The 72,089-nt window shown below is 45.1% G+C and overlaps 1 protein-coding gene across 1 annotated transcript; it reads left to right on the plus strand.

Moving 5' to 3' along the window:
* Positions 1 to 8,731: 8,731 nt before the first annotated feature.
* Positions 8,732 to 45,445, plus strand: PARD6B (par-6 family cell polarity regulator beta). Its single transcript, XM_073580604.1, has 3 exons — positions 8,732 to 8,977; positions 16,777 to 16,999; positions 39,758 to 45,445. Exons 1-3 carry the CDS (start codon positions 8,909 to 8,911, stop codon positions 40,591 to 40,593), a joined length of 1,128 nt encoding a protein of 375 aa, XP_073436705.1. The 5' UTR covers positions 8,732 to 8,908; the 3' UTR covers positions 40,594 to 45,445.
* Positions 45,446 to 72,089: the final 26,644 nt, after the last annotated feature.

Raw genomic sequence — 72,089 nt, forward strand, 5'->3', positions numbered from 1 at the left:
AGCGAGCCCTAACAGATAGTATCGTAATGTGTCTACTGCCCACTTTATGGCCAAACATTCCTTTTCTATGATGGAATAATTCTTCTCACATGCCGACAGCTTCCTACTCAGGTAGAGAATGGGGTGCTCCTACCCGTGTATCTCCTGAGAAAGGACTGCTCCTAAACTCACTTCTGAGGTGTTTGTCAGGAGTACAAATTCCTTTTTAAAGTCGGGGGCCACCAGAACCGGCTGCTTATACTGAGCTACTTTCATTTCTTGAAAGGCTATCTCCGCCTCCGCTGTCCATTTGGCCATAGCTGATTTTTCCCGTTAAGGAGGTCAGTCAGGGCTGCGGCCATTATGGCAAAGTTTAAATAGGAGGAACCTCTTGTAGTACCCCACGATTCCCAGAAAGGCTCTAACTTGCTTCTTTGAGAGTGGTCTCGGACAGTTTTCGATTGCGTCCACTTTACTGATCTGGGGTTTGATCTTGCCTTTACCTACTACATTTCCTAGATATTTGTCCTCTTCTTTCCCCATGGCACTTTTTTTTTAATTTATAGAAATCCCCGCCTTCCTGAGAGCATCAAACACTGTCTGGACCTTTCGCAGATGACTCCCCAATCTGGGCTGAACACTACAATATCGTTTTGGTATGCCGCAGCGTAAATCTTATGAGGTGTGAGGATCCGGTCCATGGCCCTCTGGAAGGTGGCCGGAGTTCCTTGCTGTCCAAACAGCATATGGACGTATTGAAAGAATTTGTTTGGCGTAGAGAAAGAGGTCTTCTCCTTGGCTTCTTGTGACATGGGGATTTGCCAGTATCCCTTGGTTAAATCCAGGGTGGTTATGTACCTTGCCGGCCCAAGTCTCTCAATCAGCTCATTGGCACGCTGCATCAGATATGCATCGAATTTGGAGATTTAATTCCGCTTCTTATTATCATTACAGAACCTCCATTCGCCATTGGTTTTTATAACCAGGACAATTGGGTTAGATCACCCACTTCTGGATTCCTCAGTGACTTTGAGATTTAGCAAATGATTTACTTCCTTGGCGATCAGCTGCCGGGCCTTGGAAATTCGATAGGGCTTCAAGTTCACCCACAAATGGGGTTCCCTAAATCTGAGAACTTTTCCGTTATTTTGACTCCGTCAACATCTGCTTCTGGCTTGATCAGCTAACATGGAGTTTCAATGTGCTCCCTGTCTTTCCAAGGTTTGATAAAATTGATGTGGTACACTTGGTAGGGTTTTCGTCTTCCTGGGTGATGAGCTTGTGGTTCACTTCACCAAGCTTCTCCACCACCTTATAGGGGACTTGCCATTTGGCCAAGAACTTACTCTGCACTGTGGGAATTATTGCGAGGACTCATTCCCGGAGGATGAACTCCCTCCCCCTGGCAAACCAAATATAGTCCTTTGCTTAAGCTTCTTGTGCCTGGAGGAGATGTTGATGTGAGGAGATGTGCATCTGGACGATGAAGCTTCAGTGTGGGGTGACTTTGCCGGTGGGACAGGGCCTGCAATACTTTTAAGATTTCCTGGTGACATATAGGCCAAAAGAATCTCCGCATGACCAGTTCTTGAGTTGTGTCCATCCCCAGATGGCCACCCAAGATATATGAATGTGAACGGGCCATGTCCAACACCCTCCATCTATGAAGGTATGGGATGTGTAGTGTACATGGTCCACCTAGCTATGTCCTGTGTACACTCCACCAGGCTAAGCCCAAGTATGAAGGTACAGGTTGTTTAGGTGGTCAGTCAGCCATCTCATACTCAAGTATGGAAGTACCGGACGTGTAGCTGGTGAATGTGCTCAGTCCTGTACACAGTCCACCTGGCCATTTCCTGGTATGAAGGTACAAGACATGTAGGTGTTCAGGGCTATATACAGTCCATAAGGCCATGCCCAGGTTTGAAGATACAGGATGGGTAGGTGGCTCAATCCTGTAAAAAGCCCACCAGAACATGCTCTGGGTAGGTGGCTCAGAGCTGTACACAGTCCACGAGGCCATGCCCAGGTATGATGGTACAGGATACTTAGATGCTCAGTCCACCAGTTCATACTCAGGTATGAAGGTACCGGACATGTAGGTGGCTCAGTCCTGTACACGATCTACCAGGACATACGCACATATGAAGGTAGAAGATGTGTAGGTGCTCAGTCCACAAGGCCATGCCCAGATATGAAGGTAAAGGATGTGTAGTTTCTTAGTTCAGCCGGTCATGCCCAGATATAAAGGTACATGACATGTAAGTGGCTCAGTGCTGTACACAGTCCTCCAGGCCATGCCCAGATATGATGATACAGGATGTTTGGATGCTTCGTCCACCAGACCATGCTGAGGTATGAAGGTACAGGATGTGTAGGTGGCTCAGCCCTGTGCATGGTCAATCAGGCCATGCCCAGTTATGAAGGTACAGGACATGTAGGTGGCTCAGTGCTGTACACAGTCCACCAGGCCATGCCCAGGTATGATGGTACAGGATGTTTTGATGCTTCGTCCACCAGGCCATGCCCAGGTATGAAGGTACAGTACATGTAGGTGGCTCAGCCCTGTACACAGTCAATCAGGCCATGCCCAGGTATGAAGGTACAGGACATGTAGGTGGCTCAGTGCTATACGCGGTCCACCAGGCCATGCCCAGTTATAAGTGAAAAGTATGCACTCAAAATAGTGCAGCTAACATTTATGGAATGTTCTTGTACATCCTAACAGGCCATTCCAGTTTTTATCTGATCACTTCTCTAGAGATACCTGGTTATGTAAGTGACACCTGATGAGTTCTAGATTCCGAGCGTATGTGCGACTCGAAGGCCTATGAAAGGTATGTATGGTATTATGTACATCATTCTGTTCATCCGAACATGTCAGAAATCAAAAGTTTCCTGCACAGGCTCATCCTTTCCTGTGTGGTAGAACGTGGAAACCTGACTACACCCTGCTGAGGAACGACAGAAATTCTGACTATTTCACTGAAGAACTTCACAGCTTATCTTGTATCAATAAAGTCGATAAGATTCGACCTCCGTGGCCAAAAGCCTCTCTATACGGAACAGAGTGTCTATGATCCGTGATGACAACATCACTGCAATTATCACAGCCATAAATTCCATCTTTACATGTCAGAGCCACCCCCACCCCAGCTGGGCACAGCCACAAGTATGGCTGCCCATACTACACCGCCGCTGTCATCTCTGGAGAGTGCCTGAGGACATTGCACTTATCAGCTCGTAAAGAAGACCTGTTGCCACTCCTGGCACAAAAATACTTGTGTTATCCATGTAACAACAATTCTGAAGCATCTTTCCTTGTAATTCTGAGTTGTGCCATCCCTCTGTTATTGCTCCTGAACATTTATGAATACATTGTCAACAGGGTGTTACCTTTTACTTTGTCAAAGGGGTGTGTCCCTACCCAGACTGACATCGGCAGCACTGATTGGACAGTGTCAGAATATGGAAGGACACAACCCCAATTAGGAACACCCAGTTGTCACTTTATTCATAAATGTGTAGTAGGAATAACAGAGGAACGATACAATGCAGAGTTCTAAAAAATACAGATGCCCAAGAGCTTTTATTTTATGAATATTAACAATAAGAAGAGGTGTTGGGTCCTTTTTAAAGAAGATCTGTCAACAAATTTCACAATATAACCAGTTTGCCTTATTAAATAGATATCGTAGACCTGATGAGGCATGCGTACTTACTTTAAAAATCCAAGTAATGTAAGAATGGCTGTTAAAAATCTGTTTTTTTTTTATAAGTCCCCAATCCCCTTCTGCGTAACCCAAAAAATACCTTTTAGAATCCCCCCATATAGAGCTGTCCACTTTGGCCAGCCCAATGAGTTGGTCTTGCACTTGCGCCCCCTCCCTTGTTGCAATCGCCATAGTCCTTCCCTGCGTCATGTAGATGATGCGTCCGACATCATCTCCACAGCGTCCCCCAATCTCGCTCCTGCGCAGGCGCACTTCTCTCTGTCCTACTGAGGGCAGAGTAATGTACTCTGCGAATGCACAAGGAGAGTACAAAGAGCGCCGTTGACCTGGAAGTAAAGTCGGCGCATGCGCAGATGCCGATTGTGATAACAGAGGAGGTGCTGACCAAGACCAGCGATGCCCATAGGACATGACTGCGATGTATGGGGGATAATATAAGGTATTTTGGGGGATATCAATATCAACAAACGTGCCAATATATACTGAGAGGGTGGTAATTCCTAGGGTCACCCTTGCAATTAATAAATATCAAAATTATCGCAACCAGAAATCTGCAGGTTGGATATATATAGTAACTATCAGACATAAGATAGTAAAAATGTATAATTTTAACAGAGTATATTTAAAAGAAAATAAGGTAGTTCAGCAAATATGCATTTGGTAATGGGCGTATAGTCCATATAAAATGTATAATTACCGAAAAGTGAATCCAATGTAGAGTAGTGGCGTCCTGTCCTGTGTCCCTCACCACGATGCGCGTTTCAACCGAGGAACTGCTTTGAAACGCGTGTCAGGGTGCGGAACACAGGACAGGATGGCACTACCCTCCATTGAATCCACTTTAGAGGTATTTATACTTTTTATATGTTCTATATGCCCATTTCCAAATGCATATCTAGGATGGCTATTATACAATGGGGTAATATTAGTTTATTGCTATTGTTATTAATTCTACCTTCTGTGGACATATGGACTTCTTAAGTCCTTGTTCTGTGTCCCTCTATGTTGACGTACCTTATCTTCTTTTCTTTTAAATATACTCTAATAAAATTATACATTTTTATTGTCTTATGTGTGGTAGTCACTCTATATATCCAGTCTGTGGATTTTTGATTGTGATAATTGTTGATCTTTATTTTTGGGGATATGCAGAGAGAGGGGGATTGGGACTGATGTGCAGGTTGCTTGACTGCTGTAATAGAGGCTTTAAGGCTGTGTGCCCACGTTGCATTTTTGAAGCGTTTTTGAAGCGTTTTTCGGGGTCAAATCGCTTCAAAACCACTTAAAATAAGCATCCCGTTAATTTTAATGCATTTTGGCCTTATTGTGCCAATTGATGTGTTTTTTTCCGCATAGGAAACGCTTAGCGGCTAAAAACGCAGCATGCTCATTATTTTCTGCTTCAGTCCGCGTTTTCAGCTGTTTCCTATGAGTCCAGAAGACGCGCGGAAAAAAAGGTGCAAAAAACTTGCGTTTTCTTGGGAAGAAGTCCGGTTTTGTATCAGTTTTAAAACACTAAGGGTATGTGCATACGTAGTTTTTAGGTGCTGCGGATTTCTCCCCGCAGATTTTGTAAAATCCGCAGGTAAATTTCAGGTCAAAAGACCTGCGGTTTACCTGCGGATTAAACTGTGGTTTTATCCTGCGGTTTATCACCTCTACAATGGAGGAGATGGTGAACCGCAGCGGAATCCGCAGAAAAGAAGTGACATGTCATTTCTTTCTGCGGATTTGAAACCGCAGCAAAACCACACGGAAAATTCCGCAGCATGTGCACAGCGGTTTCCATTTTGCATAAAGTAAATTGGTACTGCACAACGCAGCAGATTATGCTGCGGACCCGCAGGGCCAGAAATGCTGCGGATCTGCAGCAAAATCCGCACCGTGTGCACATACTGTAGCCTAAAGGCAGTGGCTGTATTTTATATTGGGAAAACCTGGTGACAGGTTCCCTTCTAAATTGCTAGAGCTGTGGTCATAAAATGCTCATTTTTATTTTAGGATTATGAAGTCACACTGACATGAATTTTCAAAGTAAGTACACCAGTCTCATCAGGTCTAATACAGGACTGCTTCTTATATACAGGTAGGTATCACTATGCAGGAGTACTGCTCCTTATAGACAGGTAGGTATCACTATATAGGAGGACCGCTCCTTATACACAGGTAGGTGTCACTATATAGGAGGACTGCTCCTTATACACAGGTAGGTGTCACTATATAGGAGGACTGCTCCTTATACACAGGTAGGTGTCACTATATAGGAGGACTGCTCCTTATACACAGGTAGGTGTCACTATATAGGAGGACTGCTCCTTATACACAGGTAGGTGTCACTATATAGGAGGACTGCTCCTTATAGACAGGTAGGTGTCACTATATAGGAGGACTGCTCCTTATACACAGGTAGGTGTCACTATATAGGAGGACTGCTCCTTATACACAGGTAGGTATCACTATATAGGAGGACTGCTCCTTATAGACAGGTAGGTGTCACTATATAGGAGGATTGCTCCTTATACACAGATAGGTGTCACTATATAGGGCTGCTCCTTATAGACAGGTAGGTGTCACTATATAGGAGGACCGTTCCATATGTACAGGTAGGTATCACTATATAGGAGGACCACTCCTTTTGTTCGGGTAGGTATCACTATATAGGAGGTCTGCTCCTTATAGACAGGTGAGTGTCACTATATAGGAGGACCACTCCATATGTACAGGTAGGTGTCACTATATAGGACCACTCCTTAAATACAGGTAGGTGTCACTATATAGAAGGACCACTCCTTATACACAGGTAGGAGTCACTATATAGGAGGACTGCTCCCTATGTACAGGTAGGTGTCACTATATAGGAGGACCGCTCTTTATACACAGGTAGGTGTCGCTATATAGGAGGACCGCTCCTTATACACAGGTAGGTGTCGCTATATAGGAGGACCGCTCCTTATACACAGGTAGGTTTCGCTATAGGAGGACCGCTCCTTATATACAGGTAGGTGTTGCTATATAGGAGGACTGCTCCTTATACACAGGTAGGTGTCACTATATAGGAGGACCGCTCCTTATACACAGGTAGGCGTCACTATATAGGAGGACCGCTCCATATGTACAGGTAGGTGTCAGTATATAGGAGGACCGCTCCATATGTACAGGTAGGTGTCAGTATATAGGAGGACCGTTCCATATGTACAGGTAGGTATCACTATATAGGAGGACTGCTCCTTATATACAGGCAGTGTCACTATATAGGAGGACCGCTCCATATGTACAGGTAGGTATCACTATATAGGAGGAACGCTCCTTATACACAGGTAGGTGTCAGTATATAGGAGGACCGCTCCATATGTACAGGTAGGTGTCACTATATAGGAGGACTGCTCCTTATACACAGGTAGGTGTCACTATATAGGAGGACTGCTCCTTATATACAGGCAGTGTCACTATTTAGGAGGACCGCTCCATGTGTACAGGTAGGTGTCACTATTTAGGAGGAACGCTCCTTATGTACAGGTAGGTATCACTATATAGGAGGACTGCTCCTTATATACAGGCAGTGTCACTATATAGGAGGACCGCTCCATATGTACAGGTAGGTATCACTATATAGGAGGACCGCTCCTTATACACAGGTAGGTGTCACTATATAGGAGGACCGTTCCATATGTACAGGTAGGTGTCACTATATAGGAGGACCGTTCCATATGTACAGGTAGGTGTCACTATATAGGAGGACCGCTCCTTATACACAGGTAGGTGTCACTATAAAGGAGGACCGTTCCATATGTACAGGTAGGTGTCACTATATAGGAGGACTGCTCCTTATACACAGGTAGGTGTCAGTATATAGGAGGACCGCTCCATATGTACAGGTAGGTGTCACTATATAGGAGGACCGTTCCATATGTACAGGTAAGTGTCACTATATAGGAGGACCGCTCCTTATACACAGGTAGGTGTCAGTATGTAGGAGGACCGCTCCATATGTACAGGTAGGTGTGACTATATAGGAGGACCGCTCCTTATACGCAGGCAGTGTCACTATATAGGAGGACCGCTCCATATGTACAGATAGGTGTCACTATATAGGAGGACCATTCCATATGTACAGGTAGGTGTGACTATATAGGAGGACTGCTCCTTATATACAGGCAGTGTCACTATTTAGGAGGACTGCTCCTTATGTACAGATAGGTGTCACTATATAGGGGGACCATTCCATATGTACAGGTAGGTGTGACTATATAGGAGGACTGCTCCTTATACACAGGTAGGTGTCACTATATAGGAGGACTGCTCCTTATATACAGGCAGTGTCACTATTTAGGAGGACTGCTCCTTATGTACAGATAGGTGTCACTATATAGGAGGACCATTCCATATGTACAGGTAGGTGTGACTATATAGGAGGACTGCTCCTTATACACAGGTAGGTGTCACTATATAGGAGGACCGCTCCTTATACACAGGCAGTGTCACTATATAGGAGGACCGCTCCATATGTACAGATAGGTGTCACTATATAGGAGGACTGCTCCTTATATACAGGCAGTGTCACTATATAGGAGGACCATTCCATATGTACAGGTAGGTGTGACTATATAGGAGGACTGCTCCTTATATACAGGCAGTGTCACTATTTAGGAGGACCGCTCCATGTGTACAGGTAGGTGTCACTATTTAGGAGGAACGCTCCTTATGTACAGGTAGTGTCACTATATAGGAGGACCGCTCCTTATACACAGGTAGGTGTCACTATATAGGAGGACCGCTCCTTATACACAGGTAGGTGTCACTATATAGGAGGACCGCTCCTTATACACAGGTAGGTGTCACTATTTAGGAGGACCGCTCCATGTGTACAGGTAGGTGTCGCCCGCACAAAGCGGAGTCTTGTCTATCACACATTTTGTCTCCCCTCCTCTTACACTTTGCTGTCACATTTGTTGTTGTTTCCATGGTAGCCGGCCATAGTGACGTCATCACGTAACGCAGCGCTCCTTTCCAGGTGTCCGGCTGGCCTTGTAATGGGCGTGGTCTGCGGATGGGGCAGTGGGCGGGGTATTGACGCAGACGACCGAGAGGTGGGATTGTGACGTAGCGGTTCCAGGCTCCGTGTCACACGGGAATACCTTCCAGTTACAAGCGCAAGGTGGACGAAGAGACGAGAGGAGAGAGCGCTCAACGGCAACATGAACCGGAGCCACCGGTCTACGGGCACCAGCAGCAGGTCCCTGGGTACCGTGGAGGTGAAGAGCAAGGTACGTGCCGGAGAAGCTGGAGGGGGAGAGAGGGGAAGGGTGCGTACTACAGACACCTGCCGCAGGGGAGGAGGCGGCACCGGACTGGGGCTGAGAAGGGGGCACCTCCCGGGGAGGAGAAGCGGACATGGGGGTGCACCTACCGGAGAGAAGAAAGGGACGTGGGGGGCACCTGCCAAGGAGGAGAAGGGGATGTGGGGGGCACCTGCCGGGGAGAAGGGGACACCTGCCGGAGAGAAGAAAGGGACGTGGGGGGCACCTGCCAGGGAGAAGAAGGAACCATGGGGGGGCACCTGCGGGGGAGGAGAAGGGAACATGGGGGGGCACCTGCGGGGGAGGAGAAGGGAACATGGGGGGGCACCTGCGGGGGAGGAGAAGGGAACATGGGGGGGCACCTGCGGGGGAGGAGAAGGGAACATGGGGGGGCACCTGCGGGGGAGGAGAAGGGAACATGGGGGGGGCACCTGCGGGGGAGGAGAAGGGAACATGGGGGGGCACCTGCGGGGGAGGAGAAGGGAACCTTGGGGGAGCCCCTGCGGGGGAGGAGAAGGGAACGTGGGGGGGCACCTGCCGGGGAGGAGAAGGGAACGTGGGGGGCACCTGCCGGGGAGGAGAAGGGGACACCTGCCGGAGAGAAGAAAGGGACGTGGGGGGCACCTGCCGGGGAGGAGAAGCGGACATGGGGGGGCACCTGCCGGAGAGAAGAAAGGGACTGGGGGGGCACCTGCCAGGGAGGAGAAGGGGATGTGGGGGGCACCTGCCGGGGAGAAGAAGGGGACACCTGCCGGAGAGAAGAAAGGGACGTGGGGGGCACCTGCCGGGGAGAAGAAGGGGACACCTGCCGGAGAGAAGAAAGGGACGTGGGGGGCACCTGCCGGGGAGAAGAAGGGGACACCTGCCGGAGAGAAGAAAGGGACGTGGGGGGCACCTGCCAGGGAGAAGAAGGGAACATGGGGGGGCACCTGCGGGGGAGGAGAAGGGAACATGGGGGGGCACCTGCGGGGGAGGAGAAGGGAACATGGGGGGGCACCTGCGGGGGAGGAGAAGGGAACCATGGGGAGGCACCTGCGGGGGAGGAGAAGGGAACCTTGGGGGAGCCCCTGCGGGGGAGGAGAAGGGAACGTGGGGGGGCACCTGCGGGGGAGGAGAAGGGGACGTGGGGGGGCACCTGCCGGGGAGGAGAAGGGGACGTGGGGGGGCACCTGCGGGGGAGGAGAAGGGAACGTGGGGGGGCACCTGCCGGGGAGGAGAAGGGGACACCTGCCGGAGAGAAGAAAGGGACGTGGGGAGGAGAAGGGAACATGGGGGGGGCACCTGCGGGGGAGGAGAAGGGAACATGGGGGGGGGCACCTGCGGGGGAGGAGAAGGGAACATGGGGGGGGCACCTGCGGGGGAGGAGAAGGGGACACCTGCCGGAGAGAAGAAAGGGACGTGGGGAGGAGAAGGGAACATGGGGGGGCACCTGCCGGGGAGGAGAAGGGGACACCTGCCGGGGAGGGGAAAGGGAACGTGGGGGGGCACCTGCCGGGGAGGGGAAAGGGAACGTGGGGGGGCACATGTTGGATAGGAGAAGTTTATAAGGTGGAGGAGGGGACATGGAGTATGTGCTTCCTGTTAGAAAAGAGTGGGTTTGTTGGGGGGCACCAGTTTGGGGAAAGACAAGGATGCATATAGGGTACACGTGATGGGCGTGGAGGAAGATACATGTAGGTGGCACTTGTTGAAAAAGAGAAGGGTGCATATTGGTGATGCCCGCTGGCTTGAGAAGTGGAGAGGCAAAGGTGAAATGGGGGCTATTTGCGGAAGATGAAAGTGCGCCCCCAGGTAGCTAGCTGTTGTAGTATAAAGCGGAGGGTTTCTCAGGTGGGCACTGCCTGGTGATGTGAAGCTTCGTACCAGGGATGGTGCCCACTGGGAGTGCCAGGTAAGGATCTTTCCAGGTAGTTTGTACTTAGAAGACTCTTGGGTGCTGGCACCTGCCTGTTTTCTTGTGGGTGGTCATAAGTGACCCCGAGGTGTTGCAGATTGTGTATGGGCTGTGTCTGGTAGTGTGCCCCCCGCCCATCCTCCGGGTTACACAGTATCCCTTGTTATTATTTGCTCTCCTTACATAACACCTCTAGGTGTGTGATTTGTGAGAGCTAAATATAGAGTTGTCAGCAGCGGTGTCGAGTATGTGCTGTTAGAAAGTTGCCCGTTGCTGACGTAATAGGGGCGAGATCTGCCATACATGCATTGTACAGATCAGCCCGGGCGTCACAGCGCTCTTCCTACTGTGCACAGGTGCAGGTCAGCTGATCTGTACCTACACCTCATACTGGGCCTCATGCAGGTGGAGCAGCCTCTGGTGTCCACTCTCTTCTCTGGGGGGACTAAAGTAAAGGAGTTTTGCAGGATTAGAAAAACTTCTTTCTTCCAAGCACAACTGTGAAATGTGTCCCTGCACAGCTGAGAGTCACCACTCAGGAGCCTGGGAAAGCTTCCCATCCTATTAATGAAGCGCTACCTCTCCGAGAGGCCAATAGCAATCCTTGCCTCGTCTACCTCACGAATGCTCGGAGAGCTTCCTGACAACTTCTGTGGAATGTGTTTTGCCTGTTATAGATGTAGTCACAAGGAATCCTAGGGACTCAAACTAAAATCCTCCCTACTTGTGCCAGTGTGCTCCTAATGGAGGTGGACGTAAGTGTGCAGCTTTGCTTTTCAGCTGACAGACTGCTGCGGTGGCTGCATTCGCTAAATGACAATCTGCAGGTATTATTATTATTATTATTATTATTTATTGTTATAGCGCCATTTATTCCATGGCGCTTTACATGTGAGGGGGGTATACATAAAAACAAGTACAATAATCTTAAACAATACAAGTCATAACTGGTACAGGAGGAGAGAGGACCCTGCCCGCGAGGGCTCACAATCTTCAAGGGATGGGTGATAATACAGTAGGCGAGGGTAGAGCTGGTCGTGCAGCGGTTTGGTCGATCGGTGGTTACTGCAGGTTATAGGCTTGTCGGAAGAGGTGGGTCTTCAGGCTCTTTTTGAAGGTTTCGATGGTAGGTGAGAGTCTGATATGTTGTGGTAGAGAGTTCCAGAGTAGGGGTGATGTGCGAGAGAAATCTTGTATGCGATTGTGGGAAGAGGAGATAAGAGGGGAGTAGAGAAGGAGATCTTGTGAGGATCGGAGGTTGCGTGCAGGAAAGTACCGGGAGACGAGGTCACAGATGTATGGAGGAGACAAGTTAGGTATGGATTTGCCTTTCAGCAGCTTGGGAAAGCTGGATGCTTGCTTTTATAGAAGCTGAAATAAATGCCATGTTTGTTGTTTCTCAGCTTTTCCAGATCACTGTACTATTGGCAGAGGTAAGACTTATCAGACTGTGCAGAATGTCTTGATTTCAGGATTTTGGGGAAATATCTGGTTACTGTGGCATGTGAGTAAGATCCTTGTTGCCAGTGGTGCTGTTATCTCCGAGTTGTCCTGCAGAACCCATACCTTTTACACCTGATGGATTCCGCCTGCAGAGGCGTCCCCCAGGTAACACTTCCCGGCAGAGCAGCAGTTATAATTAGCGTCTTGCTATGTCCCGTCCTTGTGACGTTGCCAGGTCTTAATCCAGCATGGCAAGGTCCAAGACTTACCCAGCCCCGCCGTGAGCACACTGAGGTCAGCGGGCAGCGCACTAGCGCCTGCCCTAGATCTGCAGGACTCCGCACCTGCTCAGGGGTCTTTAGTGCATATTGTTCCAGTATTTGATGCTTTTGCATTTTTCTATGAGCTTGCTATTTATTAAGCATGTCGGCCCTACTTTGCAGTAGTCACAGTGAATCTCCTCTCATATTTATAGTAACTGTCCTTAAATCCTCTGCGCCTCAGACTCTTTAGCTTTCTTTGTGTGCGGTCATCAGTGGGTATCTTTGGGGTTCTGGTTCATGTTGGCACTATCCTTGTTTGCTAAGGGCTGTGTGAATTTGCACCCTCATAGCTGGAGGGGGAATTCCACCCTCGCAACAGACATCAGACCCTCCTGTCCTGGGATAGAGCGGTGTACAGGCATTCACCAGTAGGGTCCTCGTATTGATTTCATCCATGCTGCACGGACTTCCTGGCTGGCAGACATCCACTGTATGACTATACTGCTTACGTCTTTGCCCAAAGGGACAGCAATGTTGCATCTTTCCTGCCGCAGAGACCACCCGGCCTGTACTCCTTGTTGTTCTCTTCCACCTCCATGTCCACATTCAGCTCCTTATAAGAGCAGCATTAAGACCGTAGCAGGGTGAAAGTCTCCCATGTGACCGCTTTCTACAAACCTCTATATCTCGTGCATTTACTGACGTCTACTAGTGATTTCATTTGTAACCTTTGATATTTCACGTTTATTCTTCAGCCTGCAGATAGCGAATAACTGAGTTCCTGGAAAAAATTTCCCCAATGCGGCAGATGTGCGTTTACCCAGTAAAGGGGTCTGCCCAGCTCCATAAGGTCAAACTTCCATGTCCAGAGCTGGAAACCAGTATGGACCTGGTGTTTTGCACAGCTACGGGTTTGCTACAATGTATCGTCAACAACAACAATTGGAGAATAATTGAAACAGTTAGGAAGTCGCAGGACTTCTTAATCATACAGTCAAAGATGACGGTGGAAATACCAAGTGGACGCTAACACTGGGCACAGCGTAACGAGCTGCAGCGCCCGGACCCCTGGGCGAGCAATCTGGGCGCTAAGTGGCAGACTGCGGCTTGTATAGCAGGTTGTGCTGCTGCTCCTGTCTGGCAGGTGACTATGAAGAGAGCCTGACTGGCTGCAAGCGCTATCAGATTGTCTTCTGACCCCCCAAGGGCACGGAAGAGTTTGCTTTACCTTAATTAATTGAGTGTCTCTAAAGATAAACAGATTACGCTCCTGCCTCGGCTTGTCTTCTACCAGTGACAGTAAATTGTGTTAGGGTCCATTTACACCGCCGATGATCGGAAATGAGCGTTTTAGGAATGCCTGTTCCCCGATTATCAGAAAACAGACCGGCAATCACCTGACAACATGCTCGATCGTCGGCTAAAGTAGTTTTTAAGCAGGCTTAAAAATCACCGTCAACATAGTGGAAGCAGGACCAGTGCTTGCGAGATGAATGAATCTACGTGCACAGAACAATCGATTACCGATCGTTCTGCATGCATAGGAAGCGCCGTCGGCCTGTCTAAACAGACTGTTAAATAATCACTGATCAGCGTGCATGTCGTTTAACAGTTGCAGTTGATCTGTTTAAAAGGACTCCAGTGTTTGTAAATATATGTATATATTTATTAGCACACAGAAGAGGTCCCGATTGCATACAGGTATACTCGCAGCGCTCCGTCCATGTATGTGCACATAACGATCAGTACAATTGAAGCCCCTAAAATGACAGGCAGAGCAAACATTGTAAAGAAGCCGTATTTGACAACACTTGAAGCAGACGGGCTCAAGTAGAAAGTATTCACTATTATGTTTGGAGAATATATACCCTTTATTGATATACTTGGAAAACACAAATACGGAGACCTCACAAAAATGGATTAAAAACAAAGCGCACACCATCAACCACAGAAATAATGTGCTTGGCTGGGAACACTATCCCATAATTGAGTGCTCTCCACAAATATATGCAGTGCTCCCCATAATATATCAGCGGTACTAGAAACTTCTCTCATAAATGTGAAGCAATAGCACGAAAGCGTCAAAAGCAAAAAGTGCTGTCAAGAGGCACATAATACTCCTCTAATGGAGAGAAATCCCTGTGTGCATATGATGAAACACCGCAAGAGAATCCGTATAATCTGATATTCAGCAGTGTAGACAGCGTATGATAGCCCAGTCTGTGTACCAAAACCTTGGAGAGATCATAATGGGGATGGGGGAAAGTGCGACAGTATAACTTTGTGTGTGCTCTCTGCTTGCACTCTTCGTTACATACGTGTGTGTGTGTGCGCGCACCCTCGCCGGCACGCGCCTACGCCCATGTGTGTGCGCGCACCCTCGCCGGCACGCGCCTACGCCCATGTGTGTGCGCGCACCCTCGCCGGCACGCGCCTACGCCCATGTGTGTGCGCGCACCCTCGCCGGCACGTGCCTACGCCCATGTGTGTGCGCGCACCCTCGCCGGCACGCGCCTACGCCCATGTGTGTGCGCGCACCCTCGCCGGCACGCGCCTACGCCCATGTGTGTGCGCGCACCCTCGCCGGCACGCGCCTACGCCTATGGGCACGTGCAGCCTTGCCGGCACGCACACAAACCCATGTGTGCTCACCCTTGCCGGCATGCAGATAGAGATGTGTATATAGATAGATATATTTGTACACCCTTGCCAGGATGCACATGTACACGTAGACTCCTGGGATGTTACAAGCTGCTATTTTTGCGGCTCATTATCCATTCTTAGAAATCTCTATTATGTGTTTTTTCTGGAACTTGCGAGCTCGGGTCGCTTGCTTATTAACCTTCATGTTTCATGTTGCAGCACAGTTACCCATTCCAGCAAATCTCCGTGCCTAACACTTGCAGCCACAGCTCAGAGACATCTGCCTGCGCAAAGGGAAAATTTAGCATGACACTGACAAATCTCTCTTTTTGATTGACTTATTCTTTTTTTTGTTTTTTTCTCTTCTATGATTTTCTCAAATGTCTGTCGCCCAAATATCAAAAGCCTCATTCACATTGGCCTAATTCCCCATGTGACCTTGCAATACTGTCATTAATAGAACATTAAAGGGTTCATCCTTTACATAACTTGGGGTGCAGTAAATTAGAAATTCCTCCACCGTTTACTGAATTAATGCAATGTTCTCTGCTGTGTTCTTTAAATAGGTCGTAAATGATGATTATTACTAGCGTTGAAGGGGTTAATTAGAGTATGCAAGCCGCATACCTGCGGTAGTGAGTGTGAGCAGATGAAGTATTTGCCGTAAGCCTGAGTGTAATGTGCTTTTTGGTGTTTATGTGCCTGACTCAGGCGCTCGGCATTGTCCTTCCTCCGACAGGCAGAATGTGTTCTGACCTCTTAGTCACACATAGGTGTGTCCGATCCGAGGGGAACGAGGTATCGGGACGTATGCAGCTGACGACAGGCCCGGTGCCTCGTACAAAGCCATTTCCGTAAAAATAGAAACAAGCTCTCTGATTAGTTACATAGATTGTATGTTTATCAGGGACCCTGCCGCCGTAGATCCTGAGACCTCTCCGCACGTTTGCCTACAAGCCCCTCTTTTCTCACGAAGAGCTCTGATTTTGATAAATCTCCCCCATTTTTCAAATAATTTTGCGCACGAGTCATTGCCGTGCAGAAATCTGCAGCATCTGACCGTATACTACCTATACACCGGAGTTTAAAAGGTTGCGGGAAGAAATGTGCGCAAAAGTGAAAGCGTGGGGTTTCACATCTGCAGCGAGCTCATTCTTGTGCAAATTTTCATTACGGATTTCACCCCAGTCAGTGCTTTTCTTTTAAATAAAGTACTGTGATATCCGCAACAGAACGCGCAAGTAACACATTCAAGATGCCTGTCTTCGTTGTCGATTTGTGACCCTATCTGTAGCAGAAAATTTCCCTTTGGTAGTAATAGTTTGGTTTTAGGAAGAAATGCCTATGGCCATGCTTCTCTTCGCTGCCCCCCATAACCTATGACAGCCCCCCATTTTCATAGCCCAATGGTGTTATTGTTCTGATTCTCTACGGATAAGAAGTCCATTATTTATGCGGCATTTATTGTCTATTAGCTGATTCACATTTGTGTTAAACATTTTTTTTTTTTTTTGTCTTCGCAGTTTGGCGCAGAATTCAGACGCTTTGCCTTGGAAAGGTCAAAGCCTGGAAAATTTGAAGAGTTCTATGGATTACTTCAACATGTACATAAGATTCCCAATGTGGATGTGTTGGTGGGGTACGCAGACATCCACGGGGACCTATTACCTATTAATAACGACGACAATTACCACAAAGCGATAACTACGGCCAATCCCTTACTTCGGTTATTTCTACAGCGGAAAGGTAACATCATGTGCATATGTCAGTCATGACTTGTCTTAACTTTGTGGTGCCGGTTAGTCCTCCATATCTTAATCTTATATATCGGTCTCAAATCAATTGGATGCTAAGTACGAACTGGAGCTTTTTTTTTTTTTTACTGCCAGCTTGTGGCTCAGACACCTCTGCTAACTATGTAGCTAAACTCCGGGGGGGAAGACTAGTTTCTCCCGAATCAGATTCCTGTGCAATGCCCATTGTAAGGATGACCCCACTAAGAATACAAATAACCAGAGCAAAGCCTGTGCAGACACTGAACAAGCTGCAAGAGTTCAGCTCTGAAGCCTAAAGAATTGTAATTGCATCTCTGGAGTCCAATGTGAACATAAATATTAAATGCGTGTGTATATAGGAAGGCCCTAAACCCCCTCTTTACCTATTTCCTATTTATGGAGTGAAGGATCAGATTCCTCGTTGTCGCAGCTTGCAGGTGGATTTAATGTTGAATCCAGTGATAAGAGAATAGTATAATAAGGAGGAAATTCTGACTAACTGTCCCCATAGACATTAGATAAGACGACCCCAGTGATTTTTAGCAAGATCTGCCGACTGTGTATGGGGGTCTCCCCGACAGATGATGTAGAAGGCGATAAGGATCCAGCCTGTTGGATTTCAATGTTCAGTGGTGAGATAATAGAGAACACGGGAGCGCTTGGCCGAGCGTTCCTGTATATAGGAGAGATGACAGTCAGATGTATGTCCCATCAACATACCGCCATCTAATGTGCATGGCCAGCTTCAGTGTCTGTCTACTGTAGGTCACCTCCAAGACTCGCTGTAGTTTCCTTTCAGAGTCCCAGCGATCCTGGTCCAATCCCACGTTGGTGGCTTCGGGCAGAGCAGGAATCTGGCGCTGTGATATTTTGTGCACTGGACTGTGCTGCTTTTAGTTTCTTCTCCACAGAAAATAACTTTCTTTTTTTTTTTAATGCTTTGGTAGAAAAACACCTCCCACGCGTCCATGGTGCGGTGCTCAGCGTTTCCTTGTGCTCCTTTGACGTGCAGGCGTTGCGTTGCTGTCTGACTCTTCTCCGTCGGAGGTTTTTGGTCCATTAATTTTGTGTTTACTTATAGCTCAGGCGCCGATATTTAGAGCATTATCTCCTGGATTGTTAATGATTCACTCCAGCCTTGGCAATCCACGGGAGTTACCATCCAACTTTCCTGGAGTGCTGAATGGCCGCCATTCTAGCTATCCACCCATGCCGGACCATGAGCAGGGGTCAGAATAAGAACAAAAGTGGCAGCCCATTAGTTACCAGCCAGCTTTCCTGTTATTTGATCTGAATGGGAATCCTTCAGGGAAAATCGGCGATGACCAATATGTCCGCCATGAAATCTCCCCCAGCGATTGCAATGGACGATGTACTGTAGATCTGCGATGGCACCATGGTCAGATATTGCCATCAGGTGTCTTGCATTGTTTTCTAGGTTCTGTCCCTTTAACTGCGCACAGTTGTTGTTTCTGGGAGCCGCTGCCGTATAATGGGCTGATTATATTAGTGTTGTATTCGGTTGCATAGCTGAGTCTCTCTCACACGACAAGTTCCAGATCCAATATGGATTCCGCCCGGGGCAATCTCTGCAGATCGGCGCGGCCAGGAGAAGAGGCTTCTTCTGCATAGATTCAGTCTTTTGCAAAGTTTCCCTGCTTTTAACCCTTTAGTGAACTGAATGGGCCTTAACAACTAGCCGATTTGTTTGCGTCTCCATTTTTTTAGTGGGTTTCCTATGATTGTCGCTGTTTAATAGCACCTATTAGTTTCTTTGCAGATGTTGCGTTTTTGCTGTGTTTTTATTTTATGCGCAGTTTTGTCACAAAACCTGAAAGATATGTGTAGGTTTTATATTAAAAAGTATATGAACTCATGTCATTTTTTTTCCTTTTTAGAGGAGAGGAAGAAGTGTGAATCACTTTTTTTTTTTTTTTTTTTTTTTTCTTTTTTTTTTTTATTACATTTTTCTTATATTTTGATAAATATTTTTGTGTTTTACCCTGCAGAGCATCGTTACAGATCTCTGGGCGTCATCATTTTCTTTACGTATACTAGTGCCCTGGTCACAGAGGAAAGCAGCCCCTACTGTGACGCTTGTCCTTGGCCGAGCTGGCCTGGGGCTGCCAGGAGATCATGTGATCGCCAGGCCCAGTAGGTGCATTGGTGTTGCCATCCTTACCATGCTTGTAATGGTTGGCACTGTCTCCCTGTGCAGTCGTTGCTTCCTCTTATTTTCTACCCGTGTGACAGTCTGCACCGTGGTTATGTTCATAAAACAGGGGGCTCAGGATAAAATGGACTTATAAGATCCCGTCCAGCTGAATTGTAGGTCAATATCAATTGTAAATGAAATCTTGTATATAATGGTGTTCCTGTAAATGAGTGCCCGCAGGTGCCTGGTGCAGAGCAACGTTTGCCTTGCGTTGCCCGGTGACTCTGTATGGAGATGACACATGGATGCCATAACACGGCCTTGGTGATCACCTGGCCACCAATAGCTACAGAGTGGTGCGGAGGAGAACATGCAGCAGTGTGCTAAAAATGAGCAGTGTCCAAGACTGTTATATGTTCCTATATGATGACGGGCCGTCGCCCTGTGTGATGTCCTGACTAGTGATGACCAACGTGCTTTCATAAGGTGTTATTGTATTGTAAAGTTTTGCAACTCTATAAGTTCCAAGCGCATCAGCTGTGCGAGCAAGACTAGGTCAAAACAGGTTATTGTCCACTGGATGTAAACAAGAATGTTTTCAATCACTGCGAGTGAGCAGAGATATTAAAAATGGTGATGAATGAAGCCACACCCTCTGTGCAGGACGTTTCAGTCTCCCATAATAAGGTGTCAGAACTAGTGATGAGCGAACATGCTCAGCTAAGGTGTTATCCGAGCATGCCCATGTGCTGACTGAGTGTCTTCGGCGTGCTCGAAAAATGTGATCTAGTCCCCGCGGCTGCATGGCTCGCAGATGTTTGACAGCAGCAACACATGCAGGGATTGCCTAACAGCCGCAAGACATGCAGGCAAGGGGACGCGAACTTATTGTTTGAGCCCGCCGAAAACACTTGGTTAGGCTAGTTTCACACTTGCTTTTTTTTGCAGCGCGTTTTTCCCGCAAAAAAACGCATTGAAAAAACGCATACATAAGCATACAACTGCTGCGTTTTTTTCAAGCATTTTTATGAGCATGCATGAAAAAAACACAGCGTTTTTATGCGTTTGTATGCGTTTTTAGCGCGTTTTTACCGCTTTTGCGTTTTTTTCCAACATTTTTAGGTGGCCCCTCACACTACCCAAACCATGACTTTACTAACCCTGACCCTAACCCTAACCCTGACCCTAACCCTTAACCAAATCATACTTAACCCTGACCCTAACCCTGACCCTAACCCTAACCCTGACCCTAACCCTTAACAAAACCATACTTAACCCTAACCCTAACCCTTAACCAAACCATACTTAACCCTAATCCTGACCCTAACCCTGACCCTAACCCTAACCCTGACCCTAACCCTTAACAAAACCATACTTAACCCTAATCCTGACCCTAACCCTGACCCTAACCCTTAACAAAACCATACTTAACCCTAACCCTGACCCTAACCCTAACCCTGACCCTAACCCTTAACCAAACCATACTTAACCCTAATCCTGACCCTAACCCTGACCCTAATCCTTAACAAAACCATACTTAACCCTAACCCTGACCCTAACCCTAACCCTAACCCTTAACAAAACCATACTTAACCCTAATCCTGACCCTAACCCTGACCCTAACCCTTAACCAAACCATACTTAACCCTAACCCTGACCCAAAACCCAACCCTGACCCTGACCCTAACCCTAACCCTAAACCCCCTTAACTAACCCTAACTCTAACCCAAACCCCTAAATTCCATGGTTAAAAAAAAAAAACGCATATGCAAAAAAACGCTTACATGAGCATGCCAGTGCGCACATATGCGCATCCATAGGCTATAATGGCCATTTTTAGCGCAAAACGTGCGCATATGTGCGCATGCGCTTTTTTGCAGGGCCAAAAAATGTAACATGATGCGTCTGGAAAATCCAATCGCACACCCCAAAAAAACGCAGCGCATGAAAATCGCATACATGCGCTTACAAGCGCGCAGGTATGCGCACCCATGTTAAATATAGGGGAAAAAACGCATGCGCAGGTTAGCGTTTTTTTCCAGCGCTAAAAAACGCAAATGTGAAACCAGCCTTAGCACCCGAGCATGCTCTGATAAAGCCTTAGCCGAGCACGTTCGCTCATTAGTGCTGACATCTTATTGTGGGAGAGAGAAATGTCCCGCGCCGAAGTTGTGGTTTCATTTGTCACCATTTTTGAGATCTCTGCTCCCTTCCAGTGAAAACAGTCTTTTTTACATCCAGTGAACAAGACCTAGTCTTGCTTGCACAGCTGATGGGCATGGATCTTTATAGAGTTTCAAAACTTTACAATACAGTCTTAAAATGTTCACCCCTTCTCATGTTATAGATGCTCTTATGTTGAAGAGAACCTGTCAGCAGGTCCAAAGTGGCCAGGTTTTGTTTGTATCTTATTCTCGATGCTCCTCTTAATACTCATTTATTTACTTACTAGATGGAGGCCTGATGCTGTCGCATCAGGAGGGCGGTAATGTCGCGGTGGGGGCAGGCTTTGCAGCGTTGAGAATCTCTCCCCCCATGTGCTCACCCACCTATGCACTCTCTCTTTCCCCATGTGCTGACTTCTCCCATCTATGCTCTCTTCTTTGACCTGTCTACCCCATGTGCTATCCCCCTTGTCTGCTGTCTCTCTCCTTCCTGTGCTGTGTTCTCCCCTCATGTGCTGTCCCGTTTGAGCTGTCTCCCCCGTGCTCTGTCTCTCTCACCCCTGTGCGCTTTCTCTCTCCCCCCATCTGCTGTCTTCTCCTCTCATGTCATCTCTTCTTTGACCTGTGTACCCCATCACTGAACAGTCAGTGCACAGCATGTCAGGAGGAATTTCTATTTAAAGGGGTTTTCCCACAAACCAAAGTTCATTTTAAAATTTGTCTGTGTCTTACTGTACAGAACATACCACATCTCCTGGGCAGGGGAGGAAGCAAAAGACAATACTGAAATTACTGCAGGGATTCATTTTGTGAGGTAAAATATTGTTTAAAAACAGTCAGTGAAATATTTTACCTCACAAAATGAATCCTCTGTGATCTCCTGCTGTAATGTCAGTATTGTCTTTTGCTTCCTCCCCTGCCCAGGAGATGTGATATACTCTGTACACGGTCAGACACAGACAATTTTTAAAATGACCTTTTTCGTGGGAAAACCCCTTTAATGTGACCGACTTCCTCTGCCTGTAGACACGTCGCGCATCTGCCTCCGGGATCAGCCGAATGATTCACTGCGCGTAATTCCGCTGGTGGTACCATGCAAGAGAGTGTGAGTGGTGCGTATGGCGTATAGTGTGTGTGTGGTGCACCGGTGCTCTGCTAGTGGTACCACGCAATAGGTTGGTACCAGCAGCTGTTTCCATATTGAGACACCCATCACTTGGGTGTCCCAATATGGCGGTCGGTGAACTTCCTCCGTTTGGAATTCTGGGATACGGTGACATCTGGACAGAACAGGAAATGAAAACATTACAAGGCAATTATATAAATAGATTTTTTTTTTTTTTTTTTTTTTAAATCCACCAGGGCTGTGGAGTCGGAGTCGGAGTCGGTGCTCATTTTGGTGGAGTTGGTATAAAATGGACCGACTCCGACTCCTAAAATATATAATAAATTGGGTACAGTAATTCAATGCAGGATGTGCTGAATATTTTTTCATAGGAGTTTGGGAAAGTTATGAAATGTCCTATAAATGGCTGTTCTATTCCTGATCTAAGGCTACATTCGCACACAGCGTTTTTCCTGTGTTTTTTGAGGATACGTTTTTCAGCTGCAAAAGTTGATCAGATTTTTAAAAAACCGCATCACCTGAAAGGTTTTTGAGCTCATAGATAATGTTACTCAATAGCAAAAGCAGATTAGAAATCTGCTCTATCTATCCATTTATCCATATCTGTCTATCCATATCGTATCTGTACCAAAAAGAATGAAAACCGGGTAGTACACCAATATATATTCTGTTCTATCTAAATATCTTGATTATTGGATCATAAAAATGATTAAATGTCTGAGGTTCACATTGTACTACAATAAATTTTTCACTTAAATATAAGCAATATGTGTGGGAGTCGGAGTCGTGGAGTCGGAGTCGGAGTTGGAGTCGGTGTAAGGGAAATTGAGGAGTCGGAGTCGCAGGTTTGGCTTACCGACTCCACAGCCCTGAAATCCACCACTTGGTTCCAGACATAGGGGCTTTTTTTTAATATTTATTGCTAGCGTTTATGGTCTTGGCCCCAAGGGAGCTTGGCTCACATGATCTTCTAGGGCGTGTCTTTAGGCTCCTCTGCATTATTACTCTGTGAGCCATGCCCTCTCATCAAGACCATCAAAATTAGCACTTAAGAAAAAGGCCCATATCTCTGGAACCGTATGACAGATTTTAAAAAAGCAAAAAATTCAATCAGGGAAACAATGCTAATAATATAAGAGCAAAATTGGACACTTTTGATGTGCTGACAGGGCCCCTTTAAATCACCAGTTCTCACGACATTTACACCCTGAGGTTGTTAGCTTTGCCGTTGGCGGCTGATGTGCATCATGGAATTTACCCTTGGTTTATTTTTACCATCTCTAGTTGCAGACCTTAGGAGGACAGGTTTTGTACTTGGCTTCTGGGAAAATTCTGTTCATGTGTCCCTGACTGAGAAATTCAAGATTCGTGTGATTTTTTTTTTTTTTTTGTTTGCTTCTAGTTGAAAAGCAAAAGTGTTTCAGGGAGTCAGTCACCCCTGTAATGTCGCATGATGACCGAGCTTCAGAGTTGTGGCAGATATACTTAGAAATGGTGACATTTTGTGAGGGGTGTAGTCTGACAGCAGTGTCCTGATGTGGGAACATGTCACTGAAGGGAGAACCTCTAAAATAGGCATATGGAGGTGGTCTTGTAGTTTAGTGTGAGCCCCTGCCTGTTGCAATGCTGTCTGTGATGGGTCAAAGTCTGAGTGTGGATTTCAGAGTTGTAGGATCAGCCTCTGAATAAAGGATGAGCGGCGCGGTGCTGGTGCTCCTGTCTTCCTATTCACTGCAGTAATATTATCCACGGCCATGTGGTCCATGCAGGGATCAGCACAGCCCCGTCCAGCAGGAAAAAGCCACTTACGGAATTGTCCGATAGATGTGAAAACCAAAAAGGATGCAAACATATAGGTAATCTGCTTCTATCCATCCCCAATAGACGGCACTCCTATGAATAACAGATCACTTTTTCAGCCTTTTTTTTTTTATAGTTCAGTAGACTGCAGTTTTGTTTTGTTTTTTAACCATAAAAAAAAATTAAGACATTTGTGCCCAAATGGATTTGCCATTGGACATGTTTTTCCATTGTATCCTTTGTCAATACAAACGTATACGGTGAAATATTTTTTTTTTTTTTTTTTTTTACTGTACAAATTGATGTGTAAACTATGCCATAAAATCGTGGTGTGAGACTGTCGGCACTAGTCAGTCTGACGCTATGAATGAACCATCCCAGACAGATGTCTGTCCAGCCTCTGTTTCAAGACTTCCATTGTAGGAGAACTCACCACCTCCCATGGCAGCCTGTTCCACTCATTGATTACCTTCACTGTCAAGAAGTTTTTTTCTAATATCTAATCTGTATCTTCTCCCTTTCACTTTCATCCCATTGCTTCTCGAGTTTCCATGTGCAAATGAATGATCCCTCTACACTGTGACAGCCCTTCAGATATTGCTGAAATAATAGGGGTTCACATATCCTACAGGACATTAAAGGAGTTGAACTGTGAAATCAAATCCACAGGAAAACTGATAACTTGTTGATTGGGTTGGGGTCTGACTGCTGGGAACCGCACAGGTCATCACTTTTTTCCCCCCACTTCTCCATTCAATTCCTATGGGGTTGCGGAGCTCTGCGCTCAGGCTACTCCGGCAACCCTATAGAGTGTGGAGTGGAGGGTGGGGCATCCGCCATGCCCCTCCATTTAGAAATGGGGATATAAATTCCCTGTTAAATTCCCTGTTTTGCCAACTAGTGCCGATCCCTGAGGTTTCACCTCCACTGGTCAACAAGAGGGAAGGAGATATATATATGAACTTTGCAAATTGGTAAGTCTTACCCCTCAAATTTGTTCCTTTTGGCATAAGGATTCACCATGTAAAATATGTTGACATTAAATTGTGATTTACCACTTGCTCAAATATATATATATATATATATATATATATATATATATATATATATATATATATATATATATATATTATTTAAAGCTCAAAGTGTATGTCCGGGATAGGCATCCGCACCGTCGCAGCTACAGCCACAAAATTTGGCACAGTCGCACGTCTGGACCCCGAGAGCGTCCTAAGCTATGTTGTGAGGCGAAATTTTAACCCTGCGCGTTCCAATTCACCAAACAAATTTGCCCCCATCTACATACTGGGGAAAAAGTGTGCGTGTCAAGCCCCGCCCCTCATTATGATGTCATAATGCCCCTATTTGCATACTGGGGAAACAGTGGGTGCGTATCAAGCCCTGCCCCTCATTATGATGTCACAATGATTGCCATGGAGACTCTGATGTCATCATAGGTTGCAAGCCCTGCCGCCGCTCATTATGATGACATAATGGTTGACTATGGGATGGAGGATGTGTGATGGGTCTATGGGCACTGGACTATGGGATGGAGGATATGTATGATGGGTATATGGGCATGGGACTATGAGATGGCGGATATGTATGATGGGTATATGGGCATGGGACTATGAGAGGAAGGATGTGTGATGGGTATATGGGCACTCGACTATGGGATGGAGGATATGTATGATGGGTATATGGGCACGGGACTATAGGATGGAGGATAATTATAATTTGCTATAACTAACCACAGTTAGTTACTATGCCCGGGCAGCGCTGGGCTCTTCAGCTAGTATATATATATATAATATATATACACACAGACAGACAGAGACACACACACACACACACACACACACACACACACACACACACACACGGTGTCGCCGCGTTCAGAAACGCTTGATCTATCAAAATATAAAATCAATTACCGTATATACTCGGCTTATATTCGAGTCATATACACCAGGGGGTCGGGGGTGTCAGATCATACTTACCGGTCCTGGCACGGTCTCTGCAGCCTCCAGCTTCTCTGCGATCTCCCTTCCTTCCTTCAGCGGTCACATGGTACCGCTCATTACACTCATGAATATGCGCATATTCATGAGGTGTAATGAGCGGTACCACGTGACCGCTGAAGGGAGATTGCGGAGAAGCTGGGGGATGCAGAGACCGTGCCAGGATCGGTAAGTATAGCGATACTCACCTGACGGGTCCATCGCTGCTTGCTGCTGTCTGGCACGTCATCTGTCAGTGACATTCAGAAAGCAGAGGGCACGGTGACGTGTTAGTGCGCGCCGTGCCCCCTGCAGTCTGAACATCACTGACAGATGACCTGCCAGACAGCAGCAAGCAGCGGCACCTCGCCCCAGCGACGGAGAGGTGAGTATGTCTTTTTTTTTTTTTTTTTTTTTTTTTTTTTTTTTTAAATGCAGCAGTGGCAGCACATGGGGCCGTAATGTATGGAGCATCTTATGGGGGCATAATCTATGGAGCATCTTATGGGGGCAGCATATGGGGACATAATGTATGGAGCATCTTATGGGGGCAGCATGTAGGGGTATAATCTGTGGAGCATCTTATGGGGGCAGCATATAGGGATATAATCTGTGGAGCATCTTATAGGGGCAGCATATAGGGGTATAATCTATGGAGCATCTTATAGGGGCAGCATATGGGGGAATAATCTATGGAGCATCTTATGGGGGCAGCATATTGGGGCATAATCTATGGAGCATCTTATGGGGGCAGCATATGGGGCCTATTCTATGGAGCATCTTATGGGGCCATAACCTTTATTGAGCAGCATATGGGGCATATTATTCTAGGGAGCATCTTATGGGGCCATTATTAACCTTTTGTGCAGCATTATATGGGGGCAGCATATGGGGGAATAATATATGGAGCATCTTATAGGGGCAGCATATAGGGGTATAATCTATGGAGCATCTTATAGGGGCAGCATATGGGGGAATAATCTATGGAGCATCTTATGGGGGCAGCATATTGGGGCATAATCTATGGAGCATCTTATGGGGGCAGCATATGGGGGCATAATCTGTGGAGCATCTTATGGGGGCAGCATATGGGGCCTATTCTATGGAGCATCTTATGGGGCCGTAACCTTTATTGAGCAGCATATGGGGCATATTATTCTAGGGAGCATCTTATGGGGCCATTATTAACCTTTTGTGCAGCATTATATGGGGCTCCTGATTCAATATGGATATTCAAAAACATTTAACCTACTGATGTCTCAATTAATTTTACTTTTATTGGTATCTATTTTTATTTTAAAATTTACCAGTAGCTGCTGCATTTTCCACCCTAGGCTTATACTCGTTAATAAGTTTTCCCAGTTTTTTGTGGCAAAATTAGGGGGGGTCGGCTAATACTCGGGTCGGCTTATACTCAAGTATATACGGTAATCTGATTGGTAAACGGCATAGCATACCATACATAAGACGGGATATGCATGACGATAAATACTAAACAAACATTTCAAACTGCAATATGATGTGCCATTGAGCAACCAGTAAATGATAACTAATCTTAAAAAAAGAAAATTATAAAATATCTATGAAAAAAATTAGGAGGTAAGACCTTCAAAAACTCCACTCCGACTCCACAGCCCTGCCTCACTACTGAGCATGTACATAAAGTGCAGCACAGATTCATCTCCACTCCGACTTCACAGCCCTGCCTCACTACTGAGCATGTACATAAAGAGCAGCACTGATTCATCTCCACTCCGACACTACAGCCCTGCCTTACTACTGAGCATGTACATAAAGAGCAGCTCAGATTCATCTCCACTCCGACACCACAGCCCTGCCTCACTACTGAGCATGTACATAAAGAGCAGCACAGATTCATCTCCACTCTGACTCCACAGCCCTGTCTCACTACTGAGCATAAAGTGCAGCACAGATTCATCTCCACTGTGACTCCACAGCCCTGCCTCATTACTGAGCAGTTACATAAAGTGCAGCACAGATTCATCTCCACTCCGACTTCACAGCCCTGCCTCACTACTGAGCATGTACATAAAGAGCAGCACTGATTCATCTCCACTCCGACACCACAGCCCTGCCTTACTACTGAGCATGTACATAAAGAGCAGCTCAGATTCATCTCCACTCCGACACCACAGCCCTGCCTCACTACTGAGCATGTACATAAAGAGCAGCACAGATTCATCTCCACTCCGACTCCACAGCCCTGTCTCACTACTGAGCATAAAGTGCAGCACTGATTCATCTCCACTCCGACTCCACAGCCCTACCTCACTACTGAGCATGTACATAAAGTGCAGTTTAAATTCATCTCCACTCCGACTCCACAGCCCTGCCTCATTACTGAGCAGTTACATAAAGTGCAGCACAGATTCATCTCCACTCCGACTCCACAGCCCTGCCTCACTACTGAGCATGTACATAATGTGCAGCACAGATTCATCTCCACTCTGACTCCACAGCCCTGTCTCACTACTGAGCATAAGTGCAGCACAGATTCATCTCCACTGTGACTCCACAGCCCTGCCTCACTACTGAGCATGTACATAAAGAGCAGCTCAGATTCATCTCCACTGCGACACCACAGCCCTGCCTCACTACTGAGCATAAAGTGCAGCACTGATTCATCTCCACTCCGACTCCACAGCCCTACCTCACTACTGAGCATGTACATAAAGTGCAGCTTAAATTCATCTCCACTCCGACTCCACAGCCCTGCCTCATTACTGAGCAGTTACATAAAGTGCAGCACAGATTCATCTCCACTCCGACTCCACAGCCCTGCCTCACTACTGAGCATGTACATAATGTGCAGCACAGATTCATCTCCACTCTGACTCCACAGCCCTGCCTCATTACTGAGCAGTTACATAAAGTGCAGCACAGATTCATCTCCACTCCGACTCCACAGCCCTGCCTCACTACTGAGCATGTACATAATGTGCAGCACAGATTCATCTCCACTCCGACTCCACAGCCCTGCCTCACTACTGAGCATGTACATAATGTGCAGCACAGATTCATCTCCACTCCGACTCCACAGCCCTGCCTCACTACTGAGCATGTACATAAAATGCAGCACAGATTCATCTCGGCTAAAAGCCAAGATCCTTAGATCAGGAACAGAACAGACATTAATAGGACATTTCATAACTTTCCCTAATTATTATGAAAACATTTACAGCACATCCTGCACTGAACTACTGTACCCGTTTTATTATGTATTTTAGGAGTCTGTCCATTTTATACCGACTCCACCAAAATGGACTCTGACTCTACAACTCTGGCTGTATCTGTCATTAATTACATAGAAACATAGTTATTACTGTTGAGAAAAGACATGTGTCCATGAAGTCCACCCAAGGGATGGGAAAGGATAAAGGGAAGGAGCGTACAACCTTAAGTTCAGTCCAGTCTAAAAACAAGTTTTTCCCTCCAGATTGTGAATGTTTCACTGGGTGCCTATAATGTATGCTTATTCCATGTTTGTGTGTATTGTGTGTATGTAGTATGTGCGTGTGCAATTTATATAGTGTATGTATATTATATAATTTGTGTGTATATATTATGTATAGTTTGTGTATGTGTATATATGTGTGTATGTATGTATGTGTGTGTGTGTGTGTGTGTGTATGTGTATATATATATATATATATATGTGCCTACTAGATGTACATCTCATGGGTGAGAAACTTTCCATTGGATTAGCTTTTTTATATATATATTATGTATAGTTTGTGTATGTGTATATATATGTGTGTGTGTGTGTGTGTGTATGTATGTGTATATATATATATGTATGTGCCTACTAGATGTACATCTCATGGGTGAGAAACTTTCCATTGGATTAGCTTTTTTGTCTCCCTGTTATGTTAACCCCTTAATGACCGCCGATACGCCTTTTAACGGCGGTAGTTAAGGGTACTAAAACCACAGCGCTGTTAATTCACGGCGCTGTGGAGAAAGTACATAGCGCCCCCCAGTGTCGGATTTTCTCCGGGATCTCAGATGCAAGGGGTAGCCGAGACCCCAGAGAACATGAATCGGTCGGTTTCTACCGACCCCGCTTTTGCCATCGCCGTTATTAACCCTATAACGGCGACCGCAAAAAAAAAAAAAAGCCACGATAATGCATTAAATTTCTCTTTCCTCTGATGTGATCGCACATCAGAGGAGAGAGAAATAGGGTCCCCAATCCCCCCGGTACCTCTCCGTGGTCCTCACTTCCCTCCCGGTGGTCCCGTGTCCCGCCGGCGTCCTCCGATGGGCGCCGCCATCTTAAAAATGGTGGGCGCATGCGCAGTGCGCCCGCCGGCAATCTGCCGGCAGATTCCATTCATTGTTTTGATCACTATGATAAATGATCATAGTGATAAAAATAAAAAAAGAGTACATAAACCCCCCCTGTTTATCACCCCCTTATATAGGCAAACATAATGAAATAAAGAAAATATATTTTTTTTCAGTTTTCCATTAGGGTTAGGGTTGGGCTAGGGTTAGGGTTGGGCTAGGGTTAGGGTTGGGCTAGGGTTAGGGTTGGGCTAGGGTTAGGGTTGGGCTAGGGTTAGGGTTGGGCTAGGGTTAGGGTTGGGCTAGGGTTAGGGTTGGGCTAGGGTTAGGGTTGGGCTAGGGTTAGGGCTAGGGTTAGGGCTAGGGTTAGGGTTAGGGTTGGGCTAGGGTTAGGGTTGGGCTAGGGTTAGGGTTGGGCTAGGGTTAGGGTTAGGGTTGGGCTAGGGTTAGGGTTGGGCTAGGGTTAGGGCTAGGGTTAGGGCTAGGGTTAGGGCTAGGGTTAGGGCTAGGGTTAGGGCTAGGGTTAGGGTTGGGCTAGGGATAGGGTTGGGTTAGGGTTGGGCTAGGGTTAGAATTAGGGTTAGGGCAAACTAGAATTAGGGTTAGGATTAGGGTTAGGGCGAACTAGGATTAGGGTTGGGATTAGGGTTAGGGTTAAGGGTGTGTTGGGGTTAGGGTTGGAGCAAGAATTAAGGGGTTTCCACTATTTACCAACTTTGGGGGTCTAAAAAAATCACTTTTGTAGAAATAAAGACTTTTTAATTTCACGGCTCTGCGTTTATAAACTTCTGTGAAGTGCTTGGGGGTTCAAAGTGCTCACCACACATCTAGATAAGTTCCTTAGGGGGGTCTAATTTCCAAAATGGGGTCACTTGTGGGGGGTTTCCACTGTTTAGGCCCATCAGGGGCTCTGCAAAAGCAACATGATGCCCGCAGTCCATTCCATCAAAGTCTGCATTCCAAAATGGCACTCCTTCCCTTCCAAGCTCTCCCATGCGCCCAAACAGTGGTTCCCCCCCACATATGGGGTATCAGCGTACTCAGGAGAAATCGCACAATAACTGTGGGGGTATGATTTCTCCTGTTACTCTTTTAAAAATAAAAATTTGGGGGTGAAAAGATAATTTTTGTGGAAAAAAAATGGATTTTTTATTTTCACGGCTCTACGTTATAAACTTCTGTGAAGCACTTGAAGGTTCAAAGTGCTTACTACACATCTAGATAAGTTGCTTAATGGGTTTAGTTTCCAAAATGGGGTCACTTGTTGGAGTTTTCCACTGTTTAGGTACATTAAGGGCTCTCCGAACGCAACATAGGCATCCGATCTCAATTCCAGCCAATTCTGCGTTGAAAAAGTCAAACGGCGCTCCATCCATGTGGTTGATTTTCTCTTTTAACACTTGTGAAAATAAAAAAAATTGGTTCTGAAGTAAATTTTTTGCAAAAAAAAGTTAAATGTTAATTTTTTCCTTCCACATTGCTTTAGTTCCTGTGAAGCACTACTTAAAGGGTTAATAAACTTCTTGAATGTGGTTTTGAGCACCTTGAGGGGTCTAGTTTTTAGAATGGTGCCACTTTTGGGTATTTTCTGTCATGTACACCCCTCAAAATGACTTTAAATATGATGTGGTCCCTAAAAAAAAAAAAAATGGTTTTGTAAATTTTGTTGTAAAAATAAGAAATCGCTGGTCAACTTTTAACTTCAGAATCAGCGGGATCCATTAAAGCGTTCCAGAGTTATAACCTCATAAAGGGACAGTGGTCAGAATTGTAAAAATTGGCCTGGTCATTAAGCTGCAAACTGGCTCTGTCGCTAAGGGGTTAATCTTTGGCTTTCTCCCAACTTTTATTCAAACTCTTTGTTGCCCCTGAGTCTATAATACTTTTCTTACTGCGCGGTACAAGGCACGGCCGGGCTCTGATCCTCATGCACTTTCCTAACCACTTACAAAGACTGTTCAAGGGGTTTGCGATTAAGAAGGAAACAGTCTATCCTGTGTCAAGGGAAAACTGAGTGGCCACCAGTATGGCCGCCATCACCGTTCCATTACAGCTATGGCCTCCCTTTCTTGCCAGGCCTGGTTGTATATATATTTAATAAGGGAGCAGACTGGCATGGCGGCTCAGTATAATAACACCCATTGTTCCTGTAGCAGATAATGGAGTGTACTAGAACTCCCGGTCTGGGACATACAGTGAGATTGATTTAATGGGGTGTAGTTGGCAGGTGCCCAGCAGGTATTAATGTTTCCTTTCATGGTAAAGGGCACATAAGGACAGGCTCAGCGCCCGGCAGAGGGTGCCCCATCCCCTCTGCGGATTTCTTCCTGTGCTGTGATATTGATTTTATATTTCTGTATTGAAGCTGCGGTCGTTGTTCCTTGCTCTGTAACTTGATGCAGGGGCACCACTTTTCTGGGTCGCCGTCATTTTCCTGGCAAGCCAATGGTCATGTTTGTGGGTAGATTTGCACCTTTCTGGGATTTTGTTATTGAATTATTCACAGAACAAGATCAGTCTTTGTAAGTTAATTCCCGCTATATACTCTGATGTAATGCTGTGCATTAAGTGGCTTTATGCAGACCGTGAACCAGCAGGGAGTGTGAGCTACTGCAGCCTGAGTACTAATAGAGAGTGCAGCTCTGGAGGTTACTGGGGCATCATGTAGAGCAAAAGATTGCCAAGATGAATCCATGCTATTGGGTCTGAGACGAGAATTTGAGGTGTCAGTGGTGACCCCCATGCTATCCCATGTAGGGATGTATAGTCAGAGCAGACGTTCATGGCTTTTTTCCCTGCCAGACACATATGAAGACTCCTGGTAAAGGTCTGGGTGTTGGGAGGGCTGTGTAGGGTGGTCTGGGGGCTGTCAGGTTGCATCCACTGCGCACAATGTAAAGCTTTTAAGGAATGTCTGGTTCCTGGCACGGCCCAGCACAATGGATAACGTCACCCTCCCTGCACTGGGTAATGAACCCTCCTCTTAGCTCGGGCACATATTACCTGCCCATTTCCAGTATTCCTCCCTGCGTGATTCATGTGCGGACATATGGGGGTTGTTGTAGCAAACAGTCAAGAATGTGAGTAACTGACCTGAAATGAAGCATAAGGTGTATGTAGTGCGTGTCCGTGCCTGATGACTCCCAGCATGCTGCATCTCCGAGGTATGCACCGAACACAGCCACAAACAGCGGCGGTGACACACATGCAACAATGTCTATTAATAAGTTATAGGAGACCTACAATGAAGGATGTGAAACTGGAAACGTAGACGTTTTATATTCAGTATCGGCACCTTGTGGGACGGGCTGCAGACTGGTACTGTGCAGACGGTCACCCTGTGGTCTAGGTCTTACCCATCACCACAATTATATTCTACAGCTGCCTCCCCACTCTACAGTCCATTATTGGAGATCGGGCTGATCTGGGCTGTTTATCCTCCCATCTAAGTAATTAAGGAAGTGTCCTATTAGCCATTGCCTCCCCACCAGCAGCATGATCATGAGGTGCCAACGGTTTGCCATGGCAGCAATAAAAGTTATCAAAATCATGCACCCCATGATCGCACAAACGTAAACTACAAGTTACCCTGCAAAAAAAGCCCTTTTATAAAGTTCTGTTTTTTATCGTGAAGGAGTACAAAAAATATTTATTTATCAACTCGATGTGATCGTAATGACTGCATTATTTGGTAGACCTCATCATCAAGGGTTGTTGCACATACAGCACCACCCATGAGCAATGCTTGTAGTGTTCGGGCTTCTGTAAAAGTCATTTCAGTTTTTGCAGATAACTAGTATCTGAAAGTGGAGAGTAACATAGTAACATAGTTTTGAAGGCTGAAGGAAGACCTTATGTCCATCTAGTTCAGCCTATTTTAGTGCAGCTGTTCTGCATTGTTGATCCTGGGGAAGGCAAAGAAGCCAATTTTCTCCATAGGGAAAAAAATTCCTTCCCCTAAGCTGGGTCAACCATCTACCTATATATAATATTATGTTATTCGTAACCTTCTATACTGTTACTCACAAGAAAAGCATCCATTCCTTCCTTAAATTCATTCAGTGAGTTGGCCATCACCACTTCCTCAGGAAGAGAATTCCAGAGCCTCACTGCTCTTACCGTGAAGAACCCTCTTCTATGCTGGTGCAGAAATTGTCTTTCCTCCAAACGAAGAGAATGCCCCCTTGTTCTTGTCACAGTCCTTGGTACAAACAGTTCATTGGAGAGATCTCTGTATTGTCCTCTGATATACCTGTACATATATATTAAGTCTCCCCTAAGTCTTATCTTTTCTAGAGTAAATAGACCTAATTTTGATAACCTTTCTGGGTATTGTAGTGAACCAACTCCATTTATCATTTTAGTAGCCCGCCTTTGAACCCTTTCAAGTTCAGTAATGTCTTTCTTGAGCACCGACATCCAAAATTGCACACAATACTCCAAGTGTGGTCTGACGAGTGATTTGTACAGAGGGAGAATTATGTTTTCATCTCGTGTCCCCAGACCTCTTCTAATGCATCCCATGACCCTATTTGCTTTTGTGGCAGCTGCCTGACACTGAGCACTCCAATTTAGCTTCTTATTGACTAAGATGCCTGTCTTTTTCCATGTCTGATTTCCCCAGCAGTTTCCCATTTAGTAAGTAATTGTAGCATCTGTTTCTCCTTCCCATGTGCATAACCTTACATTTGTCTGTGTTAAACCTCATTTACCATTTTTCAGCCCAATTCTCCAATTTACTCAAATCTGTCTGTAGTTCCAAACTGTCCTCCTTTGTGTTAACTACCTTACATAGTTTTGTATCATCTGCAAATACTGATATTTTACTGTGTAAGCCATCCACTAGATCATTAATAAATATATTAAATAGTAGGGGGCCCAATACAGAACCCTGTGGTACCCCACTAGTAACCCTGGCCCAATCTGAGTATGCACCATTAATAACCACTCTTTGTTTTCTATCACTAAGCCAGCTACCTACCCATCTACGCACATTTTCCCCTAGCCCAAGCTTTCTCATCTTACTTACCAATCTTTTATGTGGGACAGTGTCAAATGCTTTAGAGAAGTCGAGATAAATGACATCCAGTGATTCTCCTTGGTCCATTTGAGAGCTTACATCCTCATAGAAGCTGATCAGGTTAGTTTGACAGGAGCGATCCTTCATAAATCCATGTTGATATGGAGTTAAACATTTATTAACAATGAGATATTCCATAATGGTATCCCTTAGAAACCCTTCAAAAATTTTACCCACAACAGATGTTGAGCTTACCGGCCTATTGTTTCCAGGTTCCCTTTTACACCCCTTTTTGAATATTGGTACCACATTTTCTTGCCGCCAATCAAAGGAACAGACCCTGTTTCTATAGAGTCTTTAAATATAAGGAATAGAGGCCTGTCTATTACATTACTTAACTCCCTTAATACCCGAGGGTGAATGCCATCAGGGCCTGGGGATTTGTCAATTTTAATCTTACTAAGGCGGTTCTGCACTTCTTCCTGGGTTAGGCAGGTTATACTTAATGGGGAGTTTACATTATCACTCTGCATTTCCCCTGGCAAATCCTTTTCCTGTGTGAACACTGTTGAGAAAAAAGTATTTAAAACATTTGCTTTTCCCACATCGCTTTCTATGATTTCACCCTCATTGTTCTTTAAAGGGCCGACACCATCAATTTTAATCATTTTACTGTTTATATAATTAAAGAATAGTTTGGGGTTTGTTTTACTTTCCTTAGCAATGAGTCTCTCAGTTTCCACTTTTGCTAAATGTATTTGTTTTTTACACATTTTATTTTTTTCTCTAACCTTTTAATGCTTCTTCATTGCCTTCTTGTTTTAGCTTCTTAAATGCCTTGTTCTTGTTATTTATTGCCCCTTTTACACAGGGCTGTGGAGTCGGAGTCGTGGAGTCGGAGTCGGTGCTCATTTTGGTGGAGTCGGAGTCGGTATAAAATGGACCAACTCCGACTCCTAAAATATATAATAAATTGGGTACAGTAATTCAATGCAGGATGTGCTGAATATTTTTTCATAGGAGTTTGGGAAAGTTATGAAATGTCCTATAAATGGCTGTTATATTCCTGATCTAAGGCTACATTCACACACAGCGTTTTTCCTGTGTTTTTTGAGGATACGTTTTTCAGCTGCAAAAGCTGATCATCTTTTTAAAAAACTGCATCACCTGAAAGGTTTTTGAGCTCATAGATAATGTTTTCAATAGCAAAAGCAGATTAGAAATCTGCTCTATCTATCCATTTATCCATATCTGTCTATCCATATCGTATCTGTACCAAAAAGAATGAAAACCGGGTAGTACACCAATATATATTCTGTTCTATCTAAATATCTTGATTATTGGATCATAAAAATGATTAAATGTCTGAGGTTCACATTGTACTACAATAAATTTTTCACTTAAATATAAGCAATATGTGTGGGAGTCGGAGTCGGTGTAAGGGAAATTGAGGAGTCGGAGTCGCAGGTTTGGCTTACCGACTCCACAGCCCTGCTTTTACATCCTTATTTAGCCACATTGGTGTTCTCCTGCTCCTAGCCCTTTTATTTCTGTACGGTAAGGCTAGCTCGCAGTGGGTGTGTAAAACTGATTTAAATATTTCCCATTTATTTTCTGTGCTCCTATTTTTGAGGACATTGTCCCAATCAATTCGGCGAAGGTCCTCTCTAAGCTGATCAAACTTTGCTTTCCTGAAATTCAGCGTTTTTGTAATCCCCTTCCAGGGCACCTTACTGAAGGACAAGTGGAATTGTATGATATTGTGGTCACTGTTCCCTAGGTGCCCATCGACTCGTACTTCTGTTATTCTAAGTATCGGAGTGCTGCCTGGATCAGGCGGCCGGATGGGTAACTGGCACTGACGGTTGGCAATCTAAGTGGTAACGTGTCTCTGTGTGGAGAGTGACTTGCGAATGTAAGGAGACTTATAGACCATGCAGTGCTCCTCTAGAAAATAAAATATGCAAATTGTCTCTTCAGAGAGGAAGAGAATTAGATCTCTAGTGCCACCTACTGGAAGGAGCAATCCTAAAATTCAATATCAACCCTTTAATGAGCTCTTCCAATTGACTTAAAACCATAATCTCAATTTGTAGATAGTGTTTCGTCACTGTCGAGTCCTGTGACGAGGCTCATTAGAGGGTCGGTATTGACTTTTTGGATTGCTACATCCAGTGGGTGGCGCTCGAGTCAAGTTCTCTCTGAAGAGGCAAGTTGCAGCTTTACAATCGATCACCATGTTTGGGAAAGTTGGGGCATATGCTGTGTGGGTGAGGAAGTTAGGTGACTATACGGGGAATGCAGCTGTGCCCATCAGTGAGGTTTGAGTCACTCCTGCAGAAACTGACGATGGGGGGGGCACATGATGCCAGCAACGGGATCGTTATTTCACTTCCTCATGGTGATGTCACCACCCGGTCATGTAGGGTAAGAGTGAGCAGTGATTAAACCCGCACTCACCGGTTAATTATATAAGTTCACGGCCTGTAAATGATTTAAATGGAATTCTCACTTGGATGTGCTGCCCCACAAATACAACCCTCCGGTGTCAAAGGCGTGGCCCCGCATACCTGTCAGGTGTGTACATAACCTGTTCATCCGGATTCTGTTTACCCCCATCTCTGGTCGCCATACACCGCCTTGGCTTCATCACCTGCAAAGGACTCTGGGAGCAGCTGTGTGTGTTCTTCCGCTCATCACTGTAAAGTGCTCATTCTGCCCATACATCATATTACCATTGTGCACGGGTCAGCTCCAACAGCAGAGGCAGGCATCGGTCTGCAACTCTGTCGTACGGTTTCCTTTTGATTCCTCATCATTTTCAAGTTCTCTACTTGCCGTTGAATGGAAACTTTCTTATTTAAAGGGATTGTCCAGAATTAGAAAATCATCTGCTTTCTTTCCAGTACAGCGCCACATCTGGCAACAACTTTATTTGGTATTGCAGCTCAGCAATATTCACTTTGAAGGGAATTTGACACCAGGTTTGTGTAATGTGAGAGCAGCGTGATGTAGGGGCTGAGACCCTGATTCCAGAAATGTCATGTAATAGGCTGCATTTTGTTATTTAGATTTAATCACTGTTTTCGCTGCTGAGCCTTGTATATTCCCACCTACACCACTGATGGGCTGCTTTCTGTCAATCAGTGGTGAGGGCGGGGTTACACAGAGCAGGAGGACTAGGAGACACAAGAGAACTAGTCCTGTAGTGATAATCTCCTGCTGATAAAACTCTGAACAGTAGCACACACAGTGTAAGTGACACATCACTGGAATCAGGATCTCTTCCCCTACATCCTGCTGCTATCAGATTACATAGCAAAAACCTACTGACTTATTCCCATTAATTGAATTGAGTTGCAATACTAGTCCCTAATCCTGAACAACCCCTCTAAAGGAATTGCTAACCTTTTTAAGATCAACGTGACTTTAAAAATGTTGCACCGCTTGGCTTTTCCAGTGTCTTTGCTTTATGCATATTCAGTTTTGATGTGGTCTGTGGTCATAAATCATCCGAGAGGAGCACAGAAAAGACAGACAAATGAGTTACAGACGCCATGTCAGATCATTATAACTGGTTGACTGACAGATTCTCTGTTAAACTCATTCAGGCTGGTAAAAGTGTCCCAAAACATGGATTACTCCTTTAGAGCCAATAATCTAAAATCTACTAGTGCAGATAAGAGCTGGAGTTCAGGACTGTTGTTTCTGTGTTTAGCTGTTAGTTTCTTACACTGAGACACTGTAACGCGTCTTCAGCTGTGTAAGCATGCTACGTTTTGAGCCTCTAAAGCAAATAATGAATCTGTGCATGGCTCCATCCTGGAGGTTTTCCTACATATTTGGCCTCTAACTTCACCTCTGTTTGCTGAGCTGTAATGATCTCCCCGCGCATCTATAATTCATAATATAGATCCTGTAGCTTTGAAGTAAAACATAAATTTTAAGAGATAACAGTCCCTTTATAAAGACTGCGCCGTGTATCTAGACAGCAGGGTGTCCTCGTCCAGAAATCCCAATAATCAGAAATAGGATATATTTAGTGCTGGATGAATAGGAATTTCCACTTAATTCGTGTCCTCTGTACACACGACGCTCACAGGGTATTTTCTTCTTTGGAAGGTTCTAACTTTGTTCTTTTTCTTCTTTCTACAGAAGAAGCGGACTACAGTGCCTTTGGCACCGATACTTTGACCAAAAAGAAAAATGTTCTTACAACCGTTCTTCGCCCCGACATGGCTAAAAAGAAGCCTCATCTTGTCATCGGGATGCCCAGCGACTTCAGGCCAGTTTCCTCCATTATCGACGTGGACATTCTCCCTGAAACCCACCGCAGAGTGCGACTCTATAAACACGGAATGGAGAGACCGTTGGGCTTCTACATTCGTGACGGCTCGAGCGTCCGCGTGACGCCGCACGGCCTGGAGAAAGTGCCAGGTATCTTCATATCCAGGCTCGTTCCCGGAGGACTCGCCCAAAGCACTGGATTATTGGCGGTCAATGACGAGGTTCTGGAAGTTAACGGCATAGAGGTTTCTGGGAAGAGCCTAGACCAGGTCACTGATATGATGATTGCGAACAGCCACAACCTCATCATAACGGTCAGACCGGCCAACCAGCGGAATAACGTGGTACGAAACAGCAGGAACTCTGGCAGCTCTGGGCAGTCGACGGACAGCAGCACGAGTATGTACAGCAACGTCCCGCCACAGCAGATCATCCAGAACTACCATCCGGAGGAGGCGCAGAGCGATGATGAGGACATTATCATAGACGAGGGTGGCACTTCAGTCATCCCCAGGGCAGCGCCGTCCACAGAGAGTCTGGAGTCCTTAACTCAGCACAGTTCGTACCACGATTCCCCACAGAATGGATTTGTATCGCCCATGTATCACACACACTTATCTGCCAGCTCCGGCAGCCTGGACCACAATGGCCAGAACCACCACCATAAGATCTTGGAAGAAGATGGCACCATTATTACACTGTGAAGGCCCGCTCGGATGTGACATCTGGCGCTGCCTCGTTGCACATATTTTTTTAATTTTTATTTTAATTTTTTTTATTTTTTTTGTTTTTAGCCTATTGATTCGTGTGACATTCTACTTGCAAGATCATTTTTTTTATATTAAGAAAATATATTGTATAGTTTTTCTCATCCGCGGTTCTCGTATCACCACAGAACTTGCGATTCTATTTTTGTGAAATGAAGGAAAAAGAAAAACTTTTTTTGTTTGCTTTTACATTCCCTAGGTGAACAAAAGGCCCCTCTCTCCATATAGCGCTATGATCAACAAGACGAGGCGTGCCTGGATCCATGTGCACAAAATTTTGCATTTTTGTATTTTCATATCTTTGTTTCCAGTTTGAGCGAAAAATTGTTACGTTGCCTCCCAGTATCTTGACCGGCAGTGAGCGCTGAGAAGCGGAGTCTGTGTATAATGATCAGGCTGGTTGTTTTTCTTCACTGGAATTATCAGAACTTACCCAGTAATGGATAGTTAAAGATCTGGACACCTAAGGATATCGACCAGCAGACCTTGCTGCGTAAAGTGCTGGAAGCGACCAGCTGGTTACCACTCTCTCCTTATCCCTGTTGGTGTCACTTGCTCCCTATCCCAGCTGGTGTCACTCGCTCATTGTCTTCTGCCTGTCCTACCGCGTTCTGTCTGGTTTTGCATTTACAGTTACCTGTAGCTGGGTTTGTTTGCACATTTTCCTGGTGGGAAGGAGATCTGTCATGTTCACATGGAGGATGCAGCAAAGCTGAGGGCAGGTTAGTGGCGGGTGAGCGAGGTGCAATCAGTGCCACCTTCATATTGAGGAGAAATCACTGATTGGTGGAGCACCTTTGAATCAATGGGTACTCTCCCGAGTCCCGATCAGAGATGACAGCTACTAATGTGGCCTGCAAACCAGTGACCCACTGGCTGCTGATTAGTGTGGCCCCCCAGCACATCCCCTGTGTGTAAAGGACAGGTCAGTTTTGCACAGTCTTGACTAATAATGTGGAGTAACCTGATACAACTATACATGACAGGAATATGTTATTCCTGTTCTGACCCCACTTTCTCGCTGTAGACGCTCACCCCGACTTCCTATGTTGTAATATGGCCGCTGAGTGGACACGGAGCCCAATAAAGGCCGGCACTGGATAATATGCCTCATAAAAGGACTCTGTGACTTAGGGTTACAGGCCGGACTCTTCCTCTCTACCCTTACCCGCATGGCTCCTGTGCATAGTCTACGAATACTACAAATGTGTATATATTTTATAAATCTGATGCTGCTATAATAAGATGGGTTATGAATTTTAAATGAGGTGTCTATAAAAGGGTTAAACGTCAGCGTTATTGCCTTCGGTTACCAACCTGGATCATTAAGGAGGGCTCCGCTCCTAAAACTTTTAAGAGGCTATGCTGTTTTACTTGCAGTCGCCACCCTCTCATATCGCGTTGTCCTTGGCCGAGAGCTGCGTTGGACACAGCCCTCGCTTCTGACTTAGATAGGGGGCAATGGCTCTAATAGCTGGCCTTTACGTTATAGGGGGGTGGTCACCAACAAGCAGACCTTCCTCTTTGAGACCACTGCAATATATCACAGAGAAGACCTGTCCAATGGTCTGTATGTTGGCTGAATGACCCAAGTATGGGCCCATGGTCTGTGTATATGTCCTGTATCAGACCCTCTACCTCCTTTGTATCCCTTCTAAACACTGGACTTCATCCCCTCTGACTTCCTGTCACCCACATCATCTCAGTTCTTGGCTTTTCGAGTTGATGTTCCCACTTGAACACCATTTTATAGCTTCTATATAGGATGAATCTTAATAAACAGAGTCACCGTGTATATAGTCCCAAAGGTTGCCTTTCTGATCTTGCGTTAAAGCTGCCCTTTCACCCGCATGATACTCCAGAGCTGAACTCCCAATTCTGTTGATCTTCTCCTTCACAGCCCTATAAACAGCTTAGCTGAGCCCCTTTAATGCAAACTACTAGAACAAGCTGTGTGCTGACACCTAACAAGGAGGGGTTGTAGGAAAGTTTTGCAACTTCCTGAATAGGGAGTTCAGCTCCGGAGCACAATACAGGATATAACTCAGTCTTGTAATATATATCATGTAATTATGTAAATGGTGATCAGAGGTGGAGCGGAGCTTTAACTCTTTCCCCATGATGGACGGCGTTAACCCTTACACTATCTATAGTTCACGACTGACGCGGCTCCCGACATTCATCACATTTCGGAGGCAGAGCTCGTGGTGACGATCGCTTTGTTTTTATATAAATCGCAGAACATTTGCTTTGACAAGCATATAATTTATTACTGTGTATATACTCTCTGTATCTGACTGTTCATATGTACGAGAATCCTGTGTAATCATCTGCTGACCGATATGAAGGAAAAGCCCGAAGCACGAGATTAGCCAGAATCCCCAGTATATTTTGTTTTACCACTCCCTTCCCCCCTCGTTTGTAGGGTAACGGACCCCAAACGGTGCACAGATACGTGGGATGGTGGCTATAGGTGCTAGAAGGCAATCCCATAGCGCTATACTACTGTGGGTACATTATATAGGCCTAAAAGGGTTTTTCCAGTTTTCAGAAAACCTCTCTCCCCTGGCTGCAGTAAAAAAAACAAAAAAAAAACAAAACACACAACTAAGCTTTACTCACCCTCACCAGGTCCGGATCTGCAGCTCCTGATTGCTGTTATTTTCTGCAGATAATACATGAGCTCAGCATCTCTTGCCGAGCCACTGATTGTCTGCAGCATTGATAACATGACTTGAGCGCTGCAGACAGTGAGACACCAGGCGCTATATACCCTGGGAGGGTGAGTAAAGCAAACTGCGCCAAGGTTTTCCAAAACACTGAACACCCCTTTAATGGCTTGAACCCCAGACAGCACACATCTATGCAGTGGAAGTTACCAGATGGTACTGTGGGCTTCACCTCATGCCGTCTTGTCTCCAACTGTAAACTGCTAAGCAATAGGTCATAGCTCCCTATGAAGCTATGGGGGGACTCCCTGCTCAGAGACCCTCTACTTTGTCAGTAAGGTCTCCTAGAGACTACTTTGTAGCAAAAACTGTCTAATATGTGCCCTGCTCATGTGTCACCTGTAACGATCCCCCCAATCGTTTTGTGGATGTAACATAATGTGACTTTATGGTCCATTCTTATGGTTCCAATTCTTACACCGATATGCCAAGAACAACTGGGCCATTACTGAATTTTTAAAAGTGTTTTTTTTTTAATAAGCGTAAAACCCATAGAAGCACAATTGGGAGACTTTCATGAGTCTGGTATTTCTGGACCATGGGTCTTATGTCTTTGTGGTTGATGACGTGATACTGTTATAATTCCGTTACTCTATAAGGCTAGGTTCACATTTGCGGCTGGGAGAGCTGCGGACATCCTCTGTGAAGCTCCGCCCACGGCCGCACCTCCTCCGGTCGGCGCCACATGCGGCCTGCATACCCTATCTTTAACATTGGGTACGCAGGTCGTGCCGCAGTATGCGGATGCCTCCGCATGCGTCGTTTTGACGATGCGACGAAAAAACAAATTCCAACATGGTGCGTTTGAAGCGGGACGCCGCATCGTCAAAACGACGCATGCGGAGGCATCCGCTTACTGCGGCACGACCTGGGTACCCAGGCCGCATGCAGAAGTATGTGGCCGTAGGCGGAGATGACCGGAGGAGGTGCGGCCATGGGTGGAGCTTCAAGGAGGACGTACGCAGCCCTCCGCAGTCCGCCCAGCCGCAAATGTGAACCTAGCCTCACTGCTGCCAGTGAAGTGAGTGAATGCACAGCGGATGACCTAGAGAAGTCAAGGGGGATCTTGCTGAGTTTTGTGGTCTCACTTACTTTGTGATACGTTGATCAACATATAATGTCCAGTAACTGCAGATGATTTGGTTCCTTGTACTAGTTTCGGGTTATATCATCTTTTATACTCCAGTCACATCCATAGCTGCATTCAAAGTCTTGTTGATTTCCTGGTCAGCCGCACAAACACTCATCTCTCCACACTTTCTGTGTCTGCTGAATATCCTCCGCTGTGCCGCATTGTATGGGATGTAGTGGTCAGTCCAATAGAAAACAAATTCTAAATCGCCCACCATCACTAGATGGCAAATCGGTGCAATGCAACCAGCAGAACTACGAATCCAGCTCTGGATGTGGTTTACATTGTATGTATATTGTCCAAGTTCAGAGCTGCATTTGGGGCATGGAAAACGGGAAGAGGCATCTACACTCCACAGCCATGATCTAAAATCTCAGATTTGGGTAGTGGGCATCTGTTACAAGTCATCTAGCAGGTTTGTGGCTGCAGCTCTGGTTGTGACTAGTGTAGAGGACCAGACAAGTGCACTATGAGCTCAGACCTAGCTATATTTTTCATCGTTCCCGCAATGTTTTCTAACAATAGAATTATGATTGCAGCTCTGGAGGTGACTGGAGACACAAAGTAACTCTGGATCAGCAATACAAGTAAAGGACAAAGTGAGTGAATATTGTATGTCGATCGACTTGCAGAGGGGCACAGGTCCCCCCTAGGGTGCGTCACTCTCTGTCACAATTACCCCGATCCCGCTGAGTGTCACATGTGAAGTTGCTCTTTGTATGGCTACAGAAAAAATGTGATTTTTACATGAATTCTGAATGTTTTAACCGTCAGATGTCAGTATTTTTACTACGATTCTGTAAAATATGCATTTGTATCACTAAATGAAGTTTTAATTTTTCAACAATCGGAAGATCAGACCATTGCTTTCGCAGTACTTCATGTCTTATATTTTTACAAATGGAAAAAATAAAACGATAGATTCTGACGCCTCTCGCTTCATTATTGGAAGGGATGGGGGCTGAGCTGTACCACCCAAACAGGAGGACACGGCGGTGGTGCAAGCTTTCCTAAATCCGACCTGGGACCACTTCGGGACACATTCATTCTTGCATCACTGCCTTTAGTGTTTGGTATTTTTCATTTCTCACTTATTTTTGTTTTAATTTGTGCCTTCTATAGGGCTATGTTCCCACAATCAAGTTTTTGATGATACAGCATTTCTACACCTATTAGGCTACTTTTTTTATATATTTTTTTTAATTTATTTTTGTTTTTTGGGGGGGGGGGGGGTCCGCTTGTGTTTTAACCCCTTAATGACCAGGCCAAATTTTTGAAATCAGAAATCAGACCATTGTTGCTTTGTGGTAACAACTCAAACGCTTCAACGTATCCCACTGATTCAGAGATTTATTTATTTTTTTCATGCCACAATATAGTTTATGGTAATGGTAAATTTAGGTTGATATGTTTTGGTGTTTTATTTATAAAAATATCTGAAGTTTGACACGTTTTAAAAAAAAAAAAAAAAAAAAAATGAGCAATTTTCCAAACTTTGATTATCTTTTTAATCCAGATAGTCATATCACACAAAAACATTTAATAAATAACATTTCTCACTCGTGTCTGCTTTACGTCTGAACCGTTTGTAAAATGCTTTATTTTGTTAGCTTTTTAAAAGGTATAAAAATGTAGCAGCAATTTTTTTTTTTTTTTTTTTTTCAAGGAAATTTACAAAACTTTTTCTTTGCTACCACCTTAATGTTGCTACCTTCTGAAAAGGCCGCTCTAGCTGGAAGACATTAACGCAATGAATTGCCATCGCAAACATCACGACCACACGAATCAAGATCTCACGGTGCCGATGGGATTAAAGATGATGGATCCTATGCGCTCTGTTAACCATCTAGATGCTGTAGTCACTATTTACGGCAGTATTTAAGGGGTTAGATGGCCATGGTCGGTGCCAACACGGATCGTGGCCGATGCAGCAAGTTGTCCGCTACAGTGTACAGCTGGTAGCTGCTGGATTGTTGCCCCTTGTAAGATGCTAGTCTCTTATATCGCAGGTCTGTTTTAAGTCGTATTGGTGGTCATTAAGGGGTTAAATAAAGCTGCTTTGTTTTTGATATTTTCTTGCATTAGGTTTTGACAAATTTGTTAATACCGTTACATAAAAACGCATTTTAATAAAAATGCTTTTTTTTTTTTACCTGTGGAATTTCCGCACTTTCTTCAAGTCTATCAGTACCCCCAAGCCAAAATGACATGTTGCGGATTTGAAATGCGCACCGCAGGTCCGTTTGTGGAGCAGAAAAGTCCAGCGGGCTGGAGACTTGTATAAATCCATCCACTTTGCTGAAAAGACTCATTGTGTGAACTTAGCCTTAAAGATGCTGTCCACTACTTTTTCATTGATGACCTACCCTTATGGTCATCAATGTCTGATTGATCAGGGACTGACACCTGCGGCAGAGTACTGCACATGGATTTGAATAGGAGGTGGATGTGCAGTACCGAGCCTCGGACACTACCAGACGGAGCAGTTCGGCAAGTGAGTACTTCTGGGAGTTGCATCCTTAACTCTAGAATATTGGAACTGCGTTCCTGCCATAGAAAATAGGAAATGCTGCATTATGTACCTATATAGTGAATATTTAAAAAATGAAACTGCAATATTGCTATGAAGAATTACTGCAAAAAAGAAGGTACTTGGCGCATAGATTGGCCGATATATGTGAGCCCAACTGCCATGTCAAGGCGTACCCAAGTACCTTCTTTTTTTTACTGTAACTTTTCCTAGCAATATTGCAGATTAATTTTTCCAATATTCCATATGTACATAATGTATCAATTTTTTATGGCGGATGAAATGCTGAAGATGAATTGGGCTTTTCACCTCTCCTGATGCAGCCAGAAGCATTTGCTCAGTGAACGAGCTGGGGTTAAATGTGACGTCCTGCGGGCTGAGACAAGAACTGGGCACCTGACTATATGTAGGGGCACTTGTCATGTCACATTCCCCTCCGTCATCTTGTAGACGTACCCGGCAATGTTTTCTGATTGTGGTCTGTATAATAATGTCCAGGACATTCTAAAAGTACAGGCCACGGTGATGGGGGCAGAGGAGACATACTGCCAGAGGGAACGGGCATGAGTTGGGTGTTAGTGGGTTACATGGTGGATCATGGTGAGGGTCTTTGCCGCCTGCTGCCCTGCATCCACCATCTTCCCAGGCTCATGTCTGACCTTGAGTGTAGCAGCTTAGAGATCACATGCTGGAATTTTTGTCCTTTCTGGAGGTGCACATTAACCGGGCAGCGGCCTGGCACCGTCCACGGGGTCTGTCCCAGGCCTTTCCTTCAGTCGGTGCATTTCTATACTGGGTGTCTGTGCCAGGCCGTGCACGAGGCCAAGAAAAGGATTACATCGGATTATTCCTGCTTCTCGCACTCAGTCTGTGCAGTTAACTCTTTAAGTTGGTCACTGGCAGAAGAGGGGTTAAAGGGTCATCCAGCCCTCGGTTTAGGATGGGTTTTTAGCTTCTGGGTGGAAATAAATGTTCTCATTCGCTGACTGTAAGCAGAGGTCTTGAAAATGGGGAAAAATTGAAACAGTGTAATTGGAAAAGTACAAAAGTCTTCAAGGCTAAATGTAAAGTTTTACAACACTTCGAAGTGTCCTAGCCACTTTTTAGTGGTTGGGGTTTGGGTCTAGGACCACCGCTAATCGCTTAAAAGAAGGGGCCAAATTCTTTTGCTGATCTTTAGAATACAAGCGGAGCAATATACGAACCCAGAGACTTTCCAGGAGGCCGTACGTCGCTCTGATGCGCCAGGATCAGCTCCTGTCCCTTTAAGGCCTCATTCAGACGTCCGTGAGTCGTGTACGTGTTCTGTCAATGGTTTCTCGGATAGACAAGTATGCATTAAAGTTTCTGATGCTATTCCCATATCCTCTGTGTTTATCTGTGTCTAATATTATTATGCATTTATATAGTGCCATTTATTCCATGGTGCTTTACATGTGAAAAGGGGAAATATAGACAAGTACAATAAACGTGTAAGACAAGGGACACACAAGTACAGAAGGAGAGGGGACCCTGCCCGCGAGGGCTCACAGTCTAATAGTAAAATTACCCAGATGAGGCTATGGGAAAAAAAAAATCACAAATGGCAAACATCCGTCACCTCTGTCCTATCCGTTTCTAACATTATACTGGATAGGAGAAAATTTTTTTTTTTTTAAACAAGAAAATCACACATGAAACCCGGATCCAAAACACTGATGAAAAAACACAAAAAAAATTCATTGGTGTCTGAATGAGGCCTAAGTGATCACTGAGGGTTTCAGAATCCAGACAGCCATAGAGAAAAACTACAAAAGGGTGGCAAGAACATATCGAAAGTTTGGTGAAAGTTTCCTTACCCTTTAAACTTTATATCTAGAACTGCGCCCTCTGCTGTAGGAAAGTGGCAACTGCCCCGCCCCGCCTGTAGCCATGTAGCCCTGACCTCTCCTATAGGGGTGCTCCTTCTGTCACGTGTCTGACCCTTCACCTTTTAAAGCTTGCCACCGTATGAACAGATTAATGGCTCGTTACAGTTGGGGGTAAGGTCTTAGCTGCTTTATTATCCAGAATGTTGATATTTTCTCACTTGTCCAATCAGGAGGTGACAAGATCATAACCTCGTGTGAGGTGGATGGGGTCAGTCCATGGTGGCCAGCAGTCAGAAGAAAAGACATTGGGCCTCTGGCAGGTCAGCCCGAAGTGGGTTAAGCTGCTTTTCCTGGAATGTAGGGCACAGATTACTGCAGGCGAGGATTAGGACCCCCACGGTGCAGTCAGGTGGTGATTTCCTGCTTCTTGCAAAGCTGAATAGTTTGGGGGAAGGATGGGGGGGACTCGGCCCATACACGGTATATACGGTACACGTCCCATCCTATATACCCAACAATGGCCCATATGTAGCCAAAGCCACCACCATCAGGATCACACCCAGGCCAGGCCGCATACTGGGGTCCATACTCCGTTCAATGGAACTATACAGGTGCTGCCGCTACACAGCTCTATAGTTGTTAATATTCTCATTTTTCTATTCAAACTCCAATCCTAATTCCTGACCCTGAGCATTCCCCAGAATACTGGTAAATAGGGTCAGGCACAAAAATCCAAAGGTGAAATATGAATGTAAATGAATACAAGAGTTACAAAGTGGAGGGAAATGGATATAAAGACTTGTTTGTTTCTAGCACCATCTTGTGGCAATGTTATGTAACTGCGAGGAGAGTAGTTTGGGTTTATGGAAATAAATAATCCCCCCAGAACCTCGGCCCACCTCATTACTACAGAATATTAATTGGTTCTGAGACTACCACGTTAAGCTGACAACTTTGTAACGTCACACCATAACTTTTATGGAAAACTCTAAATTGGTACCGAAGATCCAATATGTCACCCAAAATAGTTAAAATATCTGATTTTTCCCTCGGACCGAGTGGTCTGCAGAAATTATTGGAAACATTTCCAAAGGTCAATTATTAAAATTATTAATGCACGTCTATTGGTCTGTGAAAACATCTGACTGCACTCTGATGACATCTGAGTACGGTCCGATTTTTCCAGTCTGTCAGATTGGAGAAGATGGAGAATATTTTTTCTTTTGGATGATATTTGAGCCACACTCTGATCAAACTCTGAATAATCAGTTTTATTTTCTCATAAGTGAAAAAATCGGATGTCTGAATGAGGCCTAACAGTCAAAAATAGCAGCTGGAAGTAAATCAATTCATATATGGAAGAAAGAACTTTCTTTGTGGTCCTATACAATCACAGTGTATAAGAAAAATAATGGCGCCTTCCTCACCAGGTGTGTCCAGGGGCAGGTAAGGAGCAGTACAGGACGTGTAGTCCCGCACTCTACTGTAGGAAGGCGCTACTAGACGGCCAAAAATATAAGTGTTTCACCAGTGTTGACCTTTCAGAAATCACACTTGCCACGCCACACATTAGCAAAGTCTGACATGGTGACAGTGGATTCAGTGGACTATTACGCTCCTCATCATTGAAATTGTGACACCAAGATGAAGAAGAAACGGGATTGTGGAAATCACAAGATATAAACACATTACTGATCTGAAAACGATGGAAAATTAGAAACAAACTTTGAAAACATCTGGATTTATTCAGTACTAGCTGACGAGCCCGGCGTTGCCTGGGCATAGTAACTAACTGTGGTTACTGTGGTTAGTTATAACAAATTAGAATGATTATATATATATACAGTGGGGCAAAAAAGTATTTAGTCAGTCAGCAATAGTGCAAGTTCCACCACTTAAAAAGATGAGAGGCGTCTGTAATTTACATCATAGGTAGACCTCAACTATGGGAGACAAACTGAGAAAAAAAAATCCAGAAAATCACATTGTCTGTTTTTTTTTCATTTTATTTGCATATTATGGTGGAAAATAAGAGTTTGGTCAGAAACAAGCAATCAAGATTTCTGGCTCTCACAGACCTGTAACTTCTTCTTTAAGAGTCTCCTCTTTCCTCCACTCATTACCTGTAGTTATGGCACCTGTTTAAACTTGTTATCAGTATAAAAAGACATCTGTGCACACCCTCAAACAGTCTGACTCCAAACTCCACTATGGTGAAGACCAAAGAGCTGTCAAAGGACACCAGAAACAAAATTGTAGCCCTGCACCAGGCTGGGAAGACTGAATCTGCAATAGCCAACCAGCTTGGAGTGAAGAAATCAACTGTGGGAGCAATAATTAGAAAATGGAAGACATACAAGACCACTGATAATCTCCCTCGATCTGGTGCTCCACGCAAAATCCCACCCCGTGGGGTCAGAATGATCACAAGAACGGTGAGCAAAAAACCCAGAACCACGCGGGGGGACCTAGTGAATGAACTGCAGAGAGCTGGGACCAATGTAACAAGGCCTACCATAAGTAACACACTACGCCACCATGGACTCAGATCCTGCAGTGCCAGACGTGTCCCACTGCTTAAGCCTGTACATGTCCGGGCCCGTCTGAAGTTTGCTAGAGAGCATTTGGATGATCCAGAGGAGTTTTGGGAGAATGTCCTATGGTCTGATGAAACCAAACTGGAACTGTTTTGTAGAAACACAACTTGTCGTGTTTGGAGGAAAAAGAATACTGAGTTGCATCCATCAAACACCATACCTACTGTAAAGCATGGTGGTGGAAACATCATGCTTTGGGGCTGTTTCTCTGCAAAGGGGCCAGGACGACTGATCCGGGTACATGAAGGAATGAATGGGGCCATGTATCGTGAGATTTTGAGTGCAAACCTCCTTCCATCAGCAAGGGCATTGATGATGAAACGTGGCTGGGTCTTTCAACATGACAATGATCCAAAGCACACCACCAGGGCAACGAAGGAGTGGCTTCGTAAGAAGCAAGAAGCATTTCAAGGTCCTGGAGTGGCCTAGCCAGTCTCCAGATCTCAACCCTATAGAAAACCTTTGGAGGGAGTTGAAAGTCCGTGTTGCCAAGCGAAAAGCCAAAAACATCACTGCTCTAGAGGAGATCTGCATGGAGGAATGGGCCAACATACCAACAACAGTGTGTGGCAACCTTGTGAAGACTTACAGAAAACGTTTGACCTCTGTCATTGCCAACAAAGGATATATCACAAAGTATTGAGATGAAATTTTGTTTCTGACCAAATACTTATTTTCCACCATAATATGCAAATAAAATGAAAAAAAAAACAGACAATGTGATTTTCTGGATTTTTTTTTCTCAGTTTGTCTCCCATAGTTGAGGTCTACCTATGATGTAAATTACAGACGCCTCTCATCTTTTTAAGTGGTGGAACTTGCACTATTGCTGACTGACTAAATACTTTTTTGCCCCACTGTGTATATATATATATATATATATATATTTATATTATGGGTAGCAGTCCGGTAGCTCTGGCTGACGGGATGATATGTGGGATATTATAGTGAGTGTGACTATGTGGAGTGGGCGGGGCTATACACTCAGTGATATATATATCTATATAGCACTGAGTGTATAGCCCCGCCCACTCCACATAGTCACACTCACTATAATATCTCACATCATCCCGTCAGCCAGAGCCACCGGACTACTACCCCTAATATTCCACATCATCCCATCAGCCAGAGCCACCGGACTACTACCCCTAATATCCCACATCATCCCATCAGCCAGAGCCACCGGACAACTACCCCTAATATCCCACATCATCCCATCAGCCATAGCCACCGGACTATTACCCCTAATATCCCACATCATCCCATCAGCCAGAGCCACCGGACTACTACCCCTAATATCCCACATCATCCCATCAGCCAGAGCCACCGGACTACTACCCCTAATATCCCACATCATCTCATCAGCCAGAGCCACCGGACTACTACCCCTAATATCCCACATCATCCCATCAGCCAGAGCCACCGGACAACTACCCCTAATATCCCACATCATCCCATCAGCCAGAGCCACCGGACAACTACCCCTAATATCCCACATCATCCCATCAGCCAGAGCCACCGGACTACTACCCCTAATATCTCACATCATCCCATCAGCCAGAGCCACCGGACTATTACCCCTAATATCCCACATCATCCCATCAGCCAGAGCCACCGGACTACTACCCCTAATATCCCACATCATCCCGTCAGCCAGAGCCACCGGACTACTACCCCTAATATCCCACATCATCCCGTCAGCCATAGCCACCGGACTATTACCCCTAATATCCCACATCATCCCGTCAGCCAGAGCCATCGGACAACTACCACTAATATCCCACATCATCCCATCAGCCAGAGCCACCGGACTACTACCCCTAATATCCCACATCATCCCGTCAGCCAGAGCCACCGAACTACTACCCCTAATATCCCACATCATCCCATCAGCCAGAGCCACCGGACTACTACCCCTAATATCCCACATCATCCCGTCAGCCAGAGCCACTGGACTACTACCCCTAATATCCCACATCATCCCATCAGCAAGAGCCACCGAACTACTACCCCTAATACTCCACATCATCTGTTGATTTTGCGAGCTTTGGTATGTGTGAGAGGGGCAACCGATTACAGAGCTGCAACTATTTTGGTGTTATACAGAGCAGCAAGTGTCCCATAGAGTTCCTTTTAGTGGGACTGGAGAAGCGGGGACCGTGCAAATGGTTATAAGGTTAGAGAGGTTATGGAAAGTTGTGATAGAGCGTGTATGTGAGGTAAAAATGACTGTGGGAGTGTGGTGAGGAGGACCAGGATTTGGAACAATATCACCGGCAGTGAGGAGGAGCAGAGAGAGTGTTAGCAGCTGGGAGCAGGAAAGAGCATAAGGCGGCTGTCTGTGTTTAGAGACAGATGATTGTATGTTGAGGAACAGTTCTGAGGAAGAGGTGAGATGGATGGGGAGGATTGAAGAAGAGATGAACAGTTCCTTACTAGGTGCAGGGATTGGGGGTTAGCAGATCATAAACTGTCACGCGTAGATGCGATGTTAGATGTAGGATTTTACATTGTAATTTGTAGGTGAAGTCCCTCAGTGAAATAAAATGTTAGGAGAAATTGCTCTCCCTACATGTTTCACTGTTGCCACAGCTTCATCAGGAGCAGAAATCCCGGCACGTACTGCCTCGGCTGCTATCACTGAGGTTAGTAATGGTTGTCTGAGGAAGGTTCTGCCACACTGAATGATCTGCTGGCAGCTCCTGTGCAATTTCCAACCGATGACGTACCAAGTGTTGTCAATGGGAGACAAGTCTGGAGACCCTGCAGGCCATGGTAGCACATATAGGCCACACAGGCTGCTCACAGGAACACCAACAACCTGTGGTCTGGCACTCTCATGTTCACAAACAGCTCCAGGGTCACATTGCAGCAATGGCTGCACCACTGGTTCTATAACAAAAGCAATGTAAGCCCACATTCACACATTGAGTACTTGGTGAGATTTTTAAGTCAGTATTTGTAAGTCAAAACTAGAAGTTGGTGATAAATCCAGAAGGGGTGACGTGTTTCTATTACAGTTTTCCTCTGATTGTTCCGCACCTGGTTTGGGCTTACAAATACTGACATAATACTGAGCGTGTGACCGTGGCCTTACTGTGAGCTGTTAGTGTACCTGGAATTAGGACTATAGGGGCCCGACTATCAGTGCCATATCTGGCGTTCATGCTGCCGTAGGCACCTTATGTGGTCATGCCAATACTTAGACTAAGGGGCTGTGCACACAACATCTTTTTCTGGCAGGTACGCTCTGTAAGCCATCTGGAAAAGCATTAAAGAAATGTTAAAAAGAATGAATATATGCACTGAAGTGTAAAAATTAGTTGCTGTTCATATTCTCAGGCTTTTGAACTTATTTTGAACGCTTCAGGTTTCCAAATACGCCAAGCGGTCAAAGGGAATCTGTCACCAGGTATTTGTTATGTAATCTGAAAGCAGCATGATATAATGGCAGAGACCCTAATTCCAGTGATGTATCACTTATGTGGCTGCTTGCTGCAGTTTTGATAAAATCACAGTTTTTTCTGCTGCAGATCTAGCAGTGCTCTGAATTCTGAGCTCACACCACTGATTGGCAGCTTTCTGTGTACACTGTACATTGACCAAAAGTTGCTAATCAGTGGTGGGAGCGGGGTTACACAGAGCAGGAGGTCTACATGGCATGGTATCAAACAAACAAGGCAGCACACCGCAGCACTATAGCATGCAAAAATGAAACATGAAAATTGAATTGCATTACTGCACTAGAAATATGAAAAATTGATATCATATGTACCTGGCAGCCATGGTAAGGCGATTCTCGTATACCAGGACCTAACAATACCAATCCTCTCTTAGACAGTCTACAACTCTATGGGAACCTAATATGAATTCTCTCCTAGACTAAAGTCTGATATCTTCGTGGAGGGGCTGTGATTAAAAATGCCTGAGGCTAAGGGGCCTATACAGCCTGCCATCCAGCACTCAATGTCTCTGCTGGATGGCAGGCTATATAGTCACATCATGCAACAATGCAGTCTGCCTTCTAGATGTAGCAGAGCTAGACCCGTCATGGTGCAAATAGATTATTATCCTATCGGTGCACAGGTGAGGAATATGGTTGTTTATTATATTAATTCTGTTACAGGAGACATTGGCTTCAGTAGATTAGGAGTTGATGTGAATATACATGTTTTTGGTAGATGTAGATTCATTAAAGAAGTTTGTTTCATTCTTTCAATTAAAGGACTTTTTCTTGATGTGTGTATTTTTTTTTATAATATCACTATGGGGTTAGTAATGGGAACGTCTTATAGACGCTTGCTGTCTAGACTGCTTGCTGTCTTCTGCAACATATTCAAATGGTACAACTTCCCACCTCTGATTGCTGTCTCATCTGCTGCAATAGACTCTAATGGTAAAAATTCCCTCTGCTTGCTGTCTTCTGCAACATATTCAAATGGTACAACTTCCCACCTCTGATTGCTGTCTCATCTGCTGCAATAGACTCTAATGGTAAAAATTCCCTCTGCTTGCTGTCTGCTGTGTCATCTGCTGCTTTACCATCTAGAAACATAGTTTAATGTGTCTGCTAATTCTTTGTTATAAATCATTTGGTGCATTGTACTTAAAACTCACTGTTGCATTTCCATGACTGGGATCAGTGTAGATCTTATCTGGTGGAGGTGTTAAAATAGATGTTGCCAGGCTGAATGTCTTTGATCATCCCAAAAAAAAAAAAAAAACCCTGGTGTGCTGACCCCAGCTGCCAAATTATCCTCAACCAGTTCCCACAATCCATCTCTTCAGACCCTGCAGTCTGGACTATAAATTTAGAACCATCCATAGGGGTGCACGCATCACAGAAGCAAAGCGTCACGAAGATAAGCGTCGGGATACAGCAGTTATTACATGGCAGTTGGACAGGAGTCAGGTAACCCTCACTCTGCTGTCCCTTTTAACCATGTGCTTTATTCCTATCCTCCTATGTTCTCTTGTAATCCACTTTCACCGACCAATCCCCCCTCCATCACGACTCATATACATCAGCTCCTCTCTCTTTGCTTCTCCCATGTACAGCTCCCATGCACTTCTCACCTTCTTAAAAAGCCTCAGCCCATCTTGCCCAAACACACTGCACATAAAATCTTCATACAATTCCAAAAACTACTTGCTCTTTATCTTCCTGCTCCTACTGATTTCAGGGGACATCTCCCCCAACCCCGGTCCACCATCCCCCAACCTCAACCCCTACCCTACCTCACATCGAAACCTTAATAATCTTACTAATATCACTTGCACTCCTTCATCTCCTTCTTTCAATTGTGCCCTTTGGAATCCACGGTCTGTATGCAACAAGCTTCCTTTCCTACACAATTACTTTCTGAAAAACTCTCTGAATTTGTTGGCCCTCACGGAAACCTGGATTCAGGATTCTGACACTGTCTCTCCTGCTGCCATTTCCCATGGTGGCTTACAATTCTCCCATTCCCCGAGACTGACAAATAGACCTGGTGGTGGAGTCGGCATACTCCTGTCCCCACAATGCACTTTCCAGGTCATCCCCTCAGTTCCATCACTCTCATTCCCTTCTTTTGAAGTCCACACCATCAGGCTCTTTCGTCCCCTCTCCCTCAGAGTAGCGGTCATATACCGGCCCCCAGGCTCACCCACCCACTTCCTGGACCATTTCTCTGCCTGGCTGCCGCACTTCATGTCCTCAGAACTACCAACCCTTATCCTGGGAGACTTCAACATCCCCATTAACAGCCCCACTTCCACATCTGCATCCCAGCTTCTATCACTAACCACTTCTCTAGGCTTCTCTCAGCTCTCAACCTCTGAAACACACAAAGACGGTAACACCCTGGACCTGGTTTTCGCCCGGCTCTGCTCAATCTCCTACCTAGATAACTCACCGCTTCCCCTCTCTGACCACAACATTCTCTCCTTTACACTCACAAATCCTCGCTCACCCCAGCACCCTCCTACCTACCATTCAGTCAGAAATCTACAAGCCATTAACCCTCATACACTTTCAGACTCCCTACACTCATCATTGTCCCCAATCTCTTCTTTGTCCTGTCCTGATCTGGCTGTACATCACTTCAATGACACTCTTAGAAGCACCCTTGACCAAGTAGCTCCCCTCACCCTCAGAACCTCCAAACACAGAGTGAAACAGCCCGGGCTCACATCGCAAACCCGATTTCTCCAGCGATGCTCTAGGTGTGCTGAACGCTTATGGAGGAAAACACACACACCAGAAGACTTCATACACTTCAAATTTATGTTAAGGACATATAACTCTGCCCTTCACCTCGCCAAACAGACCTACTTCACCACCCTGATCTCCTCACTATCCAACAACCCCAAGAAACTTTTTGACACCTTTCACTCCCTCCTCAGGCCAAAAGCACAAGCCCCTATCACAGACATTTGCGCTGATGACCTGGCCTCCCACTTTATAGAGAAAATAGACAATATCCGTCAGGAAATCCGCTCCCAATCACCAAGTTCAGTGACTCCCATCCCTCCCTGCATTTCCCCTGGCTCACTCTCCACATTTGCTCCCATCACAGAAGAAGAAGTCTCCAGGCTCCTCTCCTCTTCTCGTCCAACTACATGCACAACCGACCCCATTCCCTCACATCTCCTCCAGTCTCTCTCCCCAGTCGTCACAACTCACCTAACTACAATCTTTAATCTCTCCCTCTCCTCTGGCATTTTCCCCTCCTCCTTCAAACACTCTATCATTACTCCATTACTAAAGAAACCCACCCTTGACCCATCCTGCACAAACAACTACAGACCAGTCTCCAATCTCCCCTTCATCTCTAAACTCTTGGAGCGCCTGATATACTCACGCCTTACCCGTTACCTCTCCACTCACTCCCTCCTAGACCCTTCACAGTCCGGTTTCCGCCCCCTACATTCGACAGAAACTGCACTCATCAAAGTGACCAATGACCTTCTGACAGCAAAACGTAATGGTGACCATTCTCTGCTCATTCTTCTCGACCTTTCTGCAGCTTTCGACACTGTTGACCATCCTCTCCTACTCTCTAGGCTCCAGTCACTAGGCATTAAGGACACTGCTCTTTCCTGGTTCTCCTATCTTTCCGACCGCTCCTTCAGTGTTCTGTTTTCTGGCTCCACTTCATCTCCTCTTCCTCTCACTGTTGAGGTACCTCAGGGCTCAGTCCTTGGCCCCCTTCTCTTCTCTCTCTATACGGCCCCAATTGGACAGACCATCAGCAGATTTGGCTTTCAGTACCATCTTTATGCTGATGACACACAACTGTACACATCATCCCCTGACCTTACCTCCGCTGTACTACAGAACGCCACTGACTGTCTGTCTGCAGTCTCCAACATCATGTCTGCTCTCTATCTGAAACTCAACCTCTCCAAAACTGAACTTCTTCTGCTCCCACCATCTACTAACCTCCCTAAATCTGACATTTCCCTCTCTGTGGGTGGCACCATAATAACACCCCGACAGCAGGTGCGCTGTCTGGGTGTTATGTTCGACTCCGATCTCTCCTTCACCTCCCATATACAATCTCTTGCCTGCTCATGCCGCTTACACCTAAAGAACATCTCTAGAATCCGCCCTTTTCTCACCATGGAAACAACAAAAACTCTCACTGTCACCCTGATCCACTCCCGCCTAGACTACTGTAATGCTCTATTAATTGGCCTCCCTCTCACTCGACTCTCCCCTCTCCAGTCTATCCTTAATGCAGCAGCCAGGGTTGTCCATCTGGCTAATCGTTTCTCAGACGCGTCCGCTCTTCACCAGTCGTTACACTGGCTGCCAATTCATTACAGGGTACAATTCAAAGTACTTGTTCTCACCCACAAAGCTCTCCACAGTGCGGCACCCCCTTACATCTCCTCCCTCATTTCTGTCTATCGGCCTAACCGACCGCTGCGCTCTGCAAATGACTTTCGACTAACCTCTGCCCTAATCCGTACCTCCCACTCCCGACTCCAAGACTTCTCCCGTGCTGCGCCAATCCTCTGGAATGCTCTACCCCAAAATATTAGGACCATCCACAATTTGCATAGTTTTAGGCGCTCGCTCAAAACACATTTGTTCAGAGCGGCCTATCACATTCAGTAATCAAAGTCATGTTTGTGTGTGTGTAGCCCATTCACTATCTCCATCTAACCCCCACCCCCTGAAGATGGCTGGACCGTCATTGTAAATACATCATTGTAAATACAAACCTGTGCTTTGTATCCCCCCCACCTCATTGTAGATTGTAAGCTCCACGAGCAGGGTCGTCTTATTTCGCTTTAATTATTGTATTGTTAACGTTGTTACTTATGACTGTTGTGTTTGAAACTGTTCAACTGTAAAGCGCTGCGGAATATGTTGGCGCTATATAAATAAAGATTATTATTATTATTATTATTATTATTATAGACACCTCTCCATTACTAACCACTGGGCTTACCTGACCTGACACTAAAAAAGTGACATCAACACCTCCAACTATCACCCCACTTGCCACCACACCAGGGAAGTGGGAAGAGTGAGGCTAAGTGCCAGATTTGAGCATTTTATGCATGCGCCTTCTCGGGGATGGCTGAGAGCTGATGTTTTTAGTCTGGCAGGGGACCAATATCCATGGCTTCTTCTTAGGCAATTAATATCATCCCGCAGCTGTCTGCCTAGCTTTTGCTGGTTATTATTTATAGGGAGACCCTACGTCATTTTTTGGGGGGGTCCCCCATTGTAATAACCAGGAAAGACTAAGTATACAGCTGTGAGCTGATATTAATAGTCTGAGAGCCTCAATGGGTACTACCCCCTTCCCAGGCTATAAACATCTGTCCCCAGCTGTCCGCTTTCCCACTGCTGGTTAATTAAATGTCGGGGGATCCCACGCCTTTTGTTTTTCTGAAAAGATTTTATTTAGCAAAAAAAAAACACATACAGTAAACTACACAAACAAAGCCCTGATTATATTTTTCCTTCACATATTTATAGCTATCTTTTTTTATCTACAGTGGGGAAAAAAAGTATTTAGTCAGCCATCAATTGCGCAAGTTCTCCCACTTAAAAAGATTTTTCATATAGTACCCTGAGGATAGGGAATATAAAAAGGACAGCACCGCACAGGAAGTGCAATATTAAAAATGTCCCAAATAAAAATACAAAGCTGATGCACTCACCAAATTGAGGTTGAAGGAACAGCGTATTGGCCCTGGGGGAATGTCCCAAATCAAAGTCCTAATTATTCGGTTTGCTGTACGGCTCCTGGTCAACAGGGAGATCCTCAGTCTTCCGCAGGTACAAGATAAAAGAAAAAAAAATCCAGTCTGATGCCAGCGCTCCCGAAAAAAGTGAAATTTGAGAGATTGTGAATTATATCTTTTACTTACCCCTGCTAAAGAGTTAAACCAGTTAAGAGGAGTATGCAAATTAAGTGAAGGATTGGTGCTAGTAACAAACACCTCTCCCTTTCCAGTTGTAAAAAGGGTTTATAAAGACAGGGTCATTGTTACCTGATGAAGGCTTTTTTTAAGCAGAAACGCGTTGTTGTTTTTAATGTTTTTCTTCAGAATAAAAATCTTTTAAAAAAAATTTTTAAGTGAACCGATCTCTCAAATTTCACTTTTTTTCGGGAGCGCCGGCATCAGACTGGATATTTTTTTTCTTCCACTTAAAAAGATGTGAGAGGCATGTAATTGACATCTTAGGTAGACAACAACTATGAGAGTCAAAATGAGAAAACAATCCAGAAAATCACCTTGTCTGATTTGGCAACATTAATTTTGCAAATTATGGTGGAAAATAAGGATTTGGTCATTAACAAAATTTAATCTCAATATTTTGCTATATATCCTTTGTTGGCAATGACAGAGGTCAAACGTTTTCTGTAAAGGCCCTTTTACATTTAGCGATGCACCAGCGATCCGACCAGCAATCCGACCCGGTCAGGATCGCTGGTGCATCGCTAAATGATCGCTAGTGAGCTTTCATACAGAAAGATCTCACAGCGATGCAGCAGCGACGCAGCGCACGATACTTACCATTCACACACAGCGATCCTGCGTCCTCCCGCCGGCTTCCACGCGTCGCTCGTCGTCACAGCAGGAAGTCTCAGCAGGAAGCGCCCGACGAGAAATGGAGCCGGACATTCTCGCGCGATCAGCGATGGACAGCGGGGGAGCCGGTCGCTGGTAAGTATCACACATAGCGATATCGCTAGCAATATCACTATAACGTCACAAAACCAGTGACGTTTTAGCGATATTGCTAGCGATATCGCTTAGTGTAAAACCCCCTTAAGTCTTCACAAGGTTGGCATACACAGTTGGTGGTATGTTGGCCCATTCCTCCATGCAGACCTGGTGGTGTGCTTGGGATCATTATCATGCTGAAAGACCCATCCACGGTTCATCTTCAGTGCCCTTGCTGATGGAAGTAGGTTTGCATTCAAAATCTCTCGATACATGAACCCATTCATTCTTTCATGTACATGGATCAGTCGTCCTGGTCCCTTTGCAGAGAAACAACCCCAAATCATGATGTTGCCACCCTCATGCTTCACAGTAGGTATGGTGTTCTTTGGATGCAACTCAGCATTCTGTCTCCTCCAAACACGAGTTTTATTTCTACCAAACAGTTCTACTTTGGTTTCATCAGACCATATGACATTCTCCCAATACTCTTCTAGATAATCCAAATGCTCTCTAGCAAACTTCAGATGTACACGGACATGTACTGGCTTAAGCGGGGGGACACTTCTGGCACTGCAGGATCGGAGTCACTGGCGGCGTAGTGTGTTACTGATGGTAGCCTTTGATACGGTGTTCCCAGCTCTATGCAGGTCATTCACTAGGTTCCCCATGTAGTTCTGGGATTTTTGCTCACCGTCCATGTGATCATTTTGACCCCACAGGGTGAGATCTTGCATGGAGCCCCAGATCGAGGGAGATTATCAGTGGTCTTGTATGTCGTCCATTTTCTTATTACTCCCACAGTTGATTTCATCACACCAAGCTGCTTGCCTATTGCAGATTCAGTCTTCCCAGCCTGTTGCAGGAATACAATTTTGTTTATGGTGTCTTTCAACAGCTCTTTGGTCTTTGGAGTGTGACTGTTTGAGGTCGTGGACAGGTGTCTTTTATACTGATAACAAGTTCAAACAGGTGCCATTACTTCAGGTAATGAGTGGAGGACAGAGGAGCCTCTTAGAGAAGAAGTTACAGGTCTGTGAGAGCCAGTAAATCGTATGCTAGGTTTTAAAAATCTGATTGCAATTGAATGAAAAACGCATGACACTTGTCCGACTTTTCAGTAATCAGACCGACTTTAGAAACGCTGGTGTGTCTCCGGCCTAGCAAATGTATTCAGCTGTGGACTGCCTGTCTATACAGAATTATCAAACGGCCATTGATCTGCTGAAATGTAGCCGATTGGTGATGGTTTAATGGTGTGACTTTGCTGTCTATTTATACAGCCGTATGCCAAGTTCTGGAATGCTCTACCACCAAGAAATCAGGACTATCCACAATTTGCATAGTTTTAGGCGCTCCCTCAAAACACACCTGTTCAGAGCGGCCTATCACATTCACTAATCAAAGTCATTCTCTGTGTAAGTGTGCGTGCGTAGCCCATTCACTATCTCCATCCATCCTTCACTCCTGCAAGATGGCTGGACCTTCATTGTAAATACACCATTGTAAATACACACCTGTACTCTGTATCTCCCTCACCTCATTGTAGATTGTACGCTCTCACGAGCAGGGTCGTCTTATTTCGTCTTATTTTGCTTTAATTATTGTATTGTTAGCGTTGTTACTTATGACTTGTGTTTTGAAACTGTTAAACTGTAAAGCGCTGCGGAATATGTTGGCGCTATATAAATAAAGATTATTATTATTATTATTATTATTTGGTCAGTATTTTACCTCAGTTCTCGTAAGCCAAAACCAGGAGGGGAACAATCAGAGGAGAAGTATAATAGAAACACGTCACCACTTCTGCCTTTTTCTCCCACTTCTGGTCTTGGCTTACAAATACTGAACATGTGAACAAGGCCTTAGGCCAGGATTCAGATGACCATATTGAAAATTTGTCCCATCACAACCACAAATTGCAGAGGTGACTGGCTCTAAGTAAGTAAGGCTCCATGTGCCAGAGCTGCCTTTCATTGTATGCATTATTCTGGTCCATAATACAGACTAAAGTAGTGCAGGCTACAAGCTTTTTCATGTAGCAGATCATCAGTCCGTGTGGAAGACCGGCCATGTGCGTTGACTGTATTGGATGTGTGTGCTCTCCATGACCCACAGGGTCTGATTATTTGCAAAAAACATCCGTTTTTCATACATGTAGCATCCATTTTAATCTTTTTTAAATTTAATAAATGACAAATACAGTTTCTTATCTTAATAACTGTAAGGGATCCGTGATAAACGCATGACAAATGGATGGTTACCGGTATGTGATCTGGATTTCACGCACCCATTGACTTATGATGGACGAGCCTGATCCGAAATACCGATCAAAGTAGCGCATGCTGCGATTTATTACACACGGACCAAAGGTAAGTACGTTCCTGGGAACTAGCACATTGACTTGCATTGGTCCTTGTGCTGTTCATAGGTGACAGGCGCCAGCTCTCGATTATACGCTCGTCTGAGCGATCCCGTCATGGTATACGGACAGATAGGTGTTTTTTGGGGTCTTTTGTATTACTTATTGGTTTTGGGTGTCACGTATATTATGTGGGCTGACATGTGGACAGATGAGATCTTATGTTATGATGATTTATCAGCAGTTTGGAAAGACCGGCACCCCGTCGGACTGGAGCACCTTGGGCCCACCAGAGAAAATCATTCTTGGGGCCCACTCTGTAGCTACAGAGAAATAAATACAAGACCACCAATTTTGTGATAAAACACGCTAATATCAGGGTATAACATAAGGTAGTACATGTACATGTATTAATTATGTAGCAGGAGTTGCGGTAGCCCCCCTCATGGAATATAATGTAGCCCCATCATCTAATATATAAAGCTCAATGTGGGTGTGTATGTATGTATGTATGTATGTATGTGTGTGTGTGTATGTATGTGTGTATGTCCGGGATTGGCATTCGCACCGTCGCAGCTACAGCCACAAAATTTGGCACAGTCACACGTCTGGACCCCGAGAGTGTCCTAAGCTATGTTGTGAGGCAAAATTTTAACCCGCGCGTTCCAATTCGCCAAACAATTTTGCCCCTATCTGCATAATGGGGAAAAATTGTGTGTATCAAGCCCCACCCCTCATTATGATGTCATAATGGTTGCCATGGCGACGCTGATGTCATCATAGGTTGAAAGCCCCGCCCCTCATTATGATGTCATAATGGTTGACTATGGAATGGAGGATGTGTGATGGGTATATGCGCACTGGACTATGGGATGGAGGATATGTATGACGGGTATATGGGCACGGGACTATGGGATGGCGGATATGTATGATGGGTATATGTGATGAATATATGTGCATGGGACTATGGGATGGAGGATGTGTGATGGGTATATGGGCATGGGACTATGGGATGGAGGATGTGTGATGGATATATGGGCACTCGACTATGGGATGGAGGATATGTATGATGGGTATATGGGCACGGGACTATGGGATCGTGGATATGTATGATGGGTATATGGGCACGGGACTATGGGATGGAGGATAATTATAATTTGCTATAACTAACCACAGTTAGTTACTATGCCCAGGCAGCGCCGGGCTCTTCAGCTAGTCTAATATATAAAGCTCGTGTGTGTGTGTGTGTGTGTGTGTGTGTGTGTGTGTGTGTGTGTGTGTGTGTGTGTGTGTGTGTGTATGTCCGGGATTGGCATCCGCACCGTCGCAGCTACACCCACAAAATTTGGCACAGTCACACGTCTGAACCCCAAGAGCATCATAGGCTATGTTGTGAGGCGAAATTTTAACCCCACACGTTCCAATTCACCAAACAATTTTGCCCCAATCTACATAATGGGGAAAAAGTGTGTGTATCAAGCCCCACCCCTCATTATGATGTCATAATGGTTGCCATGGCGACGCTGATGTCATCATAGGTTGCAAGCCCCGCCCCTCATTATGATGTCATATGGTATATGGGCACTGGACTATGGGATGGAGGATATGTATGACGGGTATATGGGCACGGGACTATGGGATGGAGGATGTGTGATGGGTATATGGGCACTGGACTATGGGATGGAGGATATGTATGACGGGTATATGGGCACGGGACTATGTGATGGAGGATGTGTGATGGGTATATGGGAACTGGACTATGGGATGCAGGATATGTATGACGGGTATATGGGCACGGGACTATGGGATGGCGGATATGTATGATGGGTATATGGACACGGGACTATGGGATGGAGGATATGTATGATGGGTATATGGGCATGGGACTATGAGATGAAGGATGTGTGATGGGTATATGGACACTCGACTATGGGATGGCGAATATGTATGATGGGTATATGGGCATGGGACTATGGGATGGAGAATATGTATGATGGGTATATGGGCATGGGACTATGGGATGGAGGATGTGTGATGGGTATATGGGCACTCGACTATGGGATGGAGGATATGTATGATGGGTATATGGGCACGGGCCTATGGGATGGTGGATATGTATGATGGGTATATGGGCACGGGACTATGGCATGGAGGATAATTATAATTTGTTATAACTAACCACAGTTAGTCACTATGTCCGGGCAGCGCCGGGCTCTTCAGCTAGTAGAATATAAAGTAGCTCCCCTCATAGAATAAAATGTTGCCTCCCTCATGGAAAATAATGCAGCCCCCTCATCGAATATAATGCAGCCCCCCTCATAGGGTATAATGCAGCACCCCAAATAATAATAATTTTATTTCTATAGCGCCAACATATTCCGCAGCACTTTACATTATAGAGGGGACTTCTACAGACAAAAGACATTACAGCACAGCATAGCATAGCAATAAACACATAGATCAAAACAGATACCAAGAGGAATGAGGGCCCTGCTCGCAAGCTTACAATCTATAAGGAAAAAGGGGAGACACGAAAGGTGGATGGTAACAATTGCTTTTATTGTTTGGACCATCCCTAGTGTACCCCACAAAATATAATGCAACCCCCTTATAAGGTATAATGCAGCCCCCCCATAGAATATAATGTAGCAGCCTCATTGGGTATAATGCAGCCCCGCATAGAATATACTGTAGCCCCCTCATAGGGCATAATGCAGCCCCTCTTATATAGTATGATGTAGCCCCCAGAATATAATGTAGCCTCTGAGAGAATAATGCAGCCTCCACACAGAATATAATGTAACCCCCTCATATAGTATAATGCAGCCCCCCTCCACCTCCATCATTGTTCTCATCACCACCTCCATCACTGCCTTCTCACCCACCACCCCTATCTTTGCCCTTTCCACCTCCTCCATCATTGCTCTCTCCCCAACCACCCCATCGTTGCCCATTCCATTACTGCCTCCTCCACCACCACCATTACCCTTTCCACCACAAGCATCATTGCTTTCTCCCCCATCACCCCCATTGCTCATTCCAACACCTCCATTATTTCCTCCCACCCACCACAACCATCATTGCCTTCTCCCCCACCACCCCATTATTATTATTTATTTATATAGCACCATTGATTCCATGGTGCTGTACATGAGAAGGGATTACATACAAATTATAGATATCACTTACAGTAAACAAACTTACAATGACAGACTGATATAGAGGGGAGAGAGGACCCTGCCCTTTTGGCAGGGTGAACCTAGCCTCTCTGCTGCCTGAGGCGAACAGCAAAATGACGCCCCCCCCCCCACACACACACACAAAGTAAATTTTTATATCTATCCTGTAAAACTGAGTACAATAGTGGACATTTTGATTTAGATAAATAGAAAAAAAAGGTGTCCAAACACAAGGATGTTAGCGCGACGACACGCACATACAAGAACAACACAGAAGTATCCAGAACAAGGGTCATTAACCCCTTATCACCCAAGGGTGGTTTGCACGTTCATGACCGGGCCAATTTTTACAATTCTGACCACTGTCCCTTTATGAGGTAATAACTCTGGAACGCTTCCATGGATCCCGGTGATTCTGACATTGTTTTCTCGTGACATATTTTACTTCATGCTAGTGGAAAAATTTCATTCATATAACTTGCGTTTATTTGTGAAAAAAATTGAAATTTCGCGAAAATTTTGAAAATTTCGCAATTTTCCAACTTTGAATTTTTATGCACTTAAATCACAGAGATACGGCACACAAAAAACTTAATAAGTAACATTTCCCACATGTTTACTTTACATCAGCACAATTTTGGAACCCAAATTTTTTTTTCTTAGGAAGTTATAAGGGTTAAAAGTTGACCAGCGATTTCTCATTTTTGCAACACCATTTTATTTTTACGGACCACATCACATTTGAAGCCACTTTGAGGGGTCTATATGATAGAAAATACCCAAAAGTGACACCATTCTAAAAACTGCACCCCTTAAGGTGCTTAAAACCACATTCAAGAAGTTTATTAACCCTTCAGGTGCTTCACAGGAATGTTTTGAATATTTAAAAAAAAATGAACATTTAACTTTTTTTCACAAAAAAAATACTTCAGGTTCAATTTTTTTTATTTTACCAATGGTAACAGGAGAAGTTGGACTGCAAATGTTATTGTGCAGTTTGTCCTGAGTACGCTGATACCTGATATGTGGGGGGGAACCACTGTTTTGGCGCATGGCAGAGCTCAGAAGGGAAGGAGCGCCGTTTGACTTTTTCAATGCAAAATTGGCTAGAATTCAGATCGGACGCCATTGGAGAGCCCCTGATGTACCTAAACAGTGGAAACCCCCCACAAGTGACCCCATTTTGGAAACTAGACCCCCCAAGGAACTTATCTAGATAGTGGTGAGAACTTTGAACCCACAAGGGCTTCAAAGAAGTTTATAACGTACAGCGGTACAATTAAAAAATCATATTTTTTCCACAAAAATGATCTTTTCACCCCCAATTTTTATTTTCCCAAGGGTAACAGGACCCTAAATGTTATTGTGCAATTTGTCCTGAGTATGCTGATTCCCCACATGTGGGTGTAAATGACCATTTGGGCGCATGGCTGAGCTCAAAAGGGAAGCAGAGCCATTTGACTTTTTTGGCTGCAATTGAGATTGGACACCATGTCGCGATTGGAAAACCCCTGATGTACCAAAACAGTGGAAACCCCCCACAAATGACACCATTTTGGAAACTAGACCCCCCAAGGATCTTATCTAGATGTGTGGTGAGAACTTTGAACCCCCAAGGGCTTCACAGAAGTTTATAACGTATAGCCATACAATTAAAAAATCATATTTTTTCCACAAAAATGATCTTTTCACCCTCAATTCTTATTTTTCCAAGGGTAACAGGACCCTAAAAGTTATTGTGCAATTTGTCCTGAGTACGCTGATACCCCACATGTGGGGGTAAACCACTATTTGGGCGCATGGTAGAGCTCGGAAGGGAAGCAGCACCATTTGACGTTTTTGGCTGGAATTGAGATCGGACACCATGTCGCGTTTGGAAAGCCCCTGATGTACCAAAACAGTGAAAACCCCCCACAAATTACACCATTTTGGAAACTAGATCCCCCAAGGAACTTATCTAGATGTGTGGTGAGCACTTTGAACCCCCCAGTGCTTCACAGAAGTTTATAACGCCCGGGCGTGAAAATAAAAAAAAAAAAAAAAAAAAAAAAAAAAAAAAAAAAATCGCATTTTTTCCACAAACATGATCTTTTAGTCACCAATTTTTTTATTTTCCCAAGGGTAACAGGAGAAATTGGACCCCAAAAGTTGTTGTCCAAATTGTCCTGAGTATGCTGATACCTCATATGTGGGAGAAAACTACTGTATGGGCACACGTCGGGGCTCGGAAGGGAAGTAGTGACGTTTTGGAATGCAGACTTTGATGGAATGGTCTGCGGGTGTCATGTGCATTTGGAGAGCCCCTGATGTACCTAAACTATTGAAACTCCCCACAAGTGAACCCATTTTGGATACTAGACCCCCCACGGAACTTATCTAGATGTGTGGTGAGCATTTGGAACTCCCAAATGCTTCACAGAAGTTTATAACGCCCGGGCGTGAAAATAAAAAAATAATTTTTTTCCACAAAAATGATATTTTTGCCCCCAATTTTTTATTTTCCCAAGGGTAACAGGTGAAATTGGACCCCAAAAGTTGTTTTGCAATTTGTCCTGAGTACGCTGATACCCTATATGTGGGGGTAAAACACTCTTTGGGCGCATGGCAGAGCTTGGAAGGGAAGGAGCACCATTGTGCCCAAACAGTGGAAACCCCCCAATTCTAACTCCAACCCTAACCCCAACACACCCCTAACCCTAATCTCAGCCCTAACCCTAATGGGAAAATGGAAATAAATACAATTTTTTTTATTTTATTATTTTTCCCTAACTAAGGGGGTGATAACGGGGAGTTTGATTTACTATTTATGGCGGTTTTTATATTTGGTAGCTGTCACACGCTGAAAGACGCTTTTTATTGTAAAAATAGTTTTTGCATCACCACATATTGAGAGCTATAATTTTTCCATATTTTGACCCACTGAGTCATGTGAGGTCTTATTTTTTGCGGGACGAGTTGACATTTTTATTGGTATCATGTTCAGGCACGTGACATCTTTTGATCGCTTTTTATTCCGATTTTTGGGACGCAGAATTAACAAAAACCAGCGTTTCATGAATTTTTTTTGGGGGGTACGTTTACACTGTTCCGCTTGCGGTAAAATTGATAAAGCCCTTTTATTCTTCGGGTCAGTACGGTTACAGCGATACCTCATTTAGGTCATTTTTTTATGTTTTGGCGCTTTTATGCAATGAAAACAATTTTATATGAAAAATAATTATTTTTGCATCGCTTTATTCTGCGAGCTATAACTTTTTTATTTTTTCACTGATGACACTGTATGGTGGCTCGTTTTTTTGCGGGACAAGATGACGTTTTCAGCGGTACCATGGATATTTATATGCGTTGTTTTGATCGTGCGTTATTACACTTTTTGTTTGGCGGTATGATAATAAATCATTATTTTTTGCTTCGTTTTTTATTTTTATTTTTTAAGGGGTTCGCTAAAGGGGTTAACTAATGGGACAGTTTTATAGGGCGGGTCGTTACGGACGCGGAAATACCAAATATGTGTACTTTTATTGTTTGTTTGTTTTTTATTTCCAAAAAATGAATTTATTAGGGAATATTTTTTTTTTTTAATTTATTTAGCAATTTTTTTAAAATTATTTTTACACTTTTTTTTTTACTTTATTACATTGTCCCAGGTGGGACATCACTGTCCTGTGACAGATCGCTGATCTGTCACATCACAGATCACTGTGACAGATCAGCGATCTGTCACAGGCACTGCACAAGGCTTCCTCCTTGCCTGTGCTTTGCAGGCATGAGGAAGCCAGCTCCCTGCAGGGCCCCGAAGGTCCCCGTCGCCATCTTGGATTCGGGGACCTGCAGGGATGGAGCCCCCCGCAACAGCGCTGCACAATGCGCTTCTGTGGGGGGCTCAGGGAAGCACGGAGGGAGCCCCCTCCCTGCCGATGCTTCCCTTTAACCCCCGGTACACCGCGATCGTGTTTGATCGCGGTGTGCAAGGGGTTAACGTGTCGGGAGTGACATTGTGCCGGGTGTCAGCTGTGATAATCAGCAGACACCCGGCCGCAATCAGCGGCGCTCACCACGTGGGCGCCGCTGATCGCTATGACGTACTATCCCGTCCCTGGGAATTAAGTCCCAGGGCACATGGACGGGATAGTACGTCACATAACAGAAAGGGGTTAATGGCAATGGTAGGCCTGGCACAGGGACGGACTGGGACAAAAAAGCAGCCCTGCCACATAAATCCCACCAGCCCACAAACTATAACACTCATCAGCCCCAATCAGTGATTTTTTCCTATACTTTGTCGTCCCCTCATCACTCTCTTTAAGGAGTTATTTGAAGAGCCACATGTGAATGGCACCACAGTGCGTATGATTGACCACAGCTCCATTTACATGGTGCTCTTCAAAGCTACGTTTCCCAGGGGTCAGATCCACAACAAACAGAAAGTCATCCCCTATCCCCACATAATGCTCCTTACAGTATTGTGTGCCCCATATATTACTGCATACAGTATAATGGGCACCATATATTACTTCACACAGTATATTGGGCCCCATATATTACTTCATACAGTACAATGGCCCCATATATTACTTCATACAGTATATTGGGCCCCATATATTACTTCATACAGTATAATGGGCCCCATATATTACTTCATACAATATAATGGGCCCCATATATTACTTCATATAGTACAATGGGCACCATATATTACTTCATACAGCATAGTGGGCACCATATATTACTTCATACAGCATAATGGGTCCCATATATTACTTCATACAGTATAATGGGCACCATATATTACTTCATACAGTACAATGGGCCCCATATATTACTGCATACAGTATAATGGGCACCATATATTACTTCATACAGTATAATGGGTCCTAT

This window comes from Dendrobates tinctorius, unplaced genomic scaffold (assembly GCF_039654945.1).
Source record: "Dendrobates tinctorius isolate UK_male_01 unplaced genomic scaffold, ASM3965494v1 ptg000065l, whole genome shotgun sequence".
NCBI lineage: Eukaryota > Metazoa > Chordata > Amphibia > Anura > Dendrobatidae > Dendrobates > Dendrobates tinctorius.

What these genes read in the sequence shown, in the direction of transcription:
- PARD6B (XM_073580604.1), top strand. Translation starts at nt 8,909, where the DNA reads ATGAACCGGAGCCACCGGTCTACGGGCACCAGCAGCAGGTCCCTGGGT. An exon ending in CCGTGGAGGTGAAGAGCAAG is followed by an intron (nt 8,978 to 16,776) that starts GTACGTGCCGGA and finishes TTGTCTTCGCAG; the next exon opens with TTTGGCGCAGAATTCAGACG. An exon ending in GTTATTTCTACAGCGGAAAG is followed by an intron (nt 17,000 to 39,757) that starts GTAACATCATGT and finishes TTCTTTCTACAG; the next exon opens with AAGAAGCGGACTACAGTGCC.